Below are 72089 nucleotides of genomic sequence, written 5' to 3' on the forward strand. Positions count from 1 at the left end.
AAATATAAATATACAAAATAAATATACTGTTGTAATATAAATATAAATATACAGTACATCCTATACAGTATATACCGTTGTAAGATTAATTGAAATATACAAAAAATGTATACTGCTATACTATAAATATAAATAGACAAAATATATATACTGTTGTACTATAAATATAAATATACAAAATAAATGTACTGTTTTAATATAAATATAAATATACAGTACATCCTATACAGTATGTACCGTTGTAAGATTAATTGAAATATACAAAAAATGTATACTGCTGTACTATAAATATAAATAGACAAAATATATATATACTGTTGTACTATAAATATAAATATACAAAATAAATATACTGTTGTAATATAAATATAAATATACAGTACATCCTATACAGTATATACCGTTGTAAGATTAATTGAAATATACAAAAAATGTATACTGCTGTACTATAAATATAAATAGACAAAATATATATATACTGTTGTACTATAAATATAAATATACAAAATAAATATACTGTTGTAATATAAATATAAATATACAGTACATCCTATTCATTATATACTGTTGTAAGATTAATTGAAATATACAAAAAATGTATACTGCTGTACTATAAATATAAATAGACAAACTACTGTACAGTACTGTATGTTGTAATATAAATCAACAGAAATAACAACAGTATTACAGTAGATACAGAACTGTACTGTAGATGTACAGTACAGTTTTCTATATTTTTTTTGTTGTTAAGTTTTATACTCTAAATATACTTACGCGTTATTTACCCTTGGTGCGTTTTTCCGGTCTCTGTTTTTTCCTTGTGCATGATAGCTCACGGTGGTTAATGGCACAACGAGGTCAGAAGTAGCTAACCAGCGATGGATAGCAGCAATTCGGTGTCCGCTCCTGTACATCTCCTTAATTCGCATGCTGAGATCCTTTGAAATCTTTTTAACAGGCATTGCTGCGAGTAGAAAGAAATAAAAACACAAGAATGTATATTCGATGTTTAGTCGATGTGTATTCTATGTGCAATCAATACACAAAATGGATGGTGTATTTATACGGTAATGACTCACACGCCCTCTTTCAACACCTGTACCTGGCCGCCATGCATAAAAGGTCACACACTTTGCATAGGCCACCACTCCAGGATCTTTATCTGAACTTGCCCTTGTCCAGATACTGTACTGCATTCACCTGCTTCCATGGAGCATCCCCGGTTCTATGGATGCAAGAACCCACTCACCTCTGCCGTGCCTGTCATGCTGAAAAAGCGAAAGGCGGTTGCCGTTTCCATGCCAAGGCAAAAGCGACAGGCTAAGGCAAATAAAGAAAACCTTCTGCTGACCCCAAAGGTTAAGGGTTTTCTTAGACGTAAGCCTCATTATGTGAAGAAGATATACGGTGATGTACTCTCGATGCAGAACGAATGGCAGCCAACCCATCGGACCCGCAGACCACTTCCTCCCATATGCTTCGACGACTCTGCTTTAGCTGTCCCGGAAATCTTCATCCCGTCTTCTCCACCCCCATCTTCTCCGGTTCCATCTGACGACGCTGCCGCCTCTGAAATCCACGGGTCACTTTCTCCTTTGCTCTTAGACGACTCTGCTTTTCGCCCGGAAATCCAAAGGTCACCTTCTCCATCCCTCTTCGACGCTACCGCTTCTCCTCTACCGCGTATCCACAGGTCACCTCCTCCACTCTCCATCGATGCTGCTTCTCTCCATGGAACCCCCATCTCATCCTCCGTTGCACCCATCCCCCCAGATGTCCAGATGCCATGCACAAGAAGCAGGTCGTTGGACCGGATGCTGAATGGGATAAGTGTGGATCTCCCCGGGAATTCTATTGTGCTGGCAAAGATAGATCTGCTTCTGGAGACAATGTTAAATGTGGAGCAACGGATGCTACAAATGGAGCAATGGATGGATCAACGGATGGAGAAGATAGAGGCTGACATTGCGGGCATACATTATTTGCTCGGTGCTAATGCCCCTGTTTCCCCGACGCCGGAGCAGGAGGGTGACATGGATGTGATGAATGGGACCTTCAACCCCCTTCCATCACCAAGCGCCCCCCCCCCCTCCACCACAAGATGTAGTGTACATGTATGCCGTTGAGGAGGACATGACAACCCCGTCAAGACCACGCCAGGAGACAACACGGCGACCACGACAGGAGGAAAGCTTCCTCCCAGACATCCTACCATCACCCGTCGCCACAAGCACACCCGCTCCCAAAAGACCTACACCCGCTCGCATCGAAACAGTGCCCGACATCACCCTGCGTGATCTGACAGCGGCGCTTAGGGAGAAGTATAGGGTGATGAGTGCTGGTGTACCCCACAAGTATGCCTTGATCATTTTTAAGCACCATGTTCCCTACACGTTGTACTGCGAGTGGGTGTTCAAAGTGAACTACGATGGGAATCGCGTAAAAAAGGCCCTTCCTGCCAATTTAAGGAAAAACATTGTGGAAGAAATGCGGCGCTTTTATACAGTTACAGATCCTGTAATGAAAGGCGTAAGAGACTGCATTAATGGCGTTTTGCGCCATGCAAGGAATCGGCCATGAATGGACAATGTGGAGGACTGTCAGTGAGACCATACTGTTGTGCTGAACTGTATTGTACTGTACATGTTTTGCCCTACAGTACCTGCTGTACTTAAACAAAGGAGATGTTGTGTGTTTTTTTTCACAGGACATGCACAACTCCAGTCCCTGAGGGCCGCAAACAGGCACGGTTTTCAATGTTGCCCTGAAAACCTGCCCTGTTTGCTGCCCTCTAGGACTGAACTGGTGCAGGTCTGACTGACAGTGTTGCGCACCATCCCACTGTACTGTAATGTATACAGTACTGGGTTTCTTTAATAAAGGAGATATTACTTAAAATGCTTCAACATTGTACAGTATTTGTAAATAAATGTTTTTGTACTGACCCCACCAATAAAAGACCATGTTGAATTGCCTCACATAAAATTTTGCCCCTAGATGTTAGGAACCCACTCACTTGACCCCAACAGGGTCCGAGCAGTAATGGCGGCGAGAAAGGGTCACGCCGGCGAGGAGGGTCCTACCATTGAGCGCAATGGCGGAGAAAGCTTTGAACCTGCTAAGTCAGAATGAGCAGAAACCTGGAACCCACAACTCCGGTTCTGTTCGACCTAGAGGGCTCAGATTCGTTGGCCATGTAGTCCTAGTTGCGGCAGGATTGCATGGCAAATTGCGACCCTCTCGTGGCAACAGAATTGAGTCAGGGTGATGTTAAAGTTCAGGTTTCTGCCATTGACTTGCATGGCAGAAAAAAAGCCACTTTGGTAATGTGCTTTTAAACTGTCTTTTGGTACCTCTGGTTCCGGGGGTTGTGCAAAGCTGATATTTTGCCACTATGGCAAGGGTCCTCCCGCATGAGGACCAGGTAAATTTCAACCCGCTCAGACCCACAGAACGGGTTATGTTACATTATACTTACTGTATATACAGGATTTATATTTTTTTATTTTAAAGATATTAAAGAATGTACTGTATTGTATTAAAAACATGTGACTGTAAACCATAGTGACTGACAAATATTTTCACACCCTGATGAAATACTGTATCAGTGTACTCTCAATTCTCACAGTGCTGTGCACATCAGATTTACATTTCAAATTCGAGAGGGGATTTTCGAAAGCATTACCGTTCAAACAACAGGCCTCTAAGGGTTGGGGGAGGGGGATGGTGTGATTAGACGCAGGTGTACTGAGTGTTTGTACTGTAGCTCGGCTAGGAGCGGATTAAGAACACAATGGCAGTATGCTTGGCTAGGGAGGGATTAAAAACTCTGGAGGTGTGTGGCTGAAATAGTTAACAGCACTGTAATTTCAAAAGGCAGTTCATCATAATAATTTGATGAATAAACCCCCAAAGACAACCTCCAAATACAGTACATAAAAAGCAAGTCAGTGTAACTCCCTGTGCCCCATGCACCAAAAATGTTTTGTGGCAGAAGAATTTAATAAACGCTGCAGTATGTATTATTGTGTGTTGATGGTTAGAATTGCTGTGCACTTTAAATGTTACACAGTTTACAGTATTTGTAAATAAATGTTTTTGTACTGACTCCACCAATAAAAGAACATGTTGAATTGCCTCACATTGTTTCCATTTGCTCCTTTGCCAGTGTAACAAATGTAGAGGCTTGCTGCACTATTTTTTTACTGCCTGGTCGCGCAATTGGCTTAGGAACTACGGCAATTGGCGTGGGAACTAGGTCAATTGGCATGGGAACTTCTGTTCTAGGGCACCTAGAAATAAAAGGGTCACGCCGGCGAGGAGGGTCCTACCATTGAGCGCAATGGCGGAGAAAGCTTTGAACCGGCTAAGTCAGAATGAGCAGAAACCTGGAACCCACAACTCCGGTTCTGTTCGACCTAGAGGGCTCAGATTCGTTGGCCATGTAGTCCTAGTTGCGGCAGGATTGCATGGCAAATTGCGACCCTCTCGTGGCAACAGAATGGAGTCAGGGTGATGTTAAAATTTAGGTTTCTGCCTTTGACTTGCATGGCAGAAAAAAAAGCCACTTTGGTAATGTGCTTTTAAACTGTCTTTTGGTACCACCGGTTCCGGGGGTTGTGCAAGGCTGATATTTTGCCACTATGGCAAGGGTCCTCCCGCATGAGGACCAGGTAAATTTCAACCCGCTCAGACCCACAGAACGGGTTATTTTACATTATATTCGCGCAATTGGCGTGGGAACTACTTAGGGCCGCGGTCAAGTTCACAGGCAATTGGCGTGGGAACTTCTGTTCTAGGGCACCGAGGAATAAAATTCTTTTTGCCCATAGATGTTAGGCACTGTATACCACTGTACAGTATACTGTGGAAGACACATAATGAAACGATACTGAATATGTAGAATAAATGCATAGTTTTATTTATTCGGGTTTATTACACAGTATACTGTACGGCCGGAAAACATCAGCATACAGTACAATATTATCCATCGAAATCCCCCCATTAGCCGTTTTCTTTTCTGAGGAAAAAAAAAAGAAAAGTTTTAATGTACAGTAATGGTCAGCCCCCTAAAGAAGTACCCAGCCAGCCCCACCAAAATAATACGGCAACAAGACAGTACTCACCATTGAATTTCCCATTCAGCTTGCGCCGGCGCCGGTCCACTGCCAGTCCAGCTTTCTTCATCATCCACGTCGATAGTTGGCAGCGGGACTAGTCCACCTGTAGTCAGCAGGTGAGGCTGGAAATCGCTTAGGTACATGCAAGCTTCATCAAAACTGCACGCTAAATCCAGCTCAGCCTCAGGCTCAGGCTCAGGGTTGTCACTGACAGTGGGACCGTCATTGGAAGCCGGTGCTGGTGCTGGTGCATTGCTTGGCAGCGACTGTCGCTTCTTAGTTGGTTTTAACACGACCCTTTGCCTTTTGCCGCCTCCATGATCATAGATACGGGAAAAACCCGGTGATACACACCAATACCCTCCAACAAATTGGGGCTCAATACGGTGAAAACAGGGGTCACTACATAACCTTTTCCTTACTGCACGCTTCCACGTATGAGGAGTTGGCGAAAAATTGTAAAAGTCATAATTTTCGATAAAATACTGATAAATTTGAGCAACTGTTGCCATCTTATCCTCTGTTGCATTAATCGCGGCCCATATCAAATACGCGTAACTTCTGGCAGGTTTTTGGAAAGCAGGCTGCACTTGAACACTCATGGCGGGTGGGTCTCTGGAGAATAGTGTAACACAAACTGAAACTGGTCTTTGTCTTTCTTTAATATGAAAAGCCTAAATTGATACATTTTGGCAACTCTTCCTTCAGTCTCAAGGCCAAGGCCAAGTTACAATGGCACACTGTGGTACAGTATCTTTTTTAAACGAAACACCTGCAAGCCGACACATTACTGATTCGGGGCATTACAATTCCTGAATTTCTGCCATCTGGCGGACACGCAAAGAATTGCAGCCTATTTAAATCCGAACCATTATCAATAAACCCATCAACTGCGCGTCAGCCGGGCCTGACCCTGGCTGGGACGGCAAAAGGAGCACGGCATGCTCCAGGTGAACAGTGTGGCATTCCAGGAACAAGCCAGGTAAAAGCCGGTGATTTGTAAGAATAAAAGCTGCGGCAACAGTATACTATGTATGTATGTCTTAATTTATATATCGCGCCATTAATGTACATAGCGCTTCACAGCAGTACTACACATGACAATCATATAAATAACAAATAATATAAATAACACAAAAAGTGGGAGAAGTGCTTCAGACATAAAAGTAACATTTAGGAAAAAGAGTCCCTGCTCCGAAGAGCTTACAATCTAATTGGAGGGTAGGAAGAATGTACAGAGACAGTAGGAGGGCGTTCTGGTAAGTGCATCTGCAAGGGGCCAAGGTTTATGTATCAGGTGTTAATTATCAGCAATGGAGCTACTCATATGCTTCCTTAAGCAGGTGTGTTTTGAGGTGGGTCTTAAATGTGGAGGATGCTAGTCGGATATTGAGTGAAAGGGCATTCCAGATGTGTGGAGCAGTCAGTGAGAAGTGTTTAAGGTGGGAGAGGGTTTTAGATACAAAAGGGGTAGAGAGAAGACATCCTTGAGCAGAATGCAAGTCGGGATGGTTTATAGCGAGAAATTAGGGCTGAGATGTAAGGAGAAGCAGAAGAATGTAAAGCTTTAAAAGTGAGGAGGAGAATTGAGTGTGTGTTTACGGGATTTGATAGGAAGTCAGGAGATGGATTTCAGCAGGGGAGACGCTGAGACAGATTTAAAAAAATAGTAGAGTCATTCTGTCAGCCGCATTTAGGATAGATTGTAGGGGAGACAGGTAAGAGGCAGGAAGGCTAGACAGCAGAAGGTTACAGTAGTCGAGATGGGCAAGAATCAGGGTCTGTTTCAGAGTTTGTGCAGTCAAGCAACAGAGGAAAGGGCGTATATTGGTAATATTGCAGAGGAAAAAAAATATTTTTTTGCTACCTTTTGAATGTGAGAAGAGAATGTGAGAGAAGAGTTGAGTGTGACCCTCTTGGCAGTGTGCTTGGGCTACTAGGTGAATGATAGTACTTCCAACAGTAATGTGGAAGGAGGTAGTAGTCCCAGGTTTGGGAGAAAGTATGAGGAGCTCTGTTTTTGTCATGTTAAGTTTAACTCAGTGGAGGACCATCCAGGATGATATAGCCGAGAGACATTCAGAAACTTTAGTCTGTACAGCAGGTGTAAGGTCAGGGGTAGAAAAGTAAATTTGTGTGACAACAGCATAGAGGTGATATTTGAACCCAAGAGATGTGATTAGGTCACCTAGAGAGAGTGTGTAAAGAGAAAGAGAAAAGGTCCCAGGACAGAGACCTGGGCTACCCCCTCAGAGAGATCGATAGAGAAAGAGGAGGTGGTAGCAAATGAAACACTGAAAGTACGATGGGAGAGGTAAAAGGAGATCCAGGATAGAGCTTTGTTAGGAATGCCAAGAGTATGGCGAATGTGAAGGGGAAGAGGGTGGTCCACAGTATCAAATGCTGCAGAGAGGTCGAGGAATATGAGCAGAGTGTAATGACCTCTGTCTTTGGCAGCATGGAGGTCATTAGTTATTTTACTTAGGGCTGTTTCAGTGGAGTGAGCAGTGTGGAAACCAGATTGTAGAGGGTCTAGGAGAGAATAGGTGTTGAGAAAATGGAGCAATCACGAGAATACAAGACGTTCAAGGAGTTTAGAGGCAAAATGCCGATAGAGAGACAGGTCAATCGTTAGAAAGACAGGTGGGGCCAAGCTTGCTGTTTATGAGTAATGATATAACTGTTGCATGTTTAAAGGAAGAGGGAAAGATATCAGATTAAAGGGAGGAGTTTAAAATCTGTGTGAGCGTAGGGATTATAATAGGAGCAAGAGGTTTTAGTAGATGGTAGGGAATGGGGTAAAGAGGGCAGGTGGTAGTGGGAGAAGATGAGATCAGCAACGACACATCCACCTCTGTGACAGTGGACAAAGAGTCAAGCAATGCAGGAGGAGAGTTAGGAAAAGGAAAAAAAAGTGTAGGATGGGAGGAGGATACAGAGGGGATGGCCTGACATATGGATTCCACCTTTTCCTTGAAATAGTCGGCAATGTCCTGAGGTGAGATGGAGGAAGAAGAACAGTCAGCAGAGGGTGGTCTGAGTAGGGAGTCAAAGACAGAGAAAAGTCGGCATGGATTAGACTTGTGGGTGTTGATTAGTGAAAAAAGTAGGTTTGTTTAGCTTGAGAGAGGGTTGAAACAGGATGCAGAAATTTGTAGTGAAGGAAGTCTGCGAGAGTGTGAGATTACCTCCAGAGGTGTTCAGAGGAACAAGTGCAGGAACGCAGCATGCGCATGTGGGACTTTAGCCAGGGTCTGGGGTTAGAAGGGCGAGAACAGCACAGAGAAAGCGGGGCATGTAGATCAAGAGAGGAGGATACTGTAGGTTAGAGTTGTAGTTCCTGAGCAGGTTGTCAGGTTCTGGAGCAGAACTGAGAAAGCAGAGGGAGAAGCGTAAAGTGGAATCAAAAGCTTGTAGGTTAATAGAGTGCAAGTCTCTGCAGAGACAAGGGGTAGATGGATGTTGAGAAGGGGAGAAATGAGAGAGAGAAAATGAGATGAGTTGATGGTCAGAGAGAGGAAATGGAGAAATCCGAGAGAAAAGTTATTAGTGAAAACCAGATCTATGTAGTGGCTTTATGGGTGCTGGCTGCAGTCAACTGTTGAAGGCCAAATGAAAAGGTTAGAGAGAGAAAGCGGGAAGCCCATGGGAGACAGGGGTCATCAATATGGCAGTTTAAGTCCCCAAGGAGAACAGCAGGGGAGTCTGAGGAGAGAAAGAAAGAGCCAGGATTTAAAGATGAGTAGAGGTAAGTGGTCGATAGATGACCACCACATGTAGAGTGAGTGGAGAGAAAAGCTGGACAGTGTGAGCCTCAAAAGAGGGAAAAGCAAGAGAGGGATAAATAGGAAGGGTACGGTAGTGGCAGATAGAGGAGAATAGGAGCCCCACACCTCCACCCCTGCCATCAGGGCATGGAGTGTGGGATAAAGAAGGCCACCATGAGAGACGGCAGCTTCCAGAGCAGAGTCAGAGTGAGTTAGCCAAGTCTCAGTTATAGCAAATAGGAGCAGAAAGTGAGAGAGAAAAAGAAGTCATGCACAGAGATGAATTTGTTAGAAAGGGAGCGAGCAATCCAAAGGGCACAGGAGAAAGGGAAAGAGGAGGGAGGGTGACATGGGATGGATATGAGGTTAGAGGGGTTTACACCAGAAGGAGTAGAAGTTGTATGTGGATGGCGAGGATGAGCGCATACAGAAATAAGGCAGGGACCAGGATTGGGAGAGATATCCCCAGAAGCAAGGAGCAGAAGCACGGATAGAAAGTGAATGTGTGCGGATGATTTGTAGTGGTGTGTTGTAGTGCAGGTGATATAGTTGTGTAGTGTCAGAGGACGCAGGTAAGAAAGGAGTTCATGTGAACAAAGAAGTGGCAAAGAAAGGAGAGATGGAGATATATGAAAAGAGTTAGAGACATAATGAGACTTGTAGAAAGAAGCATGTATTTTTATAAGAAGTGAGGTCAGAGCAAATAAAAACAGTAGTGGTGGCATGGCAGCAATAGTTTAGTGCGGAGATGTGCAGTCTTGGATAGATAATGTCCTCCTTTACAGCGTAGTTACAAATACAGGATTCAGGGCCAGTGGGTGTCTCCCCATTTTGTTCTGATATGCTGAAAGTTGTAACCACCAAGTTTAGACCACATATTTTTTGCATCTTAATATGTTGTTTAGCCAAACATATTCATAAGCCATCCATAAACCTAGACTTCTTGTCTAAATAGTTTACGCGTCCGGGGCGCCAGAGGTCCGAAGTTAGAGATCTGAAAGCCGTAGGTCAAGGGCAGGAGAGAGCAGCGGAGTGAGGTCCAAAGCCGAGTCCAGGGAGTAGCGAGGTACACGAAGTCTAACGAGAGCCGAGATCAAATCCAAGGGTATCAAATGAGGGCAGGGACTGGAGCGGGAGCTGCAACACAAAAGAGAGCCAGGCATAGACCTCCATACTACAAGAGCCACAGGAAAACTATGCAGAGCGAGGAAGGAGAGGGCAGAAAGGAACTATAAATGTAGGAGAACCAATGGGAGCAAGAGGTGGAGCGGGGGCTTGTCTGAGCGACCCCAGGGATAGGTTCAGATGCCTGGTGAGGTGTTCCCTAGTGAGAATAGCCTCCAGCTGATGGTAGGTGGAGCCAAGGCTGCAGGAGGAGTGTAGAAGAGGATGGGTGCGTGTGCGCCCTGTAACACTCCCGCCCGCGTGCCCCGGCAGCGCGCCCTGTATCACTCCCGCCCGCGCACCCCGGCAGCGTGTGGGCGGAGGCGGCGTGTGCCGCGGAGGACCGGAGCGGCGCCCGACTGGAACGGGCAAGGAGCCGGCGGGGAGGGGGCCTAGGACGTGTGGCAGTACTGGGAGCCGGGTTGACGGGGACCCGCTGTAAGGCGCGTGTCCCCCGATCCCTTACACAATCCAAATATACTATCGATGTGTCAATTCATGAAATACAGTATAATGAGAATTGCCATAGGGCCTTACAAAAGTATTTGAATTTATCTATAATCCTATAATTGTGATGTCAATCTGTGTAGCTATGATGTCATTTACATGAATTGCAGTAGACTTTAAGAGCTAATGTGTCCTCGCATTACAAAAAAAAATCAGTGAATGCAGTGGAAAACATTACCGCTTTACTATAGCAATGATGTTTTATCTTGGAATACTTCCATTGCACTAAAGGTCGCTGAGGACAATATGGGAATATATTAGCAAAGCAGATCAGGAAATAGTCGTCCAAAACCCCCCACACCAACCAAACAACCCCCACCCAAAAAATGGAAAATAATTAACAAGGTAATTAAGAATACAGGAAACGTTTTTTGGTGTTTTCAGCCTCGTAATACTCGAAAACCATGACCATATTATCTCAATCCCTGACTAGTAAAGTTATGCTAAGCACATGCAAATCCGTGTTTGCTAAGCTATAATTCACGTTACGGACGTATCATTTCAGTGGTCGATATGAAATCTCATTGTTTAGCATAATTTAGTAAATCTGGGCCACATTTCTGTAAAACTGGGATGATTTAGCTACTGCTTATTCCTGCAGGAATAATGACCTACATTAGCAGTAAGCAGAGTTACAGGATCTATAACAAATACTCCAAAATATGCAACAACATCTTTGGTTAGGGATGTATACCCAACTGAAGATATAATTCTGATTTATTGATTAGGATTTAGAGGATAATTCTATATATGCCAAAGTGACTGTTCAGTTAATTTTCAAACAAATATTCCCATTGACTTTAATACAGCTGCTTGTTGTCTTTTTTTTTATAACTTGTATTTTATTGTGAACAAATGCATGGTATACAGAGTGAACGTTATATGCATGCACAATATAAAATAGCACATGTAATGTGGGCTTTGGATCACATATATGAGAATCGCACAACTTTTCGAGCCCTACTCGGTCGTGCGAGTGCAGGTGAACAAATAATAAATAATAATAATGAAAAAAAAAAAAAAAAAAAGAAAGGGAGGGAAGGGTTGGGGGGGGTAGAAGGGAAAGGGGAGGAGGTAAAGGTGGTTGGTAGGGAAGGATATAACAAGGCTAGTTTTTCTTGAAGCATAGATGGCCCATGAGTTGTAAGGCTATAACTAGGGCTTTATTCAGCTTTAAGTAGTTGATCCCATTGTGTGTGTGGGGGTAGTTATTTTACTCTCCTGTAGGAGAACGCATTTCTTACTATTAAAGCCAAATTGTGTCACGCTCTACCCCAGGGATGTCTGTCTGTGCTAACCAAGGGGTCCAGACTTTTAGAAAGTTATCGCCAGTATCATTAACTAAACTTGTTAATTTTTCCATCTGGCAGATAAACCAAATACGATTCCGAATCTTTGGGATAATTGGAATATCGGGGCGTTTCCATAGTGCTGCAATCTCACACCGTGTGGCTATTGCAAAATGAGCAATTAATTTGTTATGTGACTTTGATAGATCCTTTAAAGGTCTGTTTAATAGAAACAGCCAAGGGTCAGGGGGAATAGAGAGGTCAAAAATCTTCTGAATCCAATTTCTAATTTTTTCCCAGATTTGGGTTATCAACGGGCAAGACCACAGCATATGTAACAGATCAGCTGTTCCTCCACATTGTTTGGGGCACAATGGGGAGGACCCTGGTATGTATTTCGATAATTTTAGTGGGGTGAGGTACCATCTCATAAGAACTTTATATGCGTTCTCCTTCAGTGTGGTGCATATGGAACTTTTGGCAGTGGCTAGAAATATGGAGTCCCAATCCTCATCATCTAGGGATTCCCCTAAATCTATCTCCCATTGGTTCTGGAATGAAGGTGTTTGCTGTTTAGATCTAGCAGATTCGACTACCTCTCCATAGATCGTAGATATAAGTCCCTTAGTGTCGGTTTCTGCCCGGCAGAGCTTTTCGAATTTCGTCAGGGGAGGGTACGGGGCAAATTTGTTATAGAATGCTCTAATCTGGAGGTATTTATAGAATTCTGAGTGGGGTAAATCTTTTTCTAATCTGATATGGTCGAATGTTTTAATTTTCAGATTATATCCTTCCATATCCTTGATTCTATTGTATCCTTTTAGTTTCCAGATTGAACTATTTGTACCAATTAGGCCAGGTGCAAAACATGGGTTATTCCAAATGGGGGACATCAGAGAACGTCCTGATGTGAGTGAGTTTTTTATGTTTGTTGCTTCCCAAACCGATATGGAGTTGGTCAATGAGGTGAGCGGTAGGGCAGCGGTTTTCCTCGCTTTTTTAGGTAGCCAAATCAGGTTGCTAAGCTCTAATGGAGAGCAAGCAGAACTTTCCAATTCCACCCATCTTTTCAATTTAGGGTCTGAATGCCATTGTATAATTTGACTTAATTGAGCCGCTTTGTAATATGATAACAGGCAGGGTACCGCTAAGCCACCTGCTAAGGTAGGTCTTTTCATATTTAGTTTATTAAATCTCGGTTTTTTTCCTCCCCAGATAAAGTTAGATATTGCAGACTGAAGTGAGAGTATATCCTTCAGTTTGAGTGGCACAGGCAATGTCTGGAAGAGGTATAGGATACGGGGAAGTAGATTCATTTTAACGCTATGTATCCTACCTATCCAAGAAATCTTCTTGGAAGACCATCTGATAAGGTCTTGTTTTAATGTCCAAATCAGGTTGGGATAGTTTGCATTATAATGCTTTTTGCATCTTTGGTGATGTGGATCCCTAGGTATTTTATAGATTTCATTTGCCAATTAAATTTAAAATTTAGTTTCAGTAGTTTCTCCGTATGTCTAGGGAGATTGATATTCAAAGCTTCGGATTTGGATTGGTTTATTTTGAACCCAGAGACCTTAGAAAATTTGTCTAGTAGGTCAAATAGGTTAGGTAGTGAAGTGAGGGGTTTTGAAATGATTAGTAGGATATCGTCTGCGTACAGGGCCGCTTTATGTGATTGGGAATAAGCGTTTAACCCTGAGATGTCCGAATTATCTCTAATGCGTGCCGCCAGGGGTTCTATACATAGGGCGAACAGGAGGGGAGATAATGGGCATCCCTGTCTTGTGCCACTTTGAATTTGGAATGGGAGTGAGGGGAAGCCCTGATGTATAACCCTGGCGGTTGGGCCCGAGTACAGCGACATAATCGCTCCACTCAACCGATCCCCAAAGCCAAATGCTGCTAGCGTCTCTTGAAGATATGGCCAGTCTATCCTATCAAAAGCTTTTTCTGCGTCCAGACTTAATAACATGGTTTGAGCATTATTTTTGTTTGCCAATTCTAGCAGATCAATAAATCGTCGAGTGTTATCCGCTGCCTGCCTCCCTTTGATGAAGCCGACCTGATCTGGATGTATTAGTCTGGGTAGGATTAGACTTAATCTGTTGGCCAACAATTTAGCATATATCTTTATATCGGTATTGATTAAGGAAATTGGCCTGTAGCTTTTACAGTTCAGCGGATCCTTGCCAGGTTTATATATTAATGATATAGACGCCCGCAGCATATCTCCGGGGATAGGTGCTCCTGCTAATATAGCATTGAACATGTGGAGCAGCCGAGGGGCAAGTAAGATAGAGAACTTCTTATAATATAGCCCCGAGAAACCATCTGGTCCTGGCGCTTTTGATGGTTTAAGTTCTTTAATGGCTTGTGACACCTCTTCTAATGTGAAGTCGGCGCCCAGAGCCTTTCTGTCCTGCTCTGTCAATCTCTCCAGTTTTGAGCTAGCTAAGAAATCTCTTAATGCTTTGCTCGTATTGTTATTATGTGCCACTTTCCTTCCGTCATATAAGGAACCATAAAATGAACCGAATTCTTCTACTATCTTTTTGGGATTGGCTGTTTGTATGCCCGATTTTAAGCGTATAGCTTGGATGTTAAACTTAGATTGCCTATCTTTTAGCGCTCGAGCTAGCATCGTATCCGGCCTGTTAGCTTTTTCGTAAAACTTCCTCTTGGACCAACTTAGGGAATTATCTGCCCTGGAAGTCAATAACATATTCAATTCTATATTTGTATCTTTTAGATCCCTTGTTGTTTGTGGATCAGGGTTGGTTTTGTGGTTTGAGAGAAGAGAATGTAGTTTGGTTTGGAGTGTTTTGATTTTGGAATCTCTTTCTCGTTTTCTCTTAGCTGTGATATTGATTAATATGCCCCTTAAGGTTGCTTTATGAGCCTCCCAGAGAATCATATGGGATTCCACAGAGCCTGTGTTTATCTCAAAAAATTGAGCTATTTCTTGATCTATAACATCACAAATTTCAGGTATCTTAAGAATAGATTCGTTAAGTTTCCAGTTTGTACCTGGTCGATTGGCCCGGATATTGTTGCACCTTAGCTCTATTGGTGCATGGTCGGACCATGAAATATCATGGATCTCTGAATGAGTGACCATAGGAACCAGATGGCACGAGATAAAGAGGTAATCAATTCTACTATATGAGGTATGCGGGTGGGAATAAAAAGTATAATCTCTGGTAGATGGGTGGAGTTCTCTCCATATATCCACTAACTGGGTATCTTTTAGGCCTTTGTGAAGGGCGAATTGCGTCTTTTTATTGTCAGAGACTCCTCCTCCTGATCTATCTAATGCCGAATGCATTGTAATATTACAATCTCCTGCTACTATGATGCATCCTTTAGCTACTGAGTTTAGTATTTTGAAAAACTTTTCAAAGAAAATTGCATCTTGTATGCAGGGGGCGTATAGTGAAGCCAATGTGATAGGCTGTTCATGGATCGTTCCAATTACAATAATAAAGCGGCCTTCAGCGTCTTTTTTAATTGTCTGGGCGATAAATGGGACACTGTTACTGAATAGGATGGCTACTCCTCTTTTTTTGGCTGAGGCTGAGGCGGTGAAATATTGGGAGAAGCTCTTATCTAAGAATTTAGGTGGATTTTTGTTACTGAAGTGTGTCTCTTGTAGGAGCAACACATCCGCCTGTTTTCTCTTATAGTCCGTAAAAGCTAATTTTCTTTTGATTGGACTATTAAAGCCTTTTACATTGTGAGATATTAGTGTTAGCGCCATGTGTTGTAGTAAAAGAGGTAACTAGTGTAACAACTCATATACTCACTTTTAGCTATATCATCGGTGAATCTGTCTGTTGTGTTTGTAGTTCTCATGCCATATAGACCTGTCTGCAGGGCTCCAAATGTCCTTAGGAGGGGAGGGAAGGGGAAGGAGAGGGGATAGGGAGACAGAACAGGGGAAGAGACAGGAGGGATATCACAGGGAAGGGAAAAAAAAGTAAAAAGTAAACAGAAAACAAGAGCATACCTCGGGAGCCCCCGAAGATAGCCCCTGCGCCCAGAGGATAGGTCTTTTGGCTCCACCAAATGGGTGGGCCAAACTCCTGTATTGGAGACAGACCTCTCTGGGTCTTGTGGTCGGTCCACAACAATTGGGGACCGAAAAAAGGAACACATGCGCGTCGCCGGGGATACTCCCTCCGGCACAATTTCCATATATTTATTATCTTGTTAATTGCGACAGATAAAACTGGGTGTTATAAATGTCAAATAGAAATAGAAACCTTAAAATAAACAGGAACCATAGAACAGAGAATCGTTACAGCTGTAACTTTAGCTGTATGTAATAACAACTTTTGTGATGAATAATAGACTGACCTAAATAACTTCTAAGAACTGCCTGACAAGTGGGACAGGGAAGACATATGATATGATATGATATGACAAACAAGACATATGATCTACAAGACAAATAAGCTATATGAGACAGATATATAGGGCATATAATATAGGTATGGTGCTAACGTTTCTGTGATTTAAATAAACGTGTCTAAATCCCTTACTATGTACAGAGAATTAAATATATTAGCTGTGAAATTGATCATCTAAAGTTTATATGAGACATAACAAAATTACTTATCTCTTGAGTAATGTTTGGGGTGTAATAACTATATAGATATTACGCCAAAAACTGAAAGCCTCTAAATCCTAATAGTATATCAGCTTAACCAACTGTCTTTTAACTAAACCTTCCCTAACGTAGGTATATTGATGGTAGGGATAGAACTGCTACTCATACTGGTAAAGGAAAATAGGAGATAATAGTATACAGTATATATAGCCCCCATATACATATACATATATGCTGTCTTCATCATGTAGTACAAAGTACGGCGCATATTAGTACAACGCATAGTATATGTAGTCCCTATGGTACATAATATATAGTATATACTGTGTAAGATACATAGAACATAGTGCATAGCTTACAGTATATGACAGTATATATAAAGCGCTTAATACGCGATGTAATATATATTTCAGTATATCCCATGTATATATCAACCATATATCAACCATATATATATATATCAATGTAACATATGCATGCAGCATGCAACAATGCAACATATATGTAATAATATAATATCACACATACCACATACACACATCACACAACACACCTACATATATATACAACATAACATGCAATATGTTTATACTATTATTATTATTATTATCCTTACATTATTATATATGTATAATGCAACAACGCAATAGTGCAACAATGCAATATATACATATAATGCAATACAAATATGCAACACATGCATCATGCAACACATACATGCAATACATACATGCAATACATGCAACACTTACACATATACACACAACATAACATGTAATATGTTTATATTATTATTATTATTATTATTATCATTATTACATCACTGCATATGTACAATGCAATACCGCAATACACATATGCAATAAAACTAAACATATGAACTTACATGTATACAGATGCCTACAGAAGCTTTTAGGAACATATATACAACAGTACCTACATATATAGTATACAGCACCTTGGCCATAGTGTACAATGTATGTATGTTTTTATTAACTGTGTGCTGGTTTATGAGACTTTATTTATTTATTTTACCCAAGGTGTAAGGTGAATGGGAACGAGTCAAGTATGGGACTAAAGGGATAATATGGGACACTGGATGGAACTAATTAAATGTTGTTCATTAAGTCTATTGTAAGTCTCCGGAGGTGCTGCATCTCAGAGTGTGCAGCCTCCTGTGATGTGTCCCGTCTGTGCCAGAAATACGCGCACTTCAGGAAGTAAACCAGATCTCGCGAGAGGGAGGTGCCCGGCGATGACGTCAGATCACTCGCGCGGGAAAAAGCCATTCTGTTTCCCGCTCGGCTTGGAGAAGGATCGTGAGAAGATGGCTGCCGTTCTGAAGTTGTCGACAGAGCTGCTCCGCGATCCCGTCCCTCTCCCTTGGTCTTGGTAGGTCGTCCTCGTGTCAGATGGAGTGTGAGATGTGTGTTTGAGTCTTAGAAGGTTTAAGGGAGGTTTCATATGGAACACAGCTGCCTGGGATGGACTCAGTCAGTGTCTGGAGTCGCAGGTGCCTCTGCGCCATTCTTGGAACGGGTTGAGCCAGCTTTGTTCCTGGTGGGAGCGGGGCCATTCGGGTTAGTTGGCGGGGGGTGAGACGGATTTTGGTGAGATCTTGGAACGCCGATTTTTGCTAGGAAGCTCTCCTCGTCTTCTGGACTCCTCAGAGTATGTGCCACGCCATTTTTAATAGAAAGTAAAGCGCAGGGGAATAACCACCTGTATTTAATGTTATTGTCTCTGAGTATTTTTGTGACGTGAGCCAGAGCCTTTCTTTTAGTAAGGGTAGCAGGGGCAAGGTCCTGGTAGACCTGGAGTTTGACTCCTTCGAACTCCAGAGACCTTGCTTCTCTGGCAATCCTGCACACCTCTTCTTTGGTGCGATAGTGATGAAAACGGGCCACAATATCTCTGGGGGGATCGCTTTGTTGAGGCTTCCTTCGTAAAGCCCTGTGGCACCTGTCTAAACGTATTTCATATTCTGGTTTGTCAGGGAAGAGATTTTCTAGCCAGTTATTCGTGAAGTCTTCTGGGTCCAGGACGCTTTCAGGGACCCCCCGCAGTCTAATATTACACCGTCTGTCACGGTTTTCTGCATCTTCTGCTTTATCTTCAAGCAGTTTAATCCGATCATTTAGTATGGAAACTTGATCTTGTGTTTGCGATATGGCCGCTGATGTTTCTTCCGTGGTTGTTTCTAGGGTGGCCGTTCGCTCACCCAATGCGTCTACATCCTTCCTGATGGCCCAGAGTTCTGTTTTAAAGAATGTTTGCATTTTGGAGCAAAACTCTTTTAAATCTTTGCGTCGGACCATCTCTTCGTCTCTGTCCTCCTCAGCAGTTGGATCGATTTCGGGATCCATGTTATTAGCCCGCGCGGGAGATTCCGGCTTGTCCGGTGGGGTCACCCCCTTTCTCTTGAAATATGTGGAGACCGGCTGGCTCCTGGTCCGCGCTGCTTTGCTGGATGCCATCTGTGGGTGTTAATGTTTATTATGCTGTGTGCTGAGCCTTGATATATTCGTTTCTGCCGCTTTTATTTAAATTATAAGTGCCGGTGGGAGCAGAGCTCAAGAGTTTGTACTCCATTCTCCTCCACGTCGCGCATGCGTCCCCCCAGCTGCTTGTTGTCTTATATGGAATATATCCCTTATTTTCAAGGCAACTGAGAACAAATGTAAAAGCCCCAGAACTACCTTTGGCTAATTTATTTCCAAAATAAAAACTGCTCCTGAACTTTACTGTGAAGTATGTTACCAGAAAGGACTGGAAGATATAGAGGCCTATTCTAGTAGCCCCAAATTATGACAGATCACTTCTAATGTACACTTTAGAAGCAAATTTGCATGTTTTTTTCTAGTGGCATTTTTAGAAGTGTTTTCATTCTGGCAGTGCAAATCCGGGTGGAATTACCAAAATTGTATTTTTTTGCAACATGTATTTTAGCAGCTCCGAAAAATGCAAAAGGCTAAATCGCTTCGAAACAACTCACATTTTTTCCCTCGCTACCTCAAAGCAGGCGGGATAGGAATTGCAAGTTCCCCCCAAAGCCTGATTTAGGGCTTGTCCGTGGTGGTGGCCGTGGTGTCTCCCTGCTGTAAAACTGGGGCAAAACTGGGGAATAACTGGGGCAAAAATAAACCCAAACAGCACCATATTTTTCAAAGGGAAAACTCTAATTGATTTCAATCAGATTCCTCTTATTTTAAAAATATGGTGCTGTTTTTCTTACTGGCTTTACCCCAGATTTGCAAAGATTGAACTTGAGTAAATAACCCCTCTGTGTCATTTCTTGTATATGCGAGTATATTTTTTTGCAGGTTATGCTATTTTCATTGAAAACCATAGAAGTTCTTCAGAGATGTCACAGGTTTTAAACATACTTGAAGGAGCGGTTTATAAAGCCTCAAAGCTTTCAGTCCCTTAAAAGGCAGCACAGCTGGCATCAAATCTTAACTAATCTCTAGCACTAATACAACTCGTAGAACCGTGCACCATACAATGGGGGGCTTTGCATCAATTTGGTTCTCCTACATATGTATGAAACGTGTTACTTGAGCTTCTCACATCTGCTGAGCAAAGGAGATTAATGCCAAGTCAAACCCGGCACGTTAAATTGATGCAACCATGGTGCATTATATTGACACAAATGTGTATACATCTCATTATGCTATTACACCAAGCAACTCCTTCTGTAAGCAGCGTTTATCACGCTTTTTTTCTATTTACTTTAAGAGATCTGTTTTTATCGATAAAAGCTGATACTCCGTTAAGGAGATGTAGGCGTTTGAAATGTGTCCTGGAAGTTAAAACAGATATCTCCCCAGTTTAGCCTATAAATTACCATGATCATATGCTAGAGATTAAGAAAATCATGATTTTTAACACAAAAAGAAAACATGTCAAAGAAAATAGCAGAATATGCTCAGAGTGCAAGATACTAAAATGATACTGTATAACTTAAAGCAGCTATCCTCCAAGAAGCCTTTATGAGTTTAATTGCTCCAAAACCACTCTCAAAATTCCTAGTTGACGCAAGTGAAACAAAATTGGCGTAATGCTCGAAATTTGCTACACTTGTTAAATTGATACTAACAATGGACACATTCGGGGGGATAAAAATCCAAAATCCCCTGGATTTTCTGGATCCAAACTGTCTGAGGCACTCGTTCAGATTAATCTGCTACACAAGTTTGTATCTAGAATCTGAATCCTGGACAGAACCGATCCAAAACACATTTCTGCTTCAAATTCTGCTTCAGTTCCCTGCTCCTACTCCTGGGCCTCTGATGCTCTGCTGTGGCTTAGGTGGGGATCAAAGGTCAGGGAAGGAGTTGGGACCTTCCCCTTCAAAAACTGCCTCCCCCCCCAAGAATCCCCAGCCCCAGTGTGTTTCTATATTTTCTGTCCCAGCTGTACAGTAGGTAGCCCTATTCAAGGCTTACTGTATTATTTTGGCCCCACAAACTCTAACAATGGGATCTAATCAGTAAGGGAGGCGGGCTGGCAGTACACAAGATGCCTTGTAACTGCAGAAAACCAGCGCAGACCTTACAAAAGGAGGTAGGGACACTGAAGGAGGTAGGGACAATCCTCCCCTATGTCACACTCCCTGCCATGCCACAGACTCACACATAAAAACATCTTTATATATTAAAGATGGGCACAAGAGTTAATTATTCCAAAATGTAAAAAATAAATCTTTCAGATTTCTTTCACTATGTCACGGGAGACTCCTGTGGCGGGTAGGATCTCGGTGGCCGGAACAGCACGAGTGTAGTAGGGGTCACAAGCAGGGGTCCGAGGCAGGCGGCAGGTAGCGAAGTCAGGTACAAGCAGAGGTCCGAGGCAGGCGGCAGTTGCGAAGTCAGGAAACAAGCAGAGGTCGGCAACGAGGAGACTGGAACAGGACAGGCGGGGCAGGACAGGTCCGGGAGCAGGGACTGAGACAGGGGAGCAGGGACTGAGACCGGGGAGCAGGGACTGAGACCGGGGAGCAGGGACTGAGACCGGGGAGCAGGGACTGAGACCGGGGAGCAGGGACTGAGACCGGGGAGCAGGGACTGAGACCGGGGAGCAGGGACTGAGACCGGGGAGCAGGGACTGAGACCGGGGAGCAAGGAACAAACAGGGACAAGCCAGATTACTAGCAAGGGCTTTTACTGTGAACAGACTTCTATAATACAGGTACAGGTACAGAAACAGATCAGGAATCAGAGGCATGTGCATTAGGAGTCTGACTTCAAGCAAAGGCTATTGAACCAACCAGGAAGCAGAAGCTATAAAGGACAGAGACAGGAGCAACAAGAAGACAGACAGACAGACAGACAGAGGAGCCCAGAGGAAACAGAAGACAGCAGCACACCCAGTGGACAAAGAAGAACTATGGCTAGGCAGGAGGTCTAGGAGACCCTGACACACTATAAATGTATCCCATCCTGTTTCAACTCTGCTTTCCCAGGCTAGACAAACCTACTTTTCTTCAATAATCCACTCTCTAGTCTACCCCATGCCACCTCTACTTAGACCACCATCGGCGACCTGTTTTTCTTCCTCCATTACTCCTCCCGTGTATCCTCCTCATATTCTACACCACCTCTTCCTAACTCTCTCACAGACAGGGATGTATCACTACTGATCTCCCCTTCTCCTTCTGCCACGTGCCCTCTTGGCCCCAATCCTTCCACCTTCTCAAACCTCGCTCCTACTCTTATCCCCACTCTCACACAACTTTTGACTCTAAACTTCTTGAATGCCTTGTATTCTCTCATCTGCTATATTTACTTACCTCCTATATCCTCTACAATCTGGCTTCCGCAGTGCTCACTCCACCGAAACAGCCCTCACCAAAATAACATCCATACAGCCAAAAATAAAGGTCATTACACTCTGCTCATATTACTCGACCTTTCTGCAGCCTTTGATACTGTTGACCACACTTTTCTCCTTCACATCTTCCATCTTGGTATCCATAAAAGAGCTCTATCCTGGATTTCCTCTTTCCTCTCCCATCATTCTTTCAGTGTCTCATTTGCCAACACCTCCTCCTAATCTATCGATCTCTCTGTGGGTGAACCCCTGGATTCTGTCCTAGGACCTCTTCTCTTTACATACTCTCTAGATGACCTTATTACATCTCTTGAATTCAAATATCACCTCTACGCTAATTACACACAAATTTACATTTCTATCACTGACCTTACACCTGCTATAAAGACCGCAATCTTGCAAAAGATAGGCCTTTTCTTCTGTCACTCAATTGCTAAACCTATAACACGGGCCCTCATTGTCACACTGTGCTCACCACAAACAGGACTGAAGACCGCGGGGCTGAGGTGGGGATGGAAAGACACCGATCCACAACCACGCAGTCCGGTCCGAATGCGTAGTCCAAGTCGTACAGCGTAGTAGGATTGGAGAGGTCAGAGTAATCAGGGTACTTGCCGTAGTTCTGGGTAGGAGAGTGGAGCATGGTAGATGTCCGTAGCCAAGGTCCAGGGTCAGAGAAGGTAGAATAGTCAAGGGACGAAGCCGGGGTCAAAGCGTTGGAGAGTGTAGGAATCCGTAGAACAGCCAAAGGTCAGGACAGGAGAGAACAGACAGGTCAAAGGCAAGCAAGGATCAAGACACAACGAAACAGCAGCAGTGAGCACAATGCATAAACAGGAGTTTATGCTCAGCAGGGGAGGACAGACAGGAGTAGGTATATATGGAGGAAGGATCCAATTGCCTTGCAGGGGTGTGATCAGGTCCTCCAATGGCACCAGGGAGGTAAGTGGCTGAACAGCCTACAGGTGAGACATCCCTGGTAATTCTAATTGGTTCCGGGCGACCTGCGCACATGTGCGATGCGCGGCGCGGAGCGCTGACATCATGCGGAAGTGCGGTCGAGATTCCTCCCTGTGGAAGGCGATGACGGCAACCTTCAGAGCGTGTGCGCACCGGCTTGCCCATGCGCGGGAGCGTGGCTCTGCCGTGTGATGCGTCAGCCGTGCGGAATCCGGCAGGGGCTGCGGCGATGGTTACACTCATTCTCTCCCATCTCAACTATTGTAACCTTCTATCATACTACCCTTCCTGTATCTCACCTATCTCCCTACTATCTATCCTAAACGCTGCTGCTAGAATCACTTTACTCTCTCCAAAATCTGTCTCTGTATTTCTCCTGCTGAAATCCCTCTCCTGGCTCCCTATTAAATCCTGTTGATATGGAAATTTGGACTATGAGGGTCTTTTGCTGATAGAGGGGGGGCAGAGTTGCTTGTAATGCAATAACTACATGTGGTGAATGGTTTAAATGTATCTGTATGTATGTCAGGATGACTAATGGTTTTGCTCTCAGTTAAAAAACTGTCATTAGGCAGTTTACAATCAAGGACTGGGTTGGCCAATCTTCCAGAGTATGAGAGACTGTATTCTGTTTTGGTCTGTTTTTACAAGATAAAAACAGATATAGAATTGCAGAGAAAATACAATTCAGCCTTTTAAAATACAATTGTTGAGAAAAGACAAGTCAGCTTTTTAATATAGAATTGCTAAGGAATGACTAGTCAGTTTTTGTAATCTGCTTGGTAATGCAACATGTGATGTATAAGCAAACTGTATAAAAGCTGAAGAAAGAGTCCCTTTCTTTAGAATCAGCCTGAAGTCTTGCATGACAAATTGATTCTCCCTGCACGTGTTTGTATTGTATCAAGAAACGTACTCTTTCTTTCCAAGAACCTGGACTCTAGTTATCGATAATCAGCCTGAATCTGAGGGTCCATAACACTGTATTACTTACACATTTCGTCTCCTCTTTTAAGGGTATACACTCCTCTGCACCTCCGTACATCTCAGCCCTAATTTATTTTTATAGACCAGACCGACTCTTGCCTTCTCCTCAAGGATGTCTTCTGTCAACCCCTTTTGTATCTAAATCCCTCTTCTGCCTAAAGCCTCTTGCATTGTCCCACATCTTTGGAATGCCCTTTCCTCAATACCTGACTAGCACCTTATCTCTCCACCTTTAAGACCCATGAAGAATATGGGTTGCTCTGTTGGCTGATACTATAAAACTCATATACATTGACTTTGACCCGTTGCAGATGCACTTAACAGAATACCCACCTACTGTCTCTTTAAATTCTCCCTACTTACCACTTAGATTGTAAGCTCTTTGGGGCAGGGTCTCCTTTTCCTATGTAAAGTGTATTACTGCTGAGAAGCGCTAGGTAAATCGATGGCGCTATATAAATAAAGATATACACACACATACTGTATATTAAAGATGGCACAAAAGTTATTTTCCATAATTTAAAAAAATATCCAAAATAAAACCTAAAATAAATTGTATTTTAGCAAAACCAAAACACAAAAATGTTTTAAAACCAAAACCACATCAAAACCATAAAACACACATTTTTAATAGAACCGAAGCCAAGTAAAAAAAACTAGTGAAGTGCCCATACTTACTTTATACATATCCACCAGTGTCGCTATTTACTATTCAAGCTATTAAAGCTGCAGACCAAGTAATATCCTACATGTGTGCTTTCTTTTAATAAATCAGTTCTGTACTATGAGAAAATACTTGTAGCATTAAAAAACCAAAAAAAAACAAACCTACTCTGAATTAAATTTGTTATGTATTATATTGTAATAAGCATTTTTTGTTTCTATGGCAACCATTTACAAAGTCACATCCCCTACCTATTCTGAAACAAGCTCTTGTGCACCCCTTTTTGACCCTCTCTCTAGCAGTGCACCAATTGTATCTAGTAACTGATTAGTGACATGATCTTCCACACAGAACTTTGCATCTTTGGTCCTCTTCTGCTGCACTGACAGCCATTTAGTGAACTACCAAGCCGAATCTTCGCCAATCGATCACAGGAGAACGGATCGATCGGCAACTTAGTTAATTACTTATAATTGTGTTGATTGTACTGAAAAAAATAAGTGTAAAAAAAAAATTACAGCTTTAAGTTGGTCTGTAACTCAGCGGACAGGTAAGCTTTCCTAACTATATCTCCAAAACAATTCATGATCAAATTTGAGAATAGAAAGGAACTTAATGGTTCTTTGATAACCTCTGGTCATTAAACACTTCAGCCAGTAATGATATGTTTTTATTTAGCAAAAAGCCATCTCCATATTGGAACTCTTGCTTTTGTTCTCTCATATAATCTAAGTATAATTAAGTAATAATCCCAGAAGAACAGGGCATTACTGGCCAATAATGCACTGGCTGGAAGAGTTGAAGGCCCGAGGCTAAATGTAGGCTTATTATTATTAATTTTTTTAATTTTTCATAAAAAATATAAATTTTTGCAGTCATATTGATTTTTATGAGCATGATTGTCTACATTCTTATGCTTTCACTGCAAGTTTATTAAAAGGAAATTGTACATACACTGCCCCCTCTATACACACACACTCTGCAACCCTCCTCCAAATACACAAACACACTCTGCAGTCCCCCTACTTACTGTGCAGCCCCTCCTCTACACCCACAAAACACACTGCAGCCCTCCTCCACCCACTACACTCACAAAACACACACAGCAGCCCCCCCCTCTACACCCAGAAACACACAAAACACAGACACACACACACCAAAACACACTCTGCAACCTTCCTCCACCATCTACACCCACTGATACACACACACACACACACACACACACACACACACACACACACACACACACACACACACACACACACACACACACACACACACACACACACACACACACACACACACACACACACACTACAGCCCCCCTCTACACCCACAAAACACACTGCAGACACACACACACACACCAACGAAACAAATTGCTTCCACCCTTTACATCCACAAAACACACACTGCAGCCCCCCCCTCTGCACCTTCAAAACACACACACAAATCAACAAAACAGACTCTGCCACCTCTACATCCACAAAACACATACCAGCAGCCCCCCTCTACACCCACTGCAGCCCCCTGTAAACCCAAACACTGCAGACACACACACCAACAAAACACTCTGCACCTCTCCTCCACCCACAAAACACACACTGAAGACACAAACACTACAGCTCCCCCTCTACACCAACAAAACACACACACACAGCAGACACACACCAACAAGACTCTGCTGCCCCCTCTACACCCACAAACCACACACCAACAGAAGACACACACACACTAATAAAACACTCTGCTGACCCCCTTTACACCCACAAAACACAATCAAGAACTTGATTTGCGAATAAACCCACGCTGAAGGTTCTCCGAAATGTATTCCCGCATAGCCTTGGTTTCTGGTTCCGAAAGGGGATAGGTGCGGCCTCGAGGCGGGATGGCCCCTTGGAGTAGATCGACTGCTAATCATAAGGTCAGTGTGGCTGTAACTCCTCTGCCTGTTTTTTGTCGAATACGCCGGCAAATTCCTGGTAACAAACTGGAAGGCATGATGAGGAATTCTCAGTAGGTTGCTGAACCTCGGAGATGGTGTGAGACACAGTAAAACACGATTTATGGCAATGTTGTCCCCAGGCTGTCACTTGATTCATTGCCCAATCGATCTTGGGGTTGTGGTGCCGCAGCCAGGGAAGTCCTAGAACCACTGGAGTCGAGAGAGAGCAAATGACGCAGAATGATAGTGACTCTTTGTGAAGTGCCCCAACTGTAACCAGCAAAGGATTCGTCTCGACAGTGATGGTCCCAGGTATCAGAGGTCTTCCATCAATTGCCACTACTGCTAACGGAGTCTCCCTAGTACAGAGAGGAAGGGAGTGGAGTTCCGCAAATGCGTGTTCGATGAAATTCCCTGCGGCTCCTGAATTCACAAAAGCCTGGGTGAAAATGGATGCTGGTACCCAGGAGAGTCAAACCGGCAGGAGGAACCGTGAGGTTGTGGTGAAGGAAGAATAGAAGAAATGTCCAGAGAACATTCCTCTATCTTCACTGGGCATTGGGGTTTTCCTTATTTAGCACAGTCTCTGACACAGTGACCTTTGAGCCCACAGTACAGGCACAGCCCCCTGGTTCATCTCCAATTCTCTCTTGCTCAGGTAATTTGGTATCCCCTAATTGCATCGGTTCCTAATCTGGGCAAGGTGCAGTAAGAGGAATGTTGAAATGGAGAGCTAGCCAAATTGTTGGGGTTTTTGGAGACTGGGCTCGCTCCATCTACCGTTCTCATATCCGGAGGTCCATTCTGATACAGAGGGCAATCAGTTCCTCCAGATCTTTGGGAAAATCCCAGCAAGTCAGTTCGTCCTTTAAACCCTCAGAAAGCCCCTGCCAAAATGCTCAGACCAGAGCTTCATTATTCCAGCCCGTCTCCGCAGTAAGTGTTTGGAACTCAATGGCATACTGGCCTGCGGAACGGATTCCTTGTCGGATTCGAAGGAGTGAAGCTGAAGCGGAGGAGATGCGGCCGGGTGCCAAATATTCTTTTAAATGCATGGAGAAAGGCAACTGAGTTGTTGATCAGTCGGAATTCTGTCTCCCACAGAGGGGAAGCCCAGGCCAAGTCCTCATCAGTTAGTAGGGAAATGACATAAGCTACCCTGGATCGGTGAGAACTGAACATGGAGGGCTGGAGTTCGAACTGAATCAAGCATTGGTTCAAAAACTCTCTACAAGCAATAGGGTTCCCTCCATAACACAGAGGCATCGGGATCCGGGGTTCCCTGGGCATAAGGGGTGATGGGGCTGGTGCCGGAGAAGTTTCACATAAGGGCAGTGCAGGGGTAGAACCCACCTGGAGTGTGTCCAGCCGGGTAAAAATGTCCTGGACTCATCTTGAAATAAGTCCCAGCTGTTGGTTTTTTTCGGGGGCGAGGCGTGTCTCATGATCTTCGAGTAGTTCTCCTTGGAGAGATATAGCTCACTCTACCTCAGCGGGTTCCATGTGACAGTGCTCATCTCAAATCAGGAAGCGGACCCACAGGGCTGAGGCAGGGATGCAAATAAACTGACCACAGCCCAGGGACAGAGTCCTGTAAGAGTATTCGAAGTCATATGGAAGCCGGGGTCAGGGCTAGCGGAAGAGTTACAGAGTCCAGGAAATAGGCAGAGGTCAGGGCAGGAGCTAGGTAGCGAGGTTGGGGTCACAGTCTGGGGTCAGCAATAGGGAATCAAAACAAGCAAGAGGGTAAAGCGTAACTGCAAAGACCAACAGGAGCTGCAAACGGTAGAAATTTGCTCAGCGACTCTTTATAGTAACTGCAGCCTTATAAAGCAGGCTGCCATTACCCAAAATGACCACAGTGAGCAGAAAGGGCAGGAGAGACAGAAAACCTGAACCATAGTGAAAACCCGACACGGATCGAGCAGAATCCTTACACTAAAATTAATCTGAGTACTTTTTTGAAACACCATTAAGATGTAATTTATTAGCACATAAACACTCTCTATTCACTTATATTTCTAATTAATGAATTTATTTATTGTATTTACACATTATATTTAATTGTATATACTAAACAATATATTATTTATTATTATATATCATCAATTTATTATGTCATAAAGCACATAAATACAATGCAGATTTTATCCGCAATCTGTTATAGCATCTTGATTACGACAATATGGTAATGAGCCTCTCAGTAACAGCTGACAGTGGTCTGCATATGCAAAGTTGAAACCAATGGGAGACTTTCATTGGCTGTTGGAGGCTTTGTAAACTCACGAGCATCCCAATCACGTGACCTCCTGATGAAGCACATAGTGCGAAACGCATTGAGGTCATGAGGGCTGCTACATTAGCGTCTGTTGGCCAAAGAAGTACACCAGTTGGATAGAGGGACGTGATCGACGGAGAATTGCGGGTCCAGACCTGTTCCATCTGTTCATCTGATTTTGCCTCCGGATCTCCCAGTCACTCCTCCAAACGCTTCAGCTAGTTTAGTAAGTTCAAATTGTTTTAATGTCCATGTATTGTACTATTGTAAGTCCACATTGTTGGACATTTTTTATCAATATAAATTTATATTTCTGCAACTCAGTGCACCCTCTCCACTCTTTTCGTTCAGAAAGGCTCGAATACCTGTGATAGCAGAATGCCCAAACCTGGCGAGTTGCTGCCAGCGAGAGCATCGAGCCTCTGAAAAGGCAAAAACCAGCGATTCATTTCTGCTGCAGAGAGAGCTGCTCTGAGAGAGCCGCCTCTCCCAGCGGAAATGTCGCCCGAAATTTATTTATTTAAATATACATTCCTTTAATAGTGTAGAGGTGCAGGGGGTCTCCGGAGCTGAACCACGTTGGTTATATGTCCGGGGACCCCCTGCTTCCCGAGATACAGGCCTCTTTATGGGGTGCCGGTATCTCCTATGCAAGGAAATGTCCCGCGTCAGGTGGCTGTTAACCATTGTGAGGGTAAATGTGATGTCACAAGCCATATTTAAGGCCGTGACGCCTCATTTGAGCCCAAGAAGCCGACGAGACAGCATCGGCTGAGATTTAAAATGGGGTTCTATGGATTGACAGATGAAGAAAGAAGATAAAGAACAACAAGAAATGGTTACAGATGAAGATAGAAGACAGTGAGTAAAGAAAGAAAAAAGAAGTTTGGGGTACCTGAGCCGGATCCTGATGGATGATGGCATCGGATGCTGTTGGAGGCCTTCAAGGTACGTGAGCTTCCTGTTACCCCGGGAGTCGGAGGGCCACCGCTTCTAATGGTAAGTAAGATATTCTATGTTTGTTAATGTCTCTTTTTACAGGTCTATTTTTTGGGTGTGTTTTTTGATTTTTTGGGGGAGGCACATTGACTGATAATATATTAATCTGTACCTCTTTAGGGTACAGATTAATACATTATTATGCCAATATTTGGGGGGCATTTCTCGCTTGTTATTGATGTGGATGTGATTGTTTGTTTATGGTTAATGTATTAAAAGGTTTGCGATTGGTGTTCGCTTGTACTTAAAGTTATATTATGTTAGCTAATGTGTTTTATGGATACTTCAGAGATAGTTTTAATGTATTTATTTGTCTTTTAATGGTTACATTAATTAATGTAGGATTAATTCATTGTTTACATTGGTTAGTGTTACTATTCATTTTGAGTTGCTTTAGGGATTAATTGGGTTGATTGGGTAATGGTTTAATTAATTCATTGTTGATGTTGTAATTGCTTCTATTGATTGGATTACCTGGCTACTGATTTTATTTAGTGAAGTGTGTTTTTTGGGAGTATAGTTAGGTTTTATTACTGTGTGTCTTGTGTATTATTGTATTTTTATTAGGGTGCCCATTGAGTGCTATAGAGGCTTATCATGCCCATATTATTATTATTATATGGGTATGATGTACCACTATACTACTCAATGGGTATAGGGTGGGTATAGTCAGTCTGGGGTGGGTGCTTAGGCCTCACGGGTAAGTGAAGGGGGTATTAGCCCTAAGGATGGGTGTTTAGACCTTGCGGGGGGGTAGCGGTTGGGTTAACCCATTTATTACCTTAACGGTATTAACCGCTAAGGTAATGAAGGGGTTAACTCCCCCCGCAACCCCCCCGCAATGCCTAAACAGCCACTAAGGGCCAAATTCCCCCTTCACCCACCCCTGCAAGCCACAGTATTGTATTGTACTGTATGTTTATTACAGTAAGCCTGGCATGGGTGTTTAACCCCTTCATTGCCTTAGCGGTTAGCCGCTAAGGCAATGAAGTTGCTGTACATTCATGTTTCCTGCCTCGGATGCATGCCGGGGGGGTCCGGAGCTGCTATTAATGGCTATCAGCTCCGGAGACCCCTGGCATCAATCCGAGGCAGGAAAGGGGCCTGATTTCTTCTAAGTCCCGACCCATCGCAGCTCATCGAGGCATTTCCCCACCAATTGTCCAACAATTTTGTGGGGAATTGGATTTGGGGAGAAAATAGTTTTTTAGGCCTGTGATGGGCTGCGATGGGCCGCGACACCCGACTCGCGGGTCTCTGAATAGCGGGAGTTTATCAACCCTCCGAAAATGGTCGATAAGGGCCTGATCGCTGCTCAGTCAGCGAATTTCGGACGGAGATAAAATTTTGCGTCGATACAGGCCGTTATCGAGCACTTATCGAGGCTATCTGAATACCAGTAGCCATTTTGGTCGATAAGTGCTCGATAAGGGCCTTATCGAGGCTTTCTGAATAAGGCCCTAAGCCCCTTAGTGTGTTAGTGCAGCTTGATCATCCATGCAGTACTAATTGTAGAGTGGTATAAGTTAGTTCTACCCAGACTGCAAGTATATGATTTCATTTACTTACAGTATTTGATGAATCGGCACTTTATATATCAATCTTTTCCTAGTTTAATCCTGTAATTGATGCGATTAAATTCTGACCAGAATAAAATTGTACGGTATATTTGGATTTCCTTGAAGTATAACCCATGCATTAATTTCTAAGTCTTCAAATGGTTCATTATGAAGACTTGTGTGAGATTTGTCAGTTTCTCATATGGAAGCAATATCAGAAGCATTCTAGTCAAAGCATACACTGTGGTCCACCATTTATAGATGAAATCAATCACTTTTACTGTAACCGAGTATTTGTAATGACCTAAATTTTATTCACAGAGAAAAAAAAAATAGAAAACAAAAGAAGCAACTTAGCATCTGTCAAACACAACATTTAAAGAGTGTGAGATAATGTATTTTACATTCAAAATGTTCCTGGCACCAAAAATATCCAATGTTCCACATTAAAGTGACTGAACATAAAAGTGACATCTGAACAGGAAACATGACGCAACCATTGGAAAGGCATGTTCGTGAAGCAAAGCATTCAGCCCATATTTACTAAGCGATTATATTTCATAGACACCTCCTGCTGCGTAAAAATTCAGTATGAACCATGTACCTGAAATGGCCATCAGGCGTCTTGTGGCTCTGTAATGTGTTTTATGGGATAGCTTAGTAAAAATGCCTCTCAATCTCTTTAGTAATATGATTCCCAAGTAGACAGCAGCTCACTGTTGAATTATCCAAACATTTGCTAACTTGTCTTTCATTTATAAAATGAATTTAGAAATCAATAATCCGCCAGTATTTTATGGAAGAGATTGCATTTGTTTTTCTTTTTTTGCTTGTGTATGGAGTTAAACATAAACTGCAAAGAGGGGTGTAATAAACCCACCACAATATTTTTAATGTTTGGCATTGTATCTTGAGAACCAGTATTCTATAACCAGACTTTTCGTCACATGCATTGAACTAGTTTCTGGGTTGAGACTAGAGATGGGCAAAATATTTGGATGGATTTGGAGCCGCCTCGGATCGTCTGGTTTCTTTGATCCGCGGACCAGTCTCAAATAGGCCAATCAACCTTATCCGGATATTTTTTTTCATCACTGACAATCCATATGGCAGATTAATAATCCGTAGTTGGATTGTTATTAATTTGTACTCGGATTAAATCTGAGGAAGGAGAAAAAGAGCAGGAGAGAGTGCAGATTTTTAACAACCTAAGTGCAGCGTTAAATTCGGATTCAATATGGAATTTGACTGCAGATTTGTTTAATCCACCCTGATTATATCCAATGGCACATTTAGATTAACCCACTCAAATTGTTTAATACACAATCTGCAGGTGGATTTTATCCCACGGAATGGATTTTGAAGGGAAAGACTGGGAAATTTAGTGGAAATTTTTTTGACAGCTACGTTTTGTATGTGCACTTGGAGCAGCTGTTCCAAAGAGCATACCGCTGTGAGAGGTGTGAGCGGGTGGTCTCTTTAGAATCAGAGATTTCTGATCTGAAGAGGCAACTTGCAATATTGAGGGGCATTGGCAAGGGGTTTAGAGCTTACTGAGCAGGCCCTTACTTCGACTAGTGGTGCAGATGGTGGCGCTGTTAGTGTGGAGCAAGTAGGTAGCTTGGTTGCTATTAGTGAGAATCAGGTAGGTAGCTGGGTGACAGTTAGAAGGGGAAGCAGGGGCAATAGGGAGAGGCAGGTCATTTCTGAGCTGACACATCCAAATAGATTTGCCGTGTTGAGTGAAGATATTGGGAATTTCAGGCAGAAATGGAAAAGCTGGGGGAGATTAATTCCTCTAGCAGCCAGGGGAATAGTTCCTCCAGCACAATGGGGACCCAGGATGCTCAGATACAAAGAAAGATTGTGGTGGTAGGGGACTCCAATATTAGGAAGGTAGATAGGGCAATCTGTTGCCGGAACCGCATGAACCGAACAGTTTGTTGTCTCCCGGGTGCTCGGGTTCGGCATATTGTGGATCGGGTAGACAGATTGTTGGGGGGGTCTGGGATTGACCCAGCGGTCAAGGTACACGTTGGCACCAATGACAAAGTTAGAGAAAGATGGAGGGTCCTAAAAAATGATTACATGGATCTAGGCCAAAAGCTTAAGGCAAGGACCTCCAAGGTAGTATTTTCTGAAATAATACCAGTGCCATGCGCTACCGCAGGGAGACAGTCAGAGATCAGGGAGGTTAATGCATGGCTAAGAAAGTGGTGCAGGAAGGAGGGGTTTGGGTTTTTAGAGCACTGGGACTCCTTTTCTGAGACGTGCCATCTATATTCTAGGGACGGTTTGCACCTCAATGAAGAGGGATCTTCTGTGCTAGGGGGAGAATGATAAAAAGGTTGGAGGAGATTTTAAACTAGGATGGAGGGGGGAGGGGAATGAAACAGATAATGAACTAAATGGAATAGAGGAGGATACAAGGTGGTTTGGAGGTAGAATGGGGGCAAGTGCGAGTTTGACAAGCAGTGAGACACCCATATTAAATACAGATACAGTAATAATAGAAAACTTCTAAAGACTTAACCAATTGGGTGCAGAAAGGAAGGAGCAGATATGATAATGCAAGAAGCCTGACAGATAAAATGGAGGAGCTTGAATTAATAGCTGCAAGGGAGCAGTATGATATCATAGGCATTATTGAAACATGGTGGGATGAAACTCATGACTGGACAGTTAATTTAGAGGGTTATTCCCTTTTTCGGAAGGATCGAACAAATAGAAGAGGAGGTGGAGTAGGTTTATATGTTAAACCGGATGTAAAACCTATTATAAGGGATGATGTTTATGAAGGGAATGATGAAAATGTAGAGACTTTGTGGATAGAAATTAGCATTGGAGGTAAAAGTATAAAGAAAATGTTTGTGGGAATATGCTATAAACCACCAAATATCTGTGAGATTGAGGAAGCTAAAATACTTTTTCAAATGGAGAAGGCATCAAAACTGGGTCATGTTTGCATAATGGGGGATTTTAATTATCCAGACATAGACTGGGGCAATGAGATTAGCATTACAACAAAAGGAAACAGGTTTTTGGTGGTGCTTAAAGACAATTATATGACCCAAATTATTGAGGAACCAACCAGGAGAGGGGAAATACTGGATTTGGTCATATCAAACAATGTAGAAGTATTAACAAATATTCAAGTCCTGGAACATTTGGGTAACAGTGATCATAACATGGTCTCATTTGAAATAAATGGTCAAAAAATAGATTTCTTGGGTTCAACAAAGACCTTAAACTTTAGAAAGGCAGATTTAATAAACTGAGGTCTAATCTAGTAGTAATACAATGGGATGATGTTTTTGCAGGGAAAAATGTAGAAGATAAATGGGCAGTCTTTAAAACATTGTTAGAAAAGCACACTTATCAGTGTATACCCTTGGGTAATAAGTATTAAAGAAATAAGTCAAAACCAATGTGGCTAAATAAACAGGTAGGGGAGGAAATGGACAAGAAGTGGAAGGCGTTTAGATTCTTTAAGTCAGAAGGGACAGAGACATCGTATCAGAATGATAAGGAATGTAACAAAAATTGCAAAAGGGCAATCAAATTAGCAGAAATGGATAATGAAAAAAGGATTGCAATAGAATGTAAGGTCAACCCTAAAAAGTTCTTTAAGTACCTTAATAACAAAAAAACGAAAAACGAAAATATAGGACCCTTTCAGTGGGAGATGGGTAGGCAGATTATTGGAGATAAGGAAAAAGCTGAGGTATTGAACAAATTCTTTGCCTCTGTGTTTACCAGGGAAGAATTAAGTTCAATAGTAGTGCCGCAGGAGGAAACCACAACCTCCATATTAATGAACAATTGGTTAACTGAGGAAGAAGTTCATAAGCGACTTGAAAAAATGTAAGTAAATAAGGCACCTGGCCCCGATGGAATACATCCAAGAGTTCTCAAGGAGTTAAGCTCAGTAATAGCCAAACCATTATATTTAATATTCAAGGACTCCATTTCCACAGGCTCAGTAAAACAAGATTGGCGTAAAGCAGATGTGGTGCCTATATTTAAAAAGGGAGCTAGATCACAACCGGGAAATTACAGACCTGTAAGCCTGACTTCAATAGTAGGGAAACTACTTGAAGGTTTAGTACGGGATAATATTCAGGAATGGAAAACAAAATTATTAGTAATAGTCAGCATGGATTTATGAAGGATAGATCTTGCCAAACTAACCTTATTTGTTTCTTTGACGAGGTAAGTAGGAATTTAGACCAGGGTAATGCAGTTGATGTGGTCTACTTAGATTTTGCAAAGGCTTTTGATACGGTTTCACACAAGAGGTTGGTGTACAAAATAAAGAAAATTGGACTCAGTAATAATATATGCACCTGGATTGAAAACTGGTTAAAGGACAGACAACAAAGGGTTGTCATAAATGGAACTTTTTCAGGTTGGGCTAAAGTCGTGAGTGGAGTACCTCAGGAATCGGTACTGGGACCCCTGCTTTTTAACTTGTTTATTAATGACCTTGAGGTTGGGATCGAGAGCAAAGTCTCCATCTTTGCTGATGATACTAAATTGTGTAAAGTAATAGAATCAGAGCAGGATGTAATTTCTCTTCAGAAGAACTTGGAGAGACTGGAAACGTGGGCAGGTAAATGGCAGATGAGGTTTAATACAGATAAATTTAAGGTTATGCATTTGGGATGCAAGAATAAAAAGGCGACTTACAAATTAAATGAAGATATATTGGGGGAATCCTTGATGGAGAAGGATTTAGGAGTGCTTGTAGACAGCAGGCTTAGCAATAGTGCCCAATGTCATGCAGTAGCTAGCTGCAAAGGCAAACAAGATCTTATCTTGCATCAAACGGGCAATGGATAGAAGGGAAGTAAACATAATTATGTCCCTTTACAAAGCATTAGTAAAACCACACCTTGAATATGGAGTACAATTTTGGGCACCAATCCTAAGAAAAGACATTATGGAACTAGAGAGAGTGCAGAGAAGAGCCACTAAATTAATAAAGGGGATGGACAATCTAACTTATGAGGAGAGGCTAGCTAAATTAGATTTATTTACATTGGAAAAGAGGCGTCTAAGAGGGGATATATAACTATATACAAATATATTTGGGGACAATACAAGGAGCTTTCAAAAGACATATTCATCCCACGGGCAGTACAATGGACTCAGGGCCATCCTTTAAGGTTGGAGGAAAGGAAATTTCACCAGCAACAAAGGAAAGGGTTCTTTACAGTAAGGGCAGTTAAAATGTGGAATTCATTACCCATGGAGACTGTGATGGCAGATACAATTGATTTGTTCAAAAAAAAGGTTGGACATCTTTTTAGATGGGAAAGGTATACAGGGATATACCAAATAAGTATACATTTGAAGGATGTTGATCCAGGGATTAATACGATTGCCAATTCTTGGAGTCAGGAAGGAATTAATTTTTCCCCCTTAATGGGGTTTTTGTTTGCCTTCCTCTGGATCAATAAGTAAGTATAGATATAGGATAAAGTATCTGTTGTCTAAATTTAGCATATATAGCCCTGGTAGGTTTGGACTATTATTCTGTCCTCCTTCTGTGCAATAATCCCTGGTAAGGGCAGGTTTGCCAGGAGTTAAAATGGGTTCTCCCTACTCACTGTAGTTCAGTTGGTCAGAAAAGGTAGTGCTCAGGCCTTGCGTCTGTCATGGGCACAGGGGTGGGTCTACTGGATCTGTACTAAATGAGCTGCATTTCCTGTTTTCAGTTAGTTGCTCCTACCTTGAGAGGAGCTCAGTCACCAAACCCAGTTGTGCAGGGCTCGGCCAATCTGTGGCCCTCCCTTAGGGGAGAGGAGGGTAGACTGTTCCCACTACTCTGATAGGGGATAGTGGAAGAGCTAGGCCTGCTTCCAGTGCCCTGACTGGGAGTGAATGGCCAGGGTCATCCTGAAGGAGAACTCCTGAGAAGTACTGCGGTGACTGTGTATGCTGTACAGTGTGCTGCAGAGGAAATAAAGTGTTCCTGATTATAAAGAAGCGGTTGTGAGACTGGAATCTCTCATCCCTGAGTGTGACGTTCTATTCCAGGGATTCCACCCCATATCCTGGGGCCTGCAATAGATGGAGGCGCTGAAAGAGTGAGTACGTACTGGGTATGTCCCCAGAAGCCTGTCCCGACCTTCTCCATAATACCATCAAGCGGGAGACTCACGAGTCCTTTAAGCCAGCAGGTGCACCACACTATTATGCCTTGTAACCAGAGTAGCATTTCCCCTAGGAGACCCTATATGCGATTGGGGCACAGGGAATACCCGTTACACATAGGTTGAACTTGATGGACCTACGTCTTTTTTCAACCTCATCTACTATGTAACTATGTAACTATGTAACGTTCATCTCTATTTGTGACAATCTAGGAGAGCTTTCCATGTTCTGTTTCCTTGAATGATGAGACACACCTCATTATAATTATGATAAGATTAATAAATGCAGATGACCTAATTCATGCTAAGATTTAAAATGATGTTTTGTGTTTACATTTAGTCCAAGTATATGAAATAAATGCTGCACACCTAAAAAAAAGTATAATAAAAGATGATACAATTACCGGTGCTCCCGTGTTTGAACGATAGCCAGTAATCATTCCAATGCAAGTAGTAGCTGAAGGAACACAGGGCACAAACGGATTTGAAATAACTAACTAATTTATTGAGCCAAACACAACGTTTCAACCTTATTGGTCTTTATCAAGTGACATAGTGCCACCATGTCACTTGATAAAGACCAATAAGATCGAAACCTTGTGTTTGGCTCAATAAATGAGTTAGTTATTTCAAATCCGTTTGTGTCCTGTGTTCCTTCAGCTACTTGTGTTTACATTTAGACAGGCAAGTAAAACAAGATATAAATATTTCTTTGGAGTGCTTTGGCAATTCTCATTCATAATATGCTAATATAGGGATTGGCATAGATCATGGGTGGCCAACTCCAGTTTTCAAGGGCTGATCAGGTTTTAAGGATATCTCTGCTTCAGCACAGGTGGCTCAGTCACTATGACTGAGCCACTGATTGAGCCACTTGTGCTGAAGCAGGGATATCCCCAATACCTGGCCCTTGAGGACTGGAGTTTGCCACCCCTGGTACAGATGATGAAAAGAATGTTGTGTAAGAAGGAAGGAGAAGAAGGAAGGAGAAGAAGGAAGGAGAAGAAGGAAGGAGGGTAAACAATAGTTTACTCAAAGTTGCAGAAAAGAACTGCATAGAGATGCAGCATTTATTGGTTGAGAGAAAACAGCATTGCTCAGGAGTTTAGGAAACCAAAGCCTGGATACATTAAACTCTGGTAAAAGTACATTAGTATCGCGTTCCAGTAAATAAACAAAACGTGTTAATATTGCAAAAATAAGTAGGTATACTTCAAACACTTTATCATAAGAAAAATCGCATATGCCATGAAAATGTGTGTTATTTTGTGCGATATTGTAGCGAAATAGTCCTAAAATGGTGAAAAAACATTGCAAGACTATCTATCTGGCAATGCTTTAGCAACACACTCTCCGTGGTCCAGAGGGAGCATATACATGATCACCCAAAAACAGAAAAATAAAGGTATATAGTGCACAAAATGTGTATCTTTGCTCTTTCAGCTGTTTTACTTACAGTGCGTCATATTATAAAAGGTAGACACTTCCAAATGTGTGGTATGGATTCTTCTTATACCAGGTATGTGGTTTGACAGGACGTTATCTCGGGATGAAAGTGACATATAATGGTGCAGGCCAGTATAGAATGTTATTGAATAAGACCATTAATAAATGTACTCACATTCTGTACATTTTATACATGCACATAATAGTTTTGTGGATTTTGTTCTGTGGTTGTGTGCCTTGGAGGTGGTTCTTTAGCTGTTCCCTGTCTCTCTGCCTCTGCGGGTGACTCAGGGATCTCACGGCTTCGCGTCCCCCGTCACCTCCGGTCGGGTTGCCGTCACATCCGGCAAGTTTGTGTCCAGAAAAGGCAACAGGTACGGCAGGCTCCAAAACTTCTTGACGTCTCCAACAAAGGCTCGCAATAGCTCAACGTGTTTCGCTGAATCAATCAGCTTCCTCTGGAGAAATACCACCCCCCATTCCAAATGTGGGTTTAAATAGCTTGTGCAATTGATATTAATTGATTGGTGACAGGTTCTATCTATTTGCCCTGGGGTGGGTTGTTATGCCACCCAGGTGGGTAGCGGGGGAGGGGGGTTAAACCCCTACTTTAGCAGTTATTAACCGCTAAGTTGATTAAGGGGTTAGGGACCATTAGATTTTATTTTTTATTGTTCTGTTCCTGCCAATGGCGGACATGGACGCGGAGGATGGTGATGAGGACGTCCTTCATCCTGGCAGGGGTAAATACATGTTTTATTTACTTTCTGCTGGCTGGCTAATGTTTTATTTTTGAATGGGCAAATGCACTATTATCCATATCTGGGTAATAGTAATTTTGCCCACTACTGTACTGTGTGAGTTGAGGGGGTTGTTGGGGGTAGTGGAGGTGTCTCCCTATATTTATCTCTCTTTTTGGATTAATAAGGTTCTTTCTTTCTAAACGTTTCTACTTTTTCCATGGCATTATTCAGAATTTCGTCATCATAGTTTTTTTGTAAAAATCTGTTTTTTTACATTTCTGATAGATTAATAAACATATCTTTCTCCGTAGAGTTACGCTTCATCCTTCTAAATTGGCCAAAAGGAATGTTGTCAATCCATTTAGGATGGTGACAGCTGGATCTAAGTATGTAGTTATTGCTCTCTACCGACTTAAAATATGACTTGGTCTGAATAGTTCTCTATGTATATAGTTAGATCTAAGAAGTCTAGCTCCTTCTTGCTTGTATTGGATATCAATTTAAATGTTTTATTATTAATGTAACGGGTATTCCACCCCACCCAATCGCATATATAGTGTGGGTGAGTAGAACACGCGGTGTTACTGGTATGGTGCGTATACCTGCAGGCTTACAGGTGGTCTGAGCCTCCGCTAGTGAGAGCCTGGGGTGAATCCTCTGGAACGTATCTTCTTTCAGCGCCTCCACCTATGTAGGATTCTATGGGAATGTAGAATGACCCTACATAGGAACCCACTCAGGAACCACACACATAGTGATTATATAACTAAGGACTTTACTAACATATAATAATAACCTGTGTCCCTCTCACGAGGAGACACTAACAGTGACGTCTCGCAGGACGATTCCCCAACACTAGGTGATACCACCCAGAGAATATATAAGTATTTCACTGTGTATTTTTGTCATATTGGATGTAGCATTGGGCTTTTCTGTCTTTAGTTGTATACATTTGGCCACACTCAGTAGCGCTCCTTTTGACACTAATATACAGAACTTGAGAAATGTACTCGCCGCATGTCATTGGTGAGTCCATTTTGGCCGCTGTCGAGTGGTTACCTGCGCTGGGGTCCGCGACGTGGTGCAGCAATCTCCGTCTTCCCCTGCAAATTGTACTATTTCCCCTGAGGTCCTGAAAAAATGGCAGCGCGGCATCAAATGATGCTGTGTTGCCATGGCAACTTGACGTTACATGATGTTGTGACATCACATGGTGCCACATTGTGTGACGTTACGTGACGCCGGGACGTCATGGTGTCCCATTGCCATGGCGGCCATTTTTTCAAGACCTGCAGGGGAAAGAGTACAATTTGCAGGGGAGAAGACGGAGATCGCCGAACCATACCGCCGGACCCCGCCGCAGGTAAGAGTCATGAGGGTGGGGGGGGGTGAGGGAGTTTTTTGGGGGGGCAAGTTACTATGGGGGGGGAACTTGAGTGGGTTTTTCCCTAGTTTGCCCTGCTAATATAAATATAAATATATAAATATATATATATATATATATATATATATATATGCAAATATAGCTGTATGCTCATCTGCATGTCTTAGGCAGGTCTGCAACCCCGCCTTTCCCCATTATCACCCAGCATACAGCACTTCCACTGCAGCAAGGGATTCTGGGAAATGACATGCAAATGAGCACACAGTGTCACTTTTTGCCTCAATAACCATTTTTAACATGGTTCCCTATAGGCTTAAGCTTGCTGCATGGTCACAGCTTTGAGCACAGCCAGGGTTAAGGTGCATACCCAGAAAACCACCCACAGACAGCTGTTTCGACCTTGATGGGTCTCATCAGTGTGGGGTTGATTTTACTGGGGATGCAAGAGAGGCTTATGGGATAGGCCAAACCATAATACTGAGTTAAGTTATGGTGAGTAAAAAAAGTGACAAAAATCCTACACAGGAAAGCAAATATGCAAATATAGCTGTATGCTCATCTGCATGTCTTAGGCAGGTCTGCAACCCCGCCTTTCCCCATGATCACCCAGCATACAGCACTTCCACTGCAGCAAGGGACTCTGGGAAATGACATGCAAATGAGCGCACAGTGTCACTTTTTGCCTCAATAACCATTTTTAACATGGTCACAGCTTTGAGCACAGCCAGGGTTAAGGTGCATACCCAGAAAACCACCCACAGACAGCTGTTTCGACCTTGATGGGTCTCATCAGTGTGGGGTTGATTTTACTGGGAATGCAAGAGAGGCTTATGGGATAGGCCAAACCATAATACTGAGTTAAGTTATGGTGAGTAAAAAAAGTGACAAAAATCCTCCACAGGAAAGCAAATATGCAAATATAGCTGTATGCTCATCTGCATGTCTTAGGCAGGTCTGCAACCCCGCCTTTCCCCATGATCACCCAGCATACAGCACTTCCACTGCAGCAAGGGACTCTGGGAAATGACATGCAAATGAGCACACAGTGTCACTTTTTGCCTCAATAACCATTTTTAACATGGTTCCCTATAGGCTTAAGCTTGCTGCATGGTCACAGCTTTGAGCACAGCCAGGGTTAAGGTGCATACCCAGAAAACCACCCACAGACAGCTGTTTCAACCTTGATGGGTCTCATCAGTGTGGGGTTGATTTTACTGGGGATGCAAGAGAGGCTTATGGGATAGGCCAAACCATAATACTGAGTTAAGTTATGGTGAGTAAAAAAAGTGACAAAAATCCTCCACAGGAAAGCAAATATGCAAATATAGCTGTATGCTCATCTGCATGTCTTAGGCAGGTCTGCAACCCCGCCTTTCCCCATGATCACCCAGCATACAGCACTTCCACTGCAGCAAGGGACTCTGGGAAATGACATGCAAATGAGCACACAGTGTCACTTTTTGCCTCAATAACCATTTTTAACATGGTTCCCTATAGGCTTAAGCTTGCTGCATGGTCACAGCTTTGAGCACAGCCAGGGTTAAGGTGCATACCCAGAAAACCACCCACAGACAGCTGTTTCGACCTTGATGGGTCTCATCAGTGTGGGGTTGGATTTACTGGGAATGCAAGAGAGGCTATGGTATAGGCTAAACCATAATACTGAGTTAAGTTATGTGAGTAAAAAAAGTGACAAAAACCCTCCACAGGAAAGCAAATATGCAAATATAGCTGTATGCTCATCTGCATGTCTTAGGCAGGTCTGCAACCCCGCCTTTCCCCATGATCACCCAGCATACAGCACTTCCACTGCAGCAAGGGACTCTGGGAAATGACATGCAAATGAGCACACAGTGTCACTTTTTGCCTCAATAACCATTTTTAACATGGTTCCCTATAGGCTTAAGCTTGCTGCATGGTCACAGCTTTGAGCACAGCCAGGGTTAAGGTGCATACCCAGAAAACCACCCACAGACAGCTGTTTCGACCTTGATGGGTCTCATCAGTGTGGGGTTGGATTTACTGGGAATGCAAGAGAGGCTATGGGATAGGCTAAACCATAATACTGAGTTAAGTTATGGTGAGTAAAAAAAGTGACAAAAACCCTCCACAGGAAAGCAAATATGCAAATATAGCTGTATGCTCATCTGCATGTCTTAGGCAGGTCTGCAACCCCGCCTTTCCCCATGATCACCCAGCATACAGCACTTCCACTGCAGCAAGGGACTCTGGGAAATGACATGCAAATGAGCACACAGTGTCACTTTTTGCCTCAATAACCATTTTTAACATGGTTCCCTATAGGCTTAAGCTTGCTGCATGGTCACAGCTTTGAGCACAGCCAGGGTTAAGGTGCATACCCAGAAAACCACCCACAGACAGCTGTTTCGACCTTGATGGGTCTCATCAGTGTGGGGTTGGATTTACTGGGAATGCAAGAGAGGCTATGGGATAGGCTAAACCATAATACTGAGTTAAGTTATGGTGAGTAAAAAAAGTGACAAAAACCCTCCACAGGAAAGCAAATATGCAAATATAGCTGTATGCTCATCTGCATGTCTTAGGCAGGTCTGCAACCCCGCCTTTCCCCATGATCACCCAGCATACAGCACTTCCACTGCAGCAAGGGACTCTGGGAAATGACATGCAAATGAGCACACAGTGTCACTTTTTGCCTCAATAACCATTTTTAACATGGTTCCCTATAGGCTTAAGCTTGCTGCATGGTCACAGCTTTGAGCACAGCCAGGGTTAAGGTGCATACCCAGAAAACCACCCACAGACAGCTGTTTCGACCTTGATGGGTCTCATCAGTGTGGGGTTGGATTTACTGGGAATGCAAGAGAGGCTATGGGATAGGCTAAACCATAATACTGAGTTAAGTTATGGTGAGTAAAAAAAAGTGACAAAAACCCTCCACAGGAAAGCAAATATGCAAATATAGCTGTATGCTCATCTGCATGTCTTAGGCAGGTCTGCAACCCCGCCTTTCCCCATGATCACCCAGCATACAGCACTTCCACTGCAGCAAGGGACTCTGGGAAATGACATGCAAATGAGCACACAGTGTCACTTTTTGCCTCAATAACCATTTTTAACATGGTTCCCTATAGGCTTAAGCTTGCTGCATGGTCACAGCTTTGAGCACAGCCAGGGTTAAGGTGGTTTTCTGGGTATGCACCTTTTATATGTGTTTTTATGAATAAAGTTTGTTCTCATGTTTTGCTTGGTTGCAGTATTTAGTTCTAATATATAGAACCTATCATCAATCAATTAATACCAATTGCACATGCTACTGTATTTAAACCCACATTTGGAATGGGGGAGATATTCTCCTGAGGAAGTTGATTGATTCAGCGAAACGCGTTGAGCTATTGCGAGCCTGTGTTGGAGAAGCCAAGAGGTTTTGGAGCCTGCCGTACCAGTTGCCTTTTCTGGACACAAACTTGTCGGATGTGACGTCAACCCGAATGGAAGTTACGCGGAACATGAAGCCGCGAGATCCCGAGACACCCGCAGGGGCAGAGAGACAGGGGATGGCAAAAGCACCACCTCCACGGCGGCCTTTTATAATATGACACACTGTAAGTAGAACAGCTGAAAGAGCCAAGATCCCCTCCCCTTCAGATGTTTCAAGCATTTTGTGCACTATATACCTTTTATTTCTATTTTGGGGTGATCCGTGTATATGCTCCCTCTGGACCCTGGAGAGTGTGCACGTTAAAGGGAATTTTCGGAAACAAATTCCCACCAGAGGTTTTTGAGATTTCACAGATCACAAAGATATCAGATAAAAACCTTTATGTTTATGTAACCCTTTCATCATACCCCCCACCCCCTAAGTGAGATTGGGGTACACTCCTTCTCGGCTACTTTCAGGTGGTTTTGGTGCTGTGACCTGCTGGCAACAGGGCTCTGCGGTGGTGTGGGGAGAGCCAGGGCAGGGAGCAGGAGGGACAGATTACCTTGATGTCTCTTTTGATGGTGCAGTGCCTCCAGCCAGTGAGAATCCCCTGTAAATCTTCAGGGGATGGACCCTCACTGACACTCCTTCATACCAGAGACAGAAACTCACACAGCAATGTCTTTTCTGTATTTATTCATCAGATAGCTCCAGTACAGAGAATGCCGTCTTCCATGATTTCTAAACTGCATAGATGTCTCTTTAGATCAGATCCCTGTCTAAATAGTATATTTCCCTTCCCCATCCCAGGCATGGGAGGAAAAGGGAGAGACTTTCTCTGCCTTGTCTAACTTCTTCTTCTCCAAAATCAACTGACAATTTAGGAGACTGTCCCAATTTGAACATCCTTGGGGAGTGTCTCTAACTCTGACTCATAGCAAGCCAGAGCCGGATACAGATTGGTCCACACACATCAGGGGGCGTTCCAACCAATATCCACCACTCAGATTGACATCCTTAGAGTTGCTAAGCCTGCCCTTGAATACTGACACATTATTCAAGGCTGGAAAACACACACAAATGCCTAATAAAGGATTTAACCTTTCCACTGCCTGCACTAACAGGACTGACAGAGGAAAGGCCCAGAAACAGAAGTAACTGCCGGGAGGCTATGTTACATTTATTTATAATTATAGGTAAAAGCAGTAAAATTCAGGGCATTATTGAAAACCCTGCTCTCTGACTGATTAAAATTCCGGGCATTATCCAATCAGTAATGCCCAGAATTTTAGCAGCTTGCAAAGTGCAGTTTTCAATGTGTTTATTTCCAGCCAATCAGCTTTCAGAACACCTGAGACAGGGCAGGGGATTGGTTAGAATGAAGTAACAGCTCTGAGACAGGGGATTGGTCATGAAGTATCAGCCACGGGTTGACTCCTCCCCCTCCCAAGCTGATTGAGATTTTCTGCGCAGATTCAGTTGAAAAGGGGGGGGGGGGGGTCTGCAAAGAAGTAAGTGGCTGTCTGCAGTTTCTTTGTGGCTGCAGTTTGTGTGTGAGTGTGTCAGTAGCAGTGTGTGTGTGCTGTGCTGTTGTGTTGTATATCTGTGTAGAGGTGCTGTGTGTTTATAGAGCTCCAGTGTGTGTGTGTGTCAGTGTCAGCAGCAGTGTTTATGGGTATAGCATGTGTGTGTAGCAGCAGTTTGTGTGTGTGTGTAGAGGTGCTGTGTTGTGTGTAGAGGTGTTGTGTTGTGTGTAGAGGTGATGTGTATAGAGATGCAGTGTTGTGTGTGTGTGTGTGTGTGTGTGTGTGTGTGTGTGTGTGTGTGTGTGTAGAGGTGCTGTGTTGTGTATAGAGGTGCAGTGTTGTGTGTGTGTGTGTGTGTGTGTGTGTGTGTGGGGGGGTGTAGAGGTGCTGTGTTGTGCTGTGTTGTGCTGTGTTGTGTGTAGAGGTGGGGGGGAGAATGCAAAGTTTAGTAAGTGGCTGCATTTTTTATTGTGGCTTCAGTATGTGTGTGTGTGTGTGTGTGTGTGTGTGTGTGTGTGTGTGTGTGTGTGTGTGTGTGTGTGTGTGTGTGTGTGTGTGTGTGTGTGTGTGTGTGTGTGTGTGTGTGTGTGTGTGTGTGGCAGCAGTGTGTGTGTGTGTGTGTGTGTGTGTGTGTGTGTGTGTGTGTGTGTGTGTGTGTGTGTGTGTGTAGCAGCAGTGTGTGTGTGTGTGTGTGTACACAGAGGGGGCGGCAGTGTGTGTATATACATATCTGCAGTGTAAGCGTATATAGAGGTGGTTTCATGTGTTTACCATTTTATTTTAATAAACAAATCTATTTAACTATACAAAAGTGTCTATTATTTATGAAATAAGTCTACATTTATAATAGTAATAATCCCCTCAGAACAGGGCATTACTGGCCAATAATGCCCTGGCTGAGTTAAAGTCCCTCGACTTCACCTCGGGCCTTCAACTCTTTCAGCCAGGGCATTATTGGCCAGTAATGCCCTGTACTGAGGGGATTATTACTTAAGTATCACAAACTTATTGCTTCATGATATCATGACCCACCGCACCCACTTCCTTCCCTGTTAGGGATTTCTTTATCATATCCCTCACTTTTTAGTGATGTCACATTTCCCCCTTCCCTCACCATCCCTCCCCCACCTGTTCATTTTATGTGATTTGTGTTTTTTTGCACACTGTCATTTCATGTTCTTCACTTTTGCTCATTAATACATATCAGCATTTCAAGTATCATTGATTCTTTTGTATTGATTCGGAGTGCGGGGAACACTTTTTGAGTTCAGTATTTTACCTGTGTTCTACGATTCATTGCATAATCTTTTTCATAGCAGCAGGATTTAATAAAACATGTTTTAGGTTTTACTGCATCAGTTATTCATGCCTTTGATCCTCATGACCATCTCTGCACATTTTGATCAATTCTAAGTTTTATTAAATACAGTTTGTTATTGCTTTGGAACAATTACGATTTTTAATATGATTTCACGTGTACAGTAGTAACTCCTATTGTTAATCATTTTATTGATCTGTGTGTTGTGCTTATACTATAAAAATCAGTTTGCATTAAAATCTGATCTGCAATGGCATTTTCTTTCCTTCTTGCTTTCAAGAAAAACTTTATTTTGATTGAAGTGTTGCATTTGCAGTTGCAATTTGTAAAATATATACATACTTTTTTTTAGCATTTTCTTTGCCTGGGGTCACCGCATTATGATATAACAAATAAGGAATTCAACTAGGGATTTTTTTAAACATGTCAGAGATTAAATATATTAGAATAGGAAGGCATGTTGAACATTTGTACTGTAGTTAATCTGGTACACAGGTTTTAACATGTTCTATTATTGCTTCAATCTATATTGTGCACACAAATGCTAGTCAGTTGATTTGCGTGTATATCCTGATATTAAACTCTTGCCATGGTGAAGTATGACACTGGGAATTATAGTTCAATAGCATACAAGCCAAAATGTAATCCTAGGTTGATTTGGAAGTTACATAGTTACTTTGTAACTATGTAACTATGTAACTATGTAATTTAGTAGATGAGGTTGAAAAAAGACATACGTCCATCAAGTTCAATTTATGCTAAATTTAGACGACAGATACAGTGCATCTCCTATATTTGTGTAACCCCTCTTTATTTCCCTAGATATGATATTATGTAGATACTAGGGTGGGGGCCTGAGTCAGCCTCCCCTGGGTATGATAACGTATAATCAGCCAGCAAGAAGCCAGGCTGGGGTCAGACAATGAGACACGCGTCTTTTAAATAACAGTATTTTATATATGTGTGTAAGGGAGTCAAGGAATTAAAGTCCCTATACAGGTCAGGAAACTTCACTGGTGTCGGGTTTCATGCATGTGATGTGTGAAACTCCTGATTGAGCAGGGATTAAAGGCAGGAAGTAACTGCTTTTCAGAGTCCCTGTTGGAGGAACACAGACAACAGAGCTCCCACTTGCAGGGATCCAGTATTGTTGACCAGAGGGTTTTGTCTGGCAACAGTGGGGAACAAAAAGCCCCACATAGCAGAGAATCCTGCACGGGTAAGGCAAAAGACTTACTGGGAGCAACAGGACTTCACCGCCTGCATCTTAAGTGCCTAGAGAAATTGGAGACACCGGACCAGAACACAGAAGACTTTCTATGTTGTTGCCTACTATTGTCTTTATATGTTTTGGGGTTGGTAACCAGCTTAGCTGGTGGCACAGTTTGAAAAGGTCAGAGCGTACAGTTAGTTTCCCTAAAGGGAATAGGTGTTTGTTTTATGATTTGGTTTTGCTTAAAGGGACAGTGCACCTAATGTTCAGTTGTTTTTGTGGAGAATAAAACCACTCATTATTATGGTTTAACCAGAAATGCATGTGTGAACTCTTGTCTGACCTCGCCTACAGGCCGCTCCGTCACAATGTGGAAGACAGTAATCAATTCAGATGCCCACGGTCTAGGAGGACCCTGAATAATACTAAATACCACTTATATTGAGAGAAAGGGGGTACCACGCTGCACAAGTGTCCCACAGTGTCTTTTACACAGTTGATGGCGGCACAGCTTTTAAGCTTGTGTTTAATGTTGGTATGTTTATAGGTGCAGGCCTTTTACTTCGCAAAGATTGCTGTTAACTGTGTGCTATGAAAAAGGATACTTCAGTGTAGTAGATGCAGTTCCATGTGTCTTACTCAGTGCTTCAGGAGCCGTGGGTATTGCAGGTTCACTTTTTCACAGGTGATGTGTTCTCCTTGATTGTCTTAGCTACCTCTAATACTTGTTGCTTTGTTAGACAGGGAAGGCTCGGCTACCACACTATCTGTCTAGCCAGGCCCCTCCAGGACAGTCCTCCTTCTCTCTGGGTCTCTGCAGCTCTGCTCTCCAGTGTTTACACTTTCAAATTTCCTGGTCCAAACCCTAACTTTCCTCGTCAAGAAATCAAATTTCCTGGTCCAAAAATGTGTTTAAAAGGTGATGAGAAGTAGATTTAACAGCAGCTTTAACTTGTAGGAGAACAAGTGCCGCTTCTCTGTGTGATTTCCTTTTTTCTCTGTTATTCTGCTGTTAATAAACTTGCTGCAGTCAGTGAGCGAGTATGTGTCTGTGTGTGCATGTAACCGGTCAGTGTACGAGTCTCTGTCGCCCCTGTGGGCCGTCTAATTTAAAAAATGATTGGCATGCAAGTGCTGGCCTAATCTCATCATGGTGATCTGTAATAAATATATAATGGGGTGCAGCCAGGAGTGTGGCTGTAGGGCATTTTGATTTGGTGGTGGAGTAATAATTATGCGACACACATAGCGCTGGGTGCCGCAGATGTGACCTGGCATTAAGTCTGGTTATATCCTATGTACTGTATACACCGACCCAGATTATATAACCAAACCACACTATACACCAATGTCACGGGGACCAGAACTTTTAACACCGAAACCACTGGGATCACTATAACCAGACAGAATACACTAATTAAATAAACGAAAAGTTTATTCTGGCAGGCCAGCAAACACACAAACTACATAAACACAGTGAAACACTGTGGGTCTGGGGGCAAGAAACTAACCTGAAATAGGTGCAGGGGCCTGCTTCAGTACGTTTGCCCTGAACGTCTTCTTCCCCGGCCTCTTTTTGTTAGTACAGTCCTTAAATATTTTTTTAGGGTTGATCTTACTTTCTATTGCAATCCTTTTGTCATTTGACATTTTTGCTAATTTCATTGCCCTTTTGCAACGTTTGTTACATTCCTTATAATTCTGATATAATGCTTCTGTTCCTTCTGACTTTTAGAATCCAAACGCCTGCCTCTTCCTTTCCATTTCCTCCCCTCCCTGTTCATTTAGCCACATTGGTTTAGACTTTTTTTTAATTTTATATTTATTACCCAAGGGTACCTATTGATAAGTGCGCTTTTCTAACAACGTTTTAAAGACTTCCCATTTATCGTCCACATTTTTTTCTGCAAAAAATGTCATCCAAATGTATTCCTTGTAGATTATTCCTCATGTTATTAAAATCTCCCTTTCAAAATTTTAAAGTCTTTGTTGCACCCATATAACATGGTTTGTTATAATTTATTTCAAATTAGATTATGTTATGATCACTGTTTCCCAAATGTTTCCGAACTTGTATATTTGTTATCACTTCTACATTGTTTGATATGACCAAATCCAGTAATGCCCCTCCACTAGTTAGTTCCTCAATAATTTGTAATTGTCTTTTAGCACCCCCAAATAAAACCTGTTTCTTACAGGCATACCCCGCTTTAAGGACACTCACTTTAAGTACACTCGCGAGTAAGTACATAACGCCCAATAGGCAAACGGCAGCTCAAGCATGCGCCTGTCAGCACGTCATGAACAGCAATACCGGCTCCCTACCTGTACCGAAGCTGTGCGCAAGCAGGGAGACTATAGAGCCTGTTACAAATGCGTTATTTACACCAGTTATGCACGTATGTGATGATTGCAGTACAGTACATGCATCGATAAGTGGGAAAAAGGTAGTGCTTCACTTTAAGTACATTTTCGCTTTACATACATGCTCCGGTCCCATTGCATACGTTAATGCGGGGTATGCCTGTATTTTTGTTGTACTTTAACCTCCACTGCTAATTTCTATCCACACAGTTTCTACATTTTCATCATTCCCTCCATAAACATCTTCCCTTATAATAAGTCTTAGATCTGGTTTAACATAGAAACATACCCCGCCACCTCTTATATTTGCTCAATCCAAGATCTGATTGATTTTCGATCTTGGTATAATCAAAATCCGCTTCCAATTGTCCCCTATAGTTGCAAGTATTGTATATACAATTCCCAGAAGGCTATCTCAGCGGTAGGAAATATCAGGTCAAAAAAGCTTTGTCAAAGCGCTCAGAAATTACCGTACGGTCTAGTATTAGAGCTTCAAAGTAAAAAAGCAGGTTGCCGCAACAATGTAGCTGCGGTTTAAACAAATGTGTGCACTATTAGTAGAGATCCTGCTGTTGCATGCTCGTGCATGAGCAAAATGGTCATACTGTCTTTCTGAGTGCTTTGACGGGGCTTTTTTGATATTTTTTTGATATTTTTTTGATATTTCTGAGTGCTTTGACGGGGCTTTTTTGATATTTTGTACCGCTGAGCTAGCCTTCTGGGCATTGTATATACAGTATACAATACTTGCAACTATAGGGGACAATTACCAAGATCGAAAATCAATCAGATTTTGGATCTTTCTCCTACCCCTATTTATTATACCAGTACAATGAACCCCTCTGGGGCAGTTCATACCTTGAACTCAGCTGGGGACATTATGGCTTTTAATACATACTCAGTCTTAGTCAATACAATTACATTCTGTGATTCCAAATATATTTCAACTATGCAGAGTTTCTTGGGAATTAACACCTTGTCTGCTTCACTCCAGAAGTTGAGACGTTATCACACTGTGATTATTCCACCACCTGCGAAAGCCCATTAGCAGTTTACTCTGAAGCTCATCTGGAGTTTAAATACTGTATGTACTCAGGGACTTCACCACTGGAACTACATTTAGTCAGCCATTTCATCCAATGCTTACAACAAAGAATCAACAGACTAAGTACGACTACTAGTACGTCTCTTGAGTCATACCCTGTATACTTACCATACATACTTTGTTACACTGGAAACAGAGTGGTCAGTATTCACTAATTTCATCTTTACCTAAGATATTAGCTGGTGACTGATATACTCGTGTCACCGCACCTATTTGCACTGGATCCAGAGTACATCTATAAGACTTTTACTAGGATCACAGCTGCATCAGAGTTGTTTTAATACTCAATATTTTATCTTTGTTGACAATAAATATTATTTTTAAATGATACCACCATAACTTATCAGATGAGTGCCCACACTAGGTCTCTTTCTCTAATTTTGTCCTATATTCTACCTTATCTAGAGGAGCACTGCTGATTATATATACTTATCGCTGGAACGGGGGTATCTGTTCTAGTGTATTTGTATCCAATGTTGCACTGTTTTTATGGATTAAATTGGATATTTTAATTGATGCTTTATTGATATGATATGGAATATATAATTACAGAGGAGCAATCAATATTTTAATTTTAATTAAAAGGGGATTTAAACCAAAAAAAGAACATATTTAATGAAGATGCATGTGGGTAGCAAATACTTTTTGTAAACATCTGAAGTACAGAATTTCTGTCTGTGTGGTTTACCTATAGAACAGTCCTACATGCATCAGACCAGCAGGTGCAGAAAAAGAAATACATGACTGCAAAAACAGCTAAAATTACCAAGTTATGACAAACAGACCTTTCAATTGTAGTATCAGTACATATGGTATATAGCAACACTTCATTTTTACAATGGAAATGTACTGTCTCCTCATCAATCAACATTATTAAAGCATACTTTTTGCTTTCTCTAATGGTTTTCACATTTTCTCAAATATCTTTATAAATGTCATAGTATGGGGTGGAATGCATTCAGTCACGTCAATGTAAAGCTCATGTAAAGGCTTTCAGTAATCTGTCATTGAACTGGAAGTGAAAACATTGCTGCCTGTGTGGGAATAAATAAGACAGTTTGAAAAATAACTACTATTATAAAATCAGCATAATATTCAACCCACATATTTCTTTCAAATCTTGACCAAACTCGATCTTTGTTTACATACTTTAAGCTGCTATTAGAACAAAATGGTGATACAATTCAAGCAGATAAATAAAATAAGCTGCATTACCGTCCAATTTAATGTGCAAATTATCATATAGCAAGATAGTCTGACATACGCAAGAGTTACACAATTCTCTCTGAGTGGGAACACCGTTTTTTTTTTTTTTAAATTAGCAAAGATTTTTTTATGCTATTTGAACATTAACTTAAAATGATGGAGAAGCTCACATATTCTAATAGGGATCCAACATTATTCGTAGATACAATTATAGTGTACAGACCTTTTCAAACCTCTTCTTCAAATGTACTGAAAAAGAAACCTTTAAGGTTTCAAAAACTCAATGCACTATAATTTCATGTACGAAATTACAACCTACAACAAACGTACATTTCCCCAGAAACCATTCCGCTACTAGAACATTCACCTACATACTTTATTCTAATAGGAAAACATAGGCCTTTAGGTCCATCATTATGTTTCCTTTTATTAGACTCAAAATCCTCTACGAGCTCTGAGATGAAGTAATCTGCCATAGCAAACATACACATAAAAACAAGTACTTTTCCTAATATCAGACATCCCATTAACCTCTCTAGCTACTGCAGTGTGTCAAGGATATTTGATCCATAACATTTGCTTTGCAATCCTCTACAAATATCCTGTGAGCCTAATTTAAAATATCTAAACTCATATCAGAAACATAGTCACTATGGTCCCTGCTAAACCCTGCCTATTCACTTTCATAACTCCCCGTGTCTCACAAACTCTCTTACCCACTTATGTATAGATCGGTTCGGTTTTAAAAAAAATTGCCACATTTTCTATAAATTCAAAAATGGTACGGAAATGTTGCGTTTTTTGTTTAATTGAGCAAAGTTGTACAAAGCCTTGTATGCTTGGAGATGGGGATAAACAGGGTTGCAGCCTTGTCGAACGTGAATGTGCTCACAAGTGGTACTGTATTTTATTTGCCAGTTTTTCCAAAATGTTGGAAAATTTACACGTGAAGATGGATATATGAACCACCGAAATAAAGTTTATTTTGTAATTTTTCTTATACTAGTCTCCTTAAGCGATCCTTTTTCAGAGCTGTGCAGAGCTGGTTTTCTTGCAAAACTGCGAAGTTAATACTGTAGCGCCCTCCAAATTTTTGCCTATCTATCTACTGGGCATGAGTCCAAACTGTAGCAGTTTTTACTTACTTGAATAACACAAACAATTTTCATTTAATTTAGCTTTTTCTTGACAAAATTTGTCAATATTGTTAAGTCTTAAATCCAGCGACCAAAAACCTTATGTACCTGCTCTTTCTCTATTTTGACTATTTCTTTCCTTTTTTTTTATTTACACACACATCTCCTTAAACCCAGTCCAGTACAGTACCTCAGCAAAGTCGGTCATACATTATATACTGCATCTCTGCTGAGAAATGTATGCCCCAGAGCACCAAGTAATATTTTATGCTAGGATGGATGTCTCCTTGTCTTTCTCCTTAGTAGCTATACAGCCTTACTGCAGTTTTATCTAAAACTAACCAACTGTATCTCTTGCACCTGATTACCTTGGTACTGGTACTTCAGAAATTACTGCTGACAGCCCAATAAAAAACTGCACCAGCTGATTACCCTATGTAACCAACTCCACTTTGTTTAAATCATTAGTAATGCAATAATTGTCTCTGTATCATTTGACATGGGTATCTTTATTCCTTTAATGTAATATTTTTCTATTTTCTGGACTTTTGCGTCTCTGCACCAAGTAGAGTCCAAATTCAGCTTTGTCCCCAAAAACAAGGACACATCAGTCCCCATACAATAGTAGGGCCAAATCAGGGGCTACAGAAACTAGATACCACATACATTGTTCTCCTCTCCCCAGGTCCCATTTACCTTAACTCCTCCCATGTCAAACTTAGGTAATTGTGACAGTTAGTATTAGTTCTCCTCAGGCCTTAACACCTCTAATGCCCACAGCTCTGAATGTGGAACTCCACTTGCTCTGTCATGGTGTGAGACTCATGAGAAAGCAGAGAAATTATTTTTGTTCCAGTGATGAACATGCAAACTCGCCCTTGACCTTCAGCATGCTTGGTTTAGTCATAACTCCTAAGCTGGTCCTAAACCATCGGAAGTCCATGCTTCTTGGCTGTTTTACAGATTATGATTCTCACGTCATCTTCAGCAGACACAATCTGTGTCTTCATTCAAACTGGAAAAGGACACACAAGAGCATGGGACTATACAAGCAATTAACTCCTTGGATGCACAAATCCTCCTTTCAACAATAAAGACCACAATATAAGCGCACATCTTTAGTAGCCCTTTATAACACGGTATATACCCTCTTTCTCTTCCTTCCTGGATCATGAATTTTGAAATACTACATATGTACTATATTTGGCGCTGTACACAAATACAATATAAAATAAATAAAAGGAACTGTGTATTTGCAGCTCTTTGATCAGTTCTGTTCACATATATTGTCTTGTTGCTTAAATGCATTCCATTTCGTTCCATTCCATTCAAAGCTTTAACACTTTTGTCTGTAGTTTAGAGCTTTAATATCACTGTATCAGGCAGTAAACACACATACAAAGTAATGTTGAATGACAGTGAAAAGGGGTCCTGTCTGATTGTCAGTGCTTGTACTTTTACTAATTACATTTGTGATATATTACATTTTAATTTGCATGTATACTACTTGTTTTACATGATTTTATGTGATTGGTATACTCATATTTCCCTTCATTCCATTAATCATGGCAAATTATACATGAAAAAATAAGCATATGTACCTAAATAAACTTTGCTGGCCAAATCCTTAATTTATTCACTCAATTTTGTTTTTCAGATGAAAAATGAAACAGCAACCAATTGTTCATCTTGGAAAAGGGCCTGATTAGTGTAATTTTTTTATTGCAATTTTGCATTAGCTAGAAATGTGCTGGTTTGGATTAAGATATACATAATACATTTTAGTTGAAATCACAACATAACTAGGAAAATCAGTACATTTGTTTTTAAAAGATTTCAATTGGTGAACTGCAATGATTTTGACAATTTGTAAATGTTCAGTTTTGACAAAAAAGAAATATCCCAACATTTTTCGCAAATTGAAGTAGGAAAGTACCACACATCCCAACGATGAGAAAGATCCCTTGTGGCATGGGCAATTTCATGTAAACAACAAACCTGCATTGTTTACTGTATATTAAAAAGCCTTTTTCACATAATCTTTAAAGCAGAGATACAGTAGGTACAGCAGAGGTTACTCTATGATACAGATATAGTAAGCTTTATCGTGTATTCTGGAATTATATGTTGGGACACAACTTGATATACTATGCCAAATTGCCATTATGGCCCATACCTACTAAACCGCTAAACCAGTGTGGACAGGGTTAATTTCATCAAGAAAAGACAGACAGCTGGAATAAACAGAAATCCGTCACTTTCTCATCTCCCCTTCATTTTTGCAGGTGGGGTCTGTTGGCAGCTAGAAACAATCACTTCAGTCAGGACTCTCATTGATATGACCACACGAGTCTCCCCACAAGTGGTAGCCTTTGACGGCAGCCAAAAGGCAGCCAAAGGGTGTCAGTCATTCTCTGTTGTTTGAAATGCTTTATTACAATTCCCCAAAACATATATTATCTCTAACTGTCCATGAAATGTCTTTACATTGAATGTATAACCTGTTCATCTAATATGACCATGTACAATACATTATAACTCTGTGCCCAGGACATACTTGAAAACGAGAGGTAACTCTAAATGTATTGCTTCCTGATAAAACAGTTTAGAAATAAATCAAATAAATACTAAGAGATGCTAAGTAATAAGTTACCTGTCAAACACCTTTTAGCCCATTCACAAAATATGGGTGTAGGTCTGAGAACGATGGGGATGACCGAGGCTCAGGATGGAAAAGGGGTTAAATCAGAGTGGAATCAAAACAATTTGAGGTCATTCACAGATAAGCAGACAGCACACTTGAGGGGTTAGGCAACAGCAAAGTCCAGAACAGATCCAAAGTCACGCACAGATAAGGCAATGTAGTTTGAAGAGTTCATCAAAAGCGAAGTCCAAAACCATCCGAGGTCATACACAAAGAAAGCAAAATACTCAGCTGGGCAGGAGACAGGAAACAGTGACTTGAACTTAAGCTGGGAGCAGAGTTGCAACGCCAGGAACTGAGTGAGTTTTGTGTGGTAACTCAGGAGCATATGGTGAGGGTAGGGCTTGCTTGTTCCCTCTATACAGAGTTTGTTTAGTGGCACGAGCATCCCTGACGGTGGAAGCACATTCATTAATTTGTGCACAGGCATACTCATAGCCACACCGTCTATAGGGAACAGGTAGCCACTGTATTGCTGACCTCTTCATGCTAGCTAGCCCTCTATCATGAGGACTACATGAGCTGTGTAATGGGTGGTGTTTAGGGCAATGTATTCACACCTAGTGAGGTGTATGATTATTTACCCACTATTGCAGCAGTACAGTACCTGATAGGTGAGCACATATATTTATGTGTGCACAGCTATATTCTATTGCCTTACTATTCAGGAATCTGTTATCTGCTCTACGCTCTCATTCCACCTAAACCCCTACACTGCCTAGGGACCTATCTGTTACCTCAGACAGGTTAGCAGTCCTCCCCACCCTTGCTCGTACCTAAGCAACCACATCTAGGGAATACTGCACATCAGCTCCCTTGGAACATTTGATTTAATTCACCTAATTTGTTCCCGTTCACTCATAACCCGGAGTGTCATATACGCTCATCCTCAGGTTAATATATATGTGTGTCCTTTGTTGAATTTTAACACCCATTATTTTAATCAGTTTAGCATTAAAGATTAATTTTAATGTTATCACATTACTTTGTTTGAGGGTATTGAGTGCTACCAGTGGGTTCTTGCTTCTTTGCTGTCTATAATGTAGGCAAGAATTAAAAAATGCTAGCTGTATAGCTAGTCTCCCCTCTTTCTAATACCCCTCCAAACTAAATATCATGAGGTGTCTTTTGAGGGCTAACTTCACAGTTAACTCTCCATGCCGCTATGCCTTCCCATGCCCCAGCCAAGCAGCACTTGCAACTTGTCCTATTCCTGGCTGCTGCCTAGTCCAGTCACAATGGGATGACACTGGTCCAGGCTGCAAAGGTTAAAAACTGTTTCTGAGCTGTCCTGGTCAACGTGCTTTTAACTGTGATGATTGATAACCTAAAATCGAAATAAACAATTAACACATATGCACGGAAATATGCAAATTCCCTACCCCATTATTATTATTACCATACCATATTATACATCTTTAACTAGTGTACTATCCCCCTTTGCCTAACTTCAATTATTCTTTTTTTTTTAAGTAGTGGTCGATGGGAAAATTGGAGTGTTCTCCTGGCACGGCACTCTTATTATCCCTCTCCCCCCTCCTCCCCTAGTCTTTTTCCCACCTCCTTTACCCCACAAGGTTCCTGCAAGCATTAAGGAGGGAGGAGCAGGCTTTTATTCATGCCTGGGCTAGGCCTGCAAAATTGCATGTAGACATTTTAGCAGGAGAACAAAGGCCCGGCTTGGAGAGGGTAAGAAGGTACTGTATGCACAGGTGAAAAAAAGCCACACAAGTAGCTTTTTATCTGCCTACTTGACTATACTATAATTCGATTACTTGACTATGGAAGGGGGAGGAACCAATGCTATCCTCTGCCCCTACTATCTTTAGTTTCCAATGCACTGATAAATCTGAATTTACTTTAGTATTTGCCTTTTCTTTAGTATTTGCCTTCCATAAAATACTTATTAGAATCTCTGATACAGTCAACTTAAATATATCCTCATTAGTTATATTATTAAAGTTTGGCAATAGCTGCAAATTGTATTTTCTGTGCTGTGATCAAGTGGTCTCCTCTAATTTGGTCTAAGAAAGGGATACAATGCCATATTTACTAAGCAGTGTTATTCCATAAGACACCTTCAAGTTTCAGGTCAATCACTCGTGCATTCTGCTCAAGGATGTCTTCTGTCTACCCCTTTTGTATCTAAAGCCCTCACCACCTAAACCTTTCTCACTCACTGCCCCACATCTCTGGCTTGCCCTTCCCTCTCAATATTCACCTAGCACCTTCTCTATCCACCTTTAAGAGCCATCTTAAGACACCCCTCTCTAATGAAGCATATGGATAGCTCTGTGGCTGATACTATACACCTCATACATACATCGACCGTGGCCCTTTGCAGATGCACTTACCAGGAGTTCCTATTGTCTCTGTACTGTACGTTCTTTCTACTTACCACTTAGTTTGTAAGCTCTTTGATGCAGGGTCTCCTTCCTAATGTTACTTTTATGCCTCAAGCGCTTATTCCCATTATGTGTTCTATTATTATGTCACATGTAATACTGCCGTAAAGCGCTATGTACACAGATGGCGCTATGTATATATATATATATATATATATATATATATATATATATATATATATATAGAGAGAGAGAGAGAGAGAGAGAGAGAGAGAGAGAGAGAGAGAGAGAGAGAGAGAGAGAGAGAAATAATTATATATATATATATACACACAGTATATAAATGTATGTATATATTATGTATATATATATATACACACAGTATATAAATGTATGTATATATGTATGTATATATATATGTATGTATATATATATATATAGATCAGCCCCTGACGAAGCTGCAAGGAAAAACGCGTAGGGCGTGGACTATACAGTGTTTAGTGGCACATTAGTGGATGGTAGTGTTAAGAGCTACACGTTTTTTAAACGTTTTTTAAACATTTTTTAAACTATTTTTGGTATACTATTGATCCCGGCATCAGTGATGCCCCACGTGGGAGTGCAGTGCTCACGCGAAAGCTCAGTGACGTCACCACGTCTGACAGAGGTACCGGAGGAGCATAGAGGACGGAGGAACAGGTTGCTGAATGCTGGAGAGCTGGAGAGCTGTGGCAGTGACACACACCATGTGTGGAAACAAAATACTGTACTAGGACTTTAAAGTCTCGCAAGTACCGAGACTTGGCTGAAAAGAAGTGTCGTAGGATCCAAGGACACAGATTCAAAGACGTTCCTAATATACTGACAGAGTTCCAGATCCCAGGTTGGATAAAACGCCTGAATTAATTCAACATATCTTACCATTTATTGGTTAAACTTTTAAGACATACTACCCTATGTTTTTTTCTCTCTTTTGTCTCCCTGTGCACCTAGGTCATTCTCTTGATATATATATATATATGTATATGTGTTTGTGTGTATATATATATATATACAGTATAGGAGAAACATAGTGAATGGTATTACCAATCATTATGTCTAAACATTTTCTCCATTGCCATGAAAATAAAACAGGGGGCATCAAATGTATGGGTTTGGAAGTAATTCCACCCTCAGTATAGCCAGGTGACAGGTTTAAAGCTCTTTCCTGTAGGGAGATCTACTGGATATTCAAGCTTCACAGCTTGATTTCAGGTGATCTTACTGAATATCTGGACACAAGCACTATTGTGTAGTGTCCATTTTTTCGTATGTTTGGTCCATTTGATAGTCTAGATGGTCAGTCATGCCTGTGTTTTTTCTTTTTCATATCCCTGAAATATATATATATATTATTATTTATACCTCCGTTGTAACTTTCCATTTTTTTCATTTTTTCTATTTTATGGCACATCAATTTTATAATGCATATAATTGACACATATTTTGCACAATATATTTTAATACATATATATCGTATATTATATTTATCTACTTGTAGTTTTTTTCATATATACATGTATTTTGATCCTATGGTATTCTTTATACATTTAGGTATTTTTGATTATATAAATGATGTATGTATTTTTATTGTATAATTTATGTATATACACTTTGGTACACAGTTGATTTGCCTGTTTATTTCCCACCAATCGGATTTCTCAAAAAGGGCTAAAAATAACTATAAGCGCACTGGGTAGTGACGTCAGACGCCCGGGAGATCGAGGAGATGAGCGAGTGGAGCGGTGCGGAGAGGGATTCCTGATAATATCCAGAGAGCTACAGGATTACAGGAACGTAGCGTTTGAATGCCCCAGAAAGGCACCGTGAACTCTTAACCAACTACTTCCTCTTTTATTATTGCCTATGATATTTGCGCAAAGCGTGAGTATTTGGTGTTAAAGCTTACAAAAACGTTGTCATTCTTTGGATAGCACTATGCCTTTTTTTTATTCTGAGGACACATCCACATGCTGTATTTGGGGAATACAGCCATACCTGAATATATACATAGCCCTGGGATCATACAAGTTAAAACAGCCTTATGAAGACACACTACAGCCATTGGTGGGATGAGTTTTATTTGATCTTCTAGTGTGGGCTGAAATACGAGCCAAGTTCAGTGCCATAACTTCCTCATTCATAATACACAGTGTACCCTATATTGGATTTTTCTCTATTCTGGAGTGATCCAGCTCCTTCAGGAACCTGGAAGGGTAACGTTGATAATAGAGGACTTTTAGAAACAAGTCCTCACTTTAGGTTTTGAGCGTATTACAGTATATACCCAGTATCTATCACCTGCATTTGTCTATCCACTTTAATTGTCATATAATATCCGTGTGGGAGCGCCGTCCATTCTTTGGGTGTGTGGTACCTGCTAATTTAATACATCACTTAGGAAGCCTCACCTTGTCTCTTGAATAGATTTGTACGCATTCTAGCTACTAATATTTTATCCACGGGTTGATAGAAATCAAATTCGGCTGCAATAACAAATGCATAAACCAGAAATTGTATTTCTGTCTTAAGTAACATTTTATTTAAGAAGATGTTCTTTTGGAAGTTGCAATGTTTCTTCAGTGGACAAACTGTTCATGCATAGATTAAATCCTTACAATGTTTAGAAATGTGTTCTTGCGGGTAGGAGTTAATTTAGTATTCATATTTAACAAGGGGAGATGTTTCACTTCAGCTGTCTGTGCGCAGTGAAGAACTAATATACAGATGTAGCAGACATATTTGCACCCGTTAATGTGCGATTTTGCGTTACCGCAATTGCTAGTTTTACCAGACGATTTGAGTTATCGGTTGATTAGCAATATAATTTAGTTGAGTCGCAAATTGCCAAATCGCACAATTTGCTAACTGCGATGTGCCAATTAGTGCCTTAACTCAGCGGTGTGCAAACTGGTGGGCGCAAGACTGCCGGCGGGGGGGCACGGGGTTTACAGAGGCCCCGCGCGCTTCCCGAAGGCACTTAAATTAAGTGCCGAGGGAGCTGCAGGGCCTCTGTAAACCTTTACTTACCTAGGCTCCGGCGGCTTCCTTCCTGCGTCGCCATGGCAACGTGGTGTCGAAATGACGCCGCGAGATCATGTGACGTCACGTTGCTATGGCAGCGTGACGTCATGACGCCGGAGCGCAGGTAAGTGGGGGTTAGGGAGGGGGCGCGGGAGTGAGGGGACCGCCGCCAGGAGGGCGAAGGGAAAAAAGTTTGTGCCCCCCTGCCTTAACTAACGATAACAGCTGCAGTAATATCTGCTACATCTGTACTTCATTCAGCACTGCACACATTACACATTTGTGTAATGCTGAAGATGTCTTTTGTTCCAAAATTATTTTCCAAGTAATATAGTTATGTGCAAGATCTTTAAAAGTAAGAACAAATTCAATATTAAAGAAAAGGTTTTTTTTAACTGAACATAGACTCTCTAATTAGTAAGAGAATGAATGGAAAGCTACAGAATGTATACAGTAGAATGAAAAAGACAAATACCCTTTTAAAAATGACTTGCAAAAGAAGTATTTTGTACATGGAGTTCAGTTCTCTTATCAAGTAAAAAAAAAAAGAAGCACGATACACAAAAAAAAACAACACATTTTATAAGCAGGAATTCCTGTGATCTTAAATCTTGCATTTTCCTTTCATAATTAAATAGAACCCAACTGTGTGCATGTTGTTTTCATTAATTAAAATGTTGGCATGAAATATGGGAAAGAGGTTCAATGCCAAGTTTCAACTGTAAAGTTATCTCTATATTTTTGTCTTCCCAATATCAATGGAATCTAAAGATGTCTTTATTTAATTTTGCCTTATCTGCTATTATTGGCTCTTGCTGAGTTTATTTGCATTTGGATAAAGTTATCTTTCCAGTTCAGTAACTTAAATTACATTTTATGTTTTAACTTTCTACAGTTTAAACATAACTGTTAATAATAGCCATCTGAAACATACAGTATGATCCCATGGTGCTTTAAGTTTTGGAATACTCCTAAGAAAATGAGCACGGCAAGATCCTGATATTTAAGCCTTGATCTGACTTTAAAAATTTATTTAGAGGCAGTCTATACCAAAATGTTATGACAAAGTTTTAAATAGTTTTTTTTTTTTAGCCATTTTCATAGGTGTCATGTTTGATATTTCATATTTTGCAGCCCCGAACTTTGCACGGTCTTTCATTACCTTCAACCACTGAAATAGTGCTGATTACAGATGCATATTTTGTGGAAACCTTTATAATATTGTGCCAATAAATCTTTTTAGAAGCCCTCACTGACCAGCTCACTGATGTAAGTGGAGTAAGTTGACACAAACCGCCTTCATACAGTACATTCTCTCACTAAAATACATGATACCACACTGCAAGGAAATCAACAGAGGACGAGTGAAGGAACATCTGCCTAACAGGAGCTGGCAAGCTATGCACCAATGCACTGCTGTATAGCTCATTTTTGAGAGTTCCTACTTTTATCTTTTCCTGTAATAAACTTTATCATGCCATGTCCCTCTCTATTTTCTTTTCTTAAAGTGGAACAAGTGTGAAGATATACACATATCATTCGGATCAAGTTAACCTGTGGATACATTCTCCAAAGTGGACTTACCTTGCGGGACATTATCACTTGGACATTTGTTTATGTAAGTGCATAATCCAAAAGATACAGGCCCCATTATGGAGTGCCGGTATCCCTCTGCATTCGAAATGTTTGAATTTATTTCTTTGTAGTTTAATGTTTCAATTAATTCATTAATGTTATAGAAATTAATTGGTTTGATTGGTTACTGTTTAAAATATTTCCGAGTTGTTTTAGGAATGAATTGTTTTGATTGGTTAATGGTTTAATTAATTCATTGTTGATGTTGTTATTGCTTGTATTCATTGGACAGCTGGTTTGCTGTATTTTTTTTTTATTACAGTTTATTATGTTGATGATGAAAACGTTGTATGGTGCTCTAAAGAATACAGCGAACACTACACATGTCTTGATTGTAGAAAAGTGGATTAACCCAATAACGGATATAGATATGAAATGTCCAAAAGATGCATGTAAACACTACAATCCCACAATGCACGGTAGTAAGGATGTTTGAGTAGTAAGCATCTATAAAGGAACAATCATTATGAATAAAGTCCAGAACTATCCTGGAGAGACTCACATGGGAAGGTGTCCACGATGAAAAGTGGGTCCTCAGGTGTCCAGGTGTCCACGGGTTAACTGTGCCTCCGCCTGTTGAAGAGCAAATGTAGCAAAGGAGGGGAGAAAACGGAGCACTAGATCCACGAGGCTATGCCAAAAAATGCAAGGATGCGTTCCCACAGTGCAGGCTTATTTAATGGTCAGATACAAAAAAGATACACACCAACGCGTTTCGGACTACAACAAGTCCTTTCTCAAGGTGAATAAAATACTTACCCCCCTGGAGTGTTATTTATATGAATTACCTGCACCTCTGTGCCAATCGCGGCACTTCCGCATTGATCACGTGATCGGAGCGTCAAGCGTCATTGCGTGGTGGTGCGTCATCTCACGCATGGGGTATCGCGCCTGGACACACACAGGACCTAGTCAGGGAACGAGTGAAGCATGAAGACGTGTCCACAAGTGCCCTGAACTGTGTCTCATGCCTTGCCCAATGCGAGAGTCCCAGCGCGTGAATGGGTGTGACGTCATCACGTCACGCTAGATGAGGGATGATTGGGAGGTGTAATTGAAAAAAACTTAGAAAAAACTTTATTGGATACACACACTCCAAAGGGGGAACATCAAGGTAAACTTAATGAAAAATTAAAAAGACATGACAAGTGTTATAAAAAGACAAACGTTTAAAAAAACAATAACTGTTTAACATTAATTAAATGAACAACCTTTGATATTGGGTATTGTTATCAAAATATCATGGTAACGATGGGTGTGCATGGGGTTGAGTGATTACACTTAATGTATACATTAGTATATGGCAAGAAAACATACAAAATATATTCACTAATTTAGGTTTGCTTTTTAGAACAACCCCAATGCCCCTGAGGAAACTGACATAGGACTGAATGAGTGACAAATTGTTAATGAGAATTGTACAATCCTGATCTTAATTCGAATAGGGTTATGTACATATTGTGCATTAAGTAATAAGATCTAATATAAACCTAGTTGGACATCAATACTTTACAAATTGATTTTGGTCACTCTGTAGGAGGGACAATCTGTGAGGTAGTATTTGAAATATGTAATAATTATCAGGGTTGTGCAATGTCTCTATTATATGGCACAAATATATTGCATAACGGAAAATTAACATTTTTATATTTTATGCACAGTCCCTGAAAATCAATTCCATAATGTTTCAACATTATTCTCGGACAATTATATCTGAGCAACAACACTCGAAGGAGCATACATATTAAGTATTAGAACAGGTTTTATGTGTCGAACAAGAGAGATCCTATATCCCAATCGGAATTTAAACCGTGAGGGATCCGTGTCTGTAAGGTGAAAATCCAATATAGTTCTCTCTTGTTCAGAACATTCAACCTATTGCCCCCTCTCATGGGGAATGGTACATGTTCTATACCTTGGCAGGTTAGATTGTTAACATTGCCCAAGCTACAATGTGTGAAATGATTGGACACTGGGTGACTGGTATCTTTTTTTGCAATAAGGCGCAGATGTTCTAATATACGAACTTTAAGACATCTTATAGTGCGGCCGACATACTGCTTGCCACAGCCACATTTGAGCAGGTACACCACGTGTGTGGTGTCACAATTAATGAAATGTTTCAACCGAAATTTGTTTTTAGTTTTAAATGAAATGAATTCAGTAGTTTGATTCATAAATTTACAAATTTTACATTTTGAACACCTATGGTTACCCAGGGGTGACCTATTGACAGGTACTGACTCCGAAGAGAACATGCTTGCAGAGACATAGTTAGCTATTGTTTTAGCCCTCCGAAACACGAATCTGGGACCCTCCTCATAAATAGAGTGTAGTATTGGATCTGCTGCCAACACTGCCCAATGTTTTTTGACTATGTGTTTGATAGTCATTGCTTGATTACTGTGTTGAACAATAAAGTATGGTGATTGGGAATGTTTCATTTTTCTATTTTTACTCCTGTCCAGGAGATCCTCTCTACTCATCAAATTAACTTCTTCAAATGCTTTATTAAGATCTTTCTTATTGTATCCCCTAGCTTCAAAACGACTCATCAGGTCAAGGGATTGTATGAGAAAATCTTCATTTTTTGTACAGATTCTTTTTAATCGTATTAGTTGGCCTTTTGGAATGCCCCTAATGAGTGATTTAGGATGGCAGCTGTCAGCATGTAGCAGTGTATTGCGTGAGTTTGATTTCCGATAAACAGTGGTGGTGATATTTTTGTGCATATCAATAAATAAAAATAAATCTAAGAAGTGAATATGGTGAAAGTCATAATTTGCCGTGAATTTTAGATTTAAGTGATTATCATTAAGGTGCTCAATAAATAATAAGAGTGAGTGTTCATCCCCATTCCAAATAAAGATAAGGTCGTCAATGTAACGTTTGTAAAAGGTGATAAGGTGTCTAAAGGGATTTTTTTCCCCAAACACGTGGACCGACTCCCACCAACCTAGGAACAAGTTTGCGTAGGAGGGGGCAAAACTTGTCCCCATGGCGGTACCACGTGTTTGTAGAAAAAAATCCCCGTCGAACATAAAGTAGTTGTGAGTTAACAAAAAATGTATCGCATTCAAAATAAAAGTGCTCTGTGCCGGTGGTAAATCTGAATGTTGTAAATAAAACCTGACAGCTGCCATCCCATGTTCATGCAGTATAACTGTATATAGCGATGTTATGTCAAGGCTCAACCAAATATAATTACTTTCCCATCTGATGAGGCGAAGTTGATTCTGAAGATCTCCACTATCTTTTATGTGTGAAGGTAACGCTTGCACCATGTTTTGTAGGAAATGATCGACATATCTTGATACACCATCTCCCAAAGATCCAATACTGGAGACAATTGGCCTCCCTGGAGGGGAGACCAAAGTCTTGTGGATCTTTGGGAGATGGTGGAAGATAGGTATGATGGGATAGGGACGAAACAGGGCCTCCAGTTCGCTGGAATCAAGGGCACCCAAAATGGAGCCCTCATCTAAGAGTGATCTTAGCTCCCTTACAAATGTATCAGTGGGGTCTCCTCTCAGGAGAACATAGGATGATTGGTCATTTAATTGTCGAAGGGCCTCAAGTTTGTAATCCTTTTTGTTGAGGACCACAATGGCCCCTCCTTTGTCCGCTCCCTTTACAACCAGCGAGCTGTTGGCCTTTAGTGTATTGAGTGCAGCCCTCTCTAAGACAGTAAGGTTATCAATTGTATGGTGCAATGGTGAGAGAGAGAATGAGTAACCTCTGGACAGGAGAGATAGATCTCGTTCTATGAGTTGCTCAAAAGTAGCCAAACAGTTGCCTTTCATGTGTGCTGGATAAAAAACAGATTTTTTTCTGAAGCCCGATGGTCGTCTACCTAAAAAGGAGGAAGGGACATCTGTATCATCAGTATTTTCAATAATCAAATCAACCAAATCCTGTGCACAACAATGCTCTTTGAAGGTAAACTGCTTGACATAATGAGCACAATCTGTAATATTAGAAACAGGAGAAAGAGGGTCAGTGTCAGCAGATACTGTTAGATTGGTATCATCCTTACTAAAAAATCTTTTTAGAGTCAATTTGCGTACGTATTTGTGAAGGTCAATAACAGTTTCAAATAATTGAAAGTCATTACAGGGAGCAAACTTTAGACCTTTGTCAAGGACCGATAGTTCAGCCTGGTTAAGGACAATATCGGAAAGATTGATAACCCCAGTTTGGTCAATTAGAAGTTCTTCTTTCTTTTCTGGGGATTTTTTGTGTTTCCTTTTTTGGCTCCTCCTTGTGTGTCTGTACTGACCCTGTTTTTTGACCCGAAGAAGGTCCTGGACTCATATTCTGATTCCCCATAAAGATTTTGATTGGAGGATGCACCCCCTTGATATCCACTTTGCCTCTCTGTGGGGTGGTCAGGATTGGAATTATCTCTATCATTAGACAACATACGTCTGGGAAAATTCTCCACATCTGAACCTTCAGATTCTGCACTGGTAGACTGTGTGAAGGATATGTTCTTCTTCAAAATGGATTTTTGTTGCGGCTGTCCCCTGGCTTGATTGGATTTGTGTGGTGTTGAAAAATTAAAATTCTTAGGGCGGGGAGGTCTCTGCCAAACATATACCTGATTCCGGATATAATCTTGTTTGTCCCTCTCAAATTTAACTTGTTTTTTGGACATAACTTCTTTTTCCATGCTCTTTATGTTGTTTGATAAAGCCAGATCAAGATCATCAAAACCCTCCATTTTTTTATATTGGGAGAGATTCTTTTGTAAGGATGTAATTTCTTCATCCAATAATGATTTTTCCTTTGTTTTGGCCTTTATGATTAAATCAATAAGTGTAAAAGAGCATGTATTGAGTGTCTCCTTCCATTTGGCCTCAAACTCTTGGTTAATGAAACCAAACGTAGGAGATTTCTTTATTCGTAACCCCCTTGGTATTCTTTGTGTTGTTGCATAGTTTTGTAGCGAGATAATATCCCACCATAATCGTATTTTGCTGGATAATGTTTTTTCTAATTTAGAAAAATGAATTTTTAAATCTGACACATCCTCACAGTCAAGCTCTAGGGTGTTGTCAAAAACCTGTTGAGCTTTCTTAACTCGCTGGGAATTGTCTGAGCAGTTGAAAGCGAATTGCACAGAAATGTCCGTATCAGTCTCCAAGTCAGTTTCTATCGAATTCTGATCCATTGTGTAGTCTATAATAAATGTTGTATGTACAACAAACTACAAAAAGCTGTAGGGAAAAAACGCACCTTGCTTAAAAAATATTGTGTTGCTGATTCGAGCCACCCCACAACACAGATACAATGATGAAAACGTTGTATGGTGCTCTAAAGAATACAGCGAACACTACACATGTCTTGATTGTAGAAAAGTGGATTAACCCAATAACGGATATAGATATGAAATGTCCAAAAGATGCATGTAAACACTACAATCCCACAATGCACGGTAGTAAGGATGTTTGAGTAGTAAGCATCTATAAAGGAACAATCATTATGAATAAAGTCCAGAACTATCCTGGAGAGACTCACATGGGAAGGTGTCCACGATGAAAAGTGGGTCCTCAGGTGTCCAGGTGTCCACGGGTTAACTGTGCCTCCGCCTGTTGAAGAGCAAATGTAGCAAAGGAGGGGAGAAAACGGAGCACTAGATCCACGAGGCTATGCCAAAAAATGCAAGGATGCGTTCCCACAGTGCAGGCTTATTTAATGGTCAGATACAAAAAAGATACACACCAACGCGTTTCGGACTACAACAAGTCCTTTCTCAAGGTGAATAAAATACTTACCCCCCTGGAGTGTTATTTATATGAATTACCTGCACCTCTGTGCCAATCGCGACACTTCCGCATTGATCACGTGATCGGAGCGTCAAGCGTCATTGCGTGGTGGTGCGTCATCTCACGCATGGGGTATCGCGCCTGGACACACACAGGACCTAGTCAGGGAACGAGTGAAGCATGAAGACGTGTCCACAAGTGCCCTGAACTGTGTCTCATGCCTTGCCCAATGCGAGAGTCCCAGCGCGTGAATGGGTGTGACGACATCACGTCACGCTAGATGAGGGATGATTGGGAGGTGTAATTGAAAAAAACTTAGAAAAAACTTTATTGGATACACACACTCCAAAGGGGGAACATCAAGGTAAACTTAATGAAAAATTAAAAAGACATGACAAGTGTTATAAAAAGACAAACGTTTAAAAAAACAATAACTGTTTAACATTAATTAAATGAACAACCTTTGATATTGGGTATTGTTATCAAAATATCATGGTAACGATGGGTGTGCATGGGGTTGAGTGATTACACTTAATGTATACATTAGTATATGGCAAGAAAACATACAAAATATATTCACTAATTTAGGTTTGCTTTTTAGAACAACCCCAATGCCCCTGAGGAAACTGACATAGGACTGAATGAGTGACAAATTGTTAATGAGAATTGTACAATCCTGATCTTAATTCGAATAGGGTTATGTACATATTGTGCATTAAGTAATAAGATCTAATATAAACCTAGTTGGACATCAATACTTTACAAATTGATTTTGGTCACTCTGTAGGAGGGACAATCTGTGAGGTAGTATTTGAAATATGTAATAATTATCAGGGTTGTGCAATGTCTCTATTATATGGCACAAATATATTGCATAACGGAAAATTAACATTTTTATATTTTATGCACAGTCCCTGAAAATCAATTCCATAATGTTTCAACATTATTCTCGGACAATTATATCTGAGCAACAACACTCGAAGGAGCATACATATTAAGTATTAGAACAGGTTTTATGTGTCGAACAAGAGAGATCCTATATCCCAATCGGAATTTAAACCGTGAGGGATCCGTGTCTGTAAGGTGAAAATCCAATATAGTTCTCTCTTGTTCAGAACATTCAACCTATTGCCCCCTCTCATGGGGAATGGTACATGTTCTATACCTTGGCAGGTTAGATTGTTAACATTGCCCAAGCTACAATGTGTGAAATGATTGGACACTGGGTGACTGGTATCTTTTTTTGCAATAAGGCGCAGATGTTCTAATATACGAACTTTAAGACATCTTATAGTGCGGCCGACATACTGCTTGCCACAGCCACATTTGAGCAGGTACACCACGTGTGTGGTGTCACAATTAATGAAATGTTTCAACCGAAATTTGTTTTTAGTTTTAAATGAAATGAATTCAGTAGTTTGATTCATAAATTTACAAATTTTACATTTTGAACACCTATGGTTACCCAGGGGTGACCTATTGACAGGTACTGACTCCGAAGAGAACATGCTTGCAGAGACATAGTTAGCTATTGTTTTAGCCCTCCGAAACACGAATCTGGGACCCTCCTCATAAATAGAGTGTAGTATTGGATCTGCTGCCAACACTGCCCAATGTTTTTTGACTATGTGTTTGATAGTCATTGCTTGATTACTGTGTTGAACAATAAAGTATGGTGATTGGGAATGTTTCATTTTTCTATTTTTACTCCTGTCCAGGAGATCCTCTCTACTCATCAAATTAACTTCTTCAAATGCTTTATTAAGATCTTTCTTATTGTATCCCCTAGCTTCAAAACGACTCATCAGGTCAAGGGATTGTATGAGAAAATCTTCATTTTTTGTACAGATTCTTTTTAATCGTATTAGTTGGCCTTTTGGAATGCC

The sequence above is a fragment of the Ascaphus truei genome, chromosome 3 (assembly GCF_040206685.1).
Source record: "Ascaphus truei isolate aAscTru1 chromosome 3, aAscTru1.hap1, whole genome shotgun sequence".
NCBI classification, from domain to species: Eukaryota; Metazoa; Chordata; class Amphibia; order Anura; family Ascaphidae; genus Ascaphus; species Ascaphus truei.